This window comes from Zonotrichia leucophrys, chromosome 18 (genome assembly GCF_028769735.1).
Source record: "Zonotrichia leucophrys gambelii isolate GWCS_2022_RI chromosome 18, RI_Zleu_2.0, whole genome shotgun sequence".
In the NCBI taxonomy this organism is placed as follows: Eukaryota; Metazoa; Chordata; class Aves; order Passeriformes; family Passerellidae; genus Zonotrichia; species Zonotrichia leucophrys.
The window spans coordinates 72808-143390 of NC_088187.1; the positions used below are offsets into that span (position 1 = coordinate 72808).

Consider the following 70583-nt stretch of genomic DNA (forward strand, 5'->3'; position numbering starts at 1 on the left):
CTGGCTGGAAACATACCCAGTAAACCATCCCAGTGCCCAAAACAATTTCAGGTCTTGAAGACACATTTTGTGGTGACATGGAACCCCAGCTAGAATTGAGTCAGGCAGTAGGACTCATTTTCACAACAATCTTACAAACTCCTGGGCAAAGATGCATGGCTCTAAGTGGATATATCACATTCCCTACCACCCACAGGCCTCTGGGAAGATTAAAAAATAAAATGGGCTGCTAAAAACTATGTTCAGGGTATTAGGTAATGAGACATGGAAGCACTGGGATGCAAACTTGGCAGAAGCCACTTGGCTAGTCAATACTAGGGGATCTGCTTACCGCCCTGGTCCCACCTAAACCAAGCCCTTAGACGCTGTGGAAGGAGACAAGGTTCCTGCATTACACACAGGGAAGTGGCTGGGGAAGCCAGTGTGGATTTCTTCCCCCACAGGAAAAGGCAAACCCATTTGTGGGATCGTCTTTGCCCGAGGACCTGGGTGTACTTGGTGGGTGATTCAGGAGGATGGGGAGACCTGGTGTGTACTTCAAGGAGATTTAACCTTGGGGTAAGAATAACCTACAGCATAAGTTGTATGTTACGGGAGGTAAAGTAGCAGGAGGGAAGAATGGACATGGAAGAATGAATTTTGGCAAGGAGCAAGAAAAAGATTATGATGAACAGAGACGATGCCAGTGCCCAACAGTACACCATCAGGTGTACTATTTCTCCTGTCCTGACCTCACCCTCTGGTGGAATGGAGATCATCGGGAAGGATATGAAAGGACAGGTGATAGTAGCTAATAAAATGTATGTTTGGTATAGAGAAGGCTTAAGGATTCTAGCAATGAGAGTATACAGACTATATGGGATCCAAGCATGACACAAATTGTACGGAATTGGGGTGGAGATTGTACTGGGTCTGACCAAGGTCAAGATCACTGGCCTTACAGTGCCGTGCTCTGCACTGGCAGCTGGATGGGTGTTGATAACAGACCAGTGTTTTGGCTACTGCCGAGCAGCGCTGCCCCTCTGACATTCCTTCCCCCACCAAACGGGGATGGGAGTGGGCAAGATCCTGGGAGGGGACACAACCAGTCCAGCTGACCCAAATTAGCCAAAAGGATATTGCATACCACATGATATCAGCTCAGGAGAGAGAGATCCTAAGCTAAGGGAGAGAGAAGGAAGGGGGGTACTCGTGAGTTTTCAACATCTGCTGTCCAGAGGAACTCTTATGTGTGCTGAAAGCCTGCCTCCCAGGAAGTGTCCAAACATCACTGCTGATGGGAAGCAGAGACTGACTTTTTATTCTCTTTAGCTGCTGCACACACAAATCTCTGCTTATTTCTTTCTTTTACTGTAATAAAACTGCCTTAGTTCACCCTGCTGGTTTTGCTCCATCTTATTCTCTGCCCTGTCCCATTGGGAAAGGGAGTGACAGACCGACTGAGTGCACACTTGCCACCCAGCTGGGGTCAACCCAATACAGTCAGGAAATATCAACATCTTCCCAAACAAATACAGGACCTCACCAATGCAGCATGTATCAGGTTTGCAGACTTTCCCACTGGACTTTCCCAAGTGGTTATGTGGAAACAGTGAGCTCCTACAGGACCTAGGTCTCTCCAAAAGAAGGCAGGGGAAGACTGCTGTGCTGCTGGTCTCCAGAATGCTCTTTACCTCAGTAGATATTGTTCAGATGTTTGGAAGCAAGGCTAGCTTGGCTGCGTAGAGTTATTATCGTTTATGCAAATTTAAAAAAAAACACAAAAAGTTAAAAGCTGGATGGCACATAAGGACAGTGGGAATGACACAATTCTTCCAAGGATGCAGCATTGTGTTTCACCCACATTGGAGGCTAAATTCTACTGATTTGGACCAAGGTGGATGGGACACCGATACTTAACCCAGAAAAAGAACATATAAAAATAAATGCTCAATAAATAGCCAAATGCCTCATCATCTAATTAGTGACGTGAGTGAATAAATGAATGAACAAGATTCCCACAGTCCCTACCTACTATCCAGTGAAACCACAGCCAAGGGAACAGGTTTGGCAGAATCAGCAGGGGAAGAAGACCTTGTTGAGCCCGGTGCACTCTCAACAGTGTGGGATGACCCCCGCTGGCATCCCAGCTGCCAGTGAAATAGCACTACTCTGATCGTTTTGGTGAGCAGACCTGGTCTCCCGGGTAGAGGAGGGAAGGCCTCCCATGCTGGCAGCAGGCAGACCATGTCTGAGACCCCAGTGGGTAGACCTGGCCTTCTGTGCCCAGACTCAGCATGCTGGGGACACAGGGTACACCTGGTCCCCTGCTCCAGTGGGGTGACATGGCCTCCCATCCCAGCGGAGGGCAGACCTGCTCCCTGTGACAGGACTTGGCCAGTGGGACACGAGTGTTTCCCGGGCCTGGGTTCAGGTGCTGTCCCTGATGACTCAGTGCCTGAGCAGCTCCTAGAGAGCCCTGCCACACGTTCCTCCCCCCACCTTCACCTCCCTGAACCACCACCACTGCACTCCAGTCCCTGGTGATATCAGAGTTGTCTCCAGCCTGCTTGGAAGGAGAGAGATCGCAAACAGGCACAGGACACCCACGGTGACATCCCAGAGCTCTTTCATCTTCCAAAGACTTGCAAGGTCACAGGCAGTCACTGGTGTCCATGAGGACAACAGAGGTGTCTTGACATGCTAAGGGGCCCATTTGGCACAGGCACTCGCTGAGGTACTGTGGTGACATTCCAGAGGTCTCCAAGCTCCTAAAGAACACTGAGGTCATGTGCAATCCCAAGGGCTCCATGAGTAAATCCCAGGAGTCCCCTGTTTGCTAAACTGCACTGACCTCACCCGCTGTCACAGGGTCTCGGTGGCAACATCCCGAGTGTCTCCATGCTGCTAAAGAGCTGTAATGTCACAGGCACTCACAGGCTCTGCAGTGATATTCCAATGTATCCAAGGTTGCAAAAGAACCTTAAGGTCACACGCTGTTAGAGGAACTCCACAGGGACATCCCAGGGGGCTCCAGGCTGCTAAAGAAGTGCTTTGTCACAGCCACTCAGAGGGGCTCCATCGTGACAAGCCAGTGGCCACTGTGCTCCTAAAGAGCAGTGAGGTCATAGGCAATGACAGCAGCTCTATGCTGACATCCCCTGTGTTTCTGCACTGCTAAAGAACTCTGATGTCACCGGCACTGACAATGGTTCCACAGCGACATCCCAGGTTTCTCTAAACTGCTAAAGAGCACTCAGCTCAAAGGCCCTCCTAAGGCTTCCATCCTCACATCCTAGAGGGATCCAGGTTTCTAAAGAGCCCTGAGGTCACCTGCACTCACACGGCTTCCATGGTGACATTGCAGGGCTCTCTGGGCCTTCTAGGGAGCCAGGAGGTCACTGGCAGAGACAGGCACTCCATGCTCACATTCTAGAAGACTGGGCTGCTAAAGAGACGGCAGGAGTAGTCACAGGCACTCCGTGGTGACACCCCAAGGCTCTTCAGTCTTCCTCCTCTCTCAGTCACCCTCAGTACCGCCACTGTCCCTCCCCTGCGCCTCCCCACGCCCCTCCGCTCCCGGGGAGGGAAGGAGGGAGGGAGCCTTTAGGAGCCGCCGGGCTTCCTGACCCGGCCCCGTCCCCAGATAGGCAGCAGCGAGAGATCTCTGAGCCCGGGGCTTGCGTCTCTAACACCGCCGTGCCCCCACCCCGTCTCCCGCCTTCATTTCTGCATCGCTCTCTCGCCCCGCTGCGCTCCTGCTCGGCCCCGCCGCGGGCTGAAGGAGAAGCGGGAGAGCCGTGGGACAAACGCCACAAAAAAAGTCTCCGAGCGACCCACCCAGAAGTCTCCTTGGCCAAGACACCCCGCAGCCGCCGGCAGCAGCCGCAGCCCGTGCCCAGCCTGGCCCGTGCCCGGCTCCCCTGCCCGCCCCACACGCTCGCTGCCCCGCGCAGCCGCCTCCTCTCCGGCCGCCGCCAGCCGCGCCTGAGGGCCCGGGCGGCGGCGGGGAAAGCCTTTCCCGTGGTGCTCCGCGCCACCGCCCGGCCCAGCGGGGACGGCCCTGAGGGGCGGCGCGGGGAGCCACGCGATAACCTCTTTCAGCGAGAAGGGAGAAAAGGAATCGAAAGGAAAACGCGGCGTGGGGGCGGTGGGAAAGGGAAACGAACAATTACCGCACTCCCCTCTGCACTCCTGCCCCTACCCGCACGTCCCCCTGTCGCGACGAAAAATAAAACAGCCCGGCATGGCAACACAGAATTCCCTCAGAGCGCAGAAGCGAAGCCGAAAGGCTCGATGGGAGCGCGGTGGGGACAACAGAAAAAAAAAAAATCTTAAAAAAAAATACTGCGGTAGGGCGTGATGGTGAAAATAAAGGAGTACGATTTAGGGGTCTGGTAGCTCTCCGGGTCAAAGGAGCTGTCCAGCGTCCAGTGCGAGCCGCCTGCTGCCAGTTTCCTAAATGCCCAGAGGTGGCCACTTTTGCCCCCGCTTTCCTTCCAACTATTGCTAAGCCAAGATCACACCATGCAGCTCAGATTCAGTCATCAGCACTTATCAAATATCCCTGTCACAACCTTCCACCGGGCAGAAAACCAGTTTAACATGTTTTATGTTCATACTGTCACTTATGTCCACCTGGGTCGTGCAAATCGAGAGGGGAGGAAGAGGCCAAGAGTCACTTGAGAGGCCACACAGGCTCAGATAACACCTGTAATTTTTACTGTCTTCCACTGCCAGCTCATCTGGGAAAGCCCGGGAGTGTCATCAAGGCTGAGGCAAGTAATTCCCTGCCAATTTGTGGCACACACACTGGATGATAATGAATATGAGGAGACAATACTTCTCAAAGTAATTTTAAATCTGTGATGCTAAATATCACCCCCCCCCCCCCCTTTCAGGCCTCACCATAATCTATCTGAGATATGCTGGTTGGGCCTTGGCCTTGACGAACCCTACCTGGGCTGAGCTGCTCTGGAGCTTCTCAGAAACACTGTGTGCTCCCATGAACTGCTATGTTTTAATGTGCTTCTGGTTTTGTTGTTTGTTGTGTTGAATAGACTTTGAAATTTGTTTTTGCCCAAATGGCATCACATTCTAATTCTCACACTTTGAAAGAGAAAGCTGCCGATGGAAAGTTGGGGCCAGGATGAAAGCTTGTTGTGATAAAGGCCACCTCTTGGGGCACTCTAAGCAGGGGTGCCCAAGGAGCCCCTTGGAGGTGTGCGGGGCCACAGCAGCCATGAGCAGCAAAGTCCCTGTGAGTGGGGCCTCTGCCAGCCGGGAGCTCTCCTGTTTGCTGCACTCAGGGCATCCCTGCAGATGGAACAATCTCACTGAAACTCCCCTAAAACTGCTCCGGTGGGGACCCTGTGGGACAAGAATGTCGCTGGGGACCCCCAACACCCACATACCCCCCATCCACTCTGATGGGGATCCTGCAGGGACAGGAGTGTCACCAGGACAACCCAGACACCCACCCACCCCTCCTTCCACCTGGAAGGTGGTTGTAATCAGCTGGGGGCTGGTGTCTTCTCCCAGGCAAACACTGACAGAAGGAGAGGACACAGTCTTAAACTGTGCCAGGGGAAGTTTAAGCTGGACATTAGGAAAAAATTCTTTACTGAGTGATTGGGCATTGGCAGGGGGTACCCAGGGGGTGGTAGAGTCACCGCACCTGGAGGTGTATAAAAAAAGACTGGATGTGGCACTCAGTGCCAGGGTTTAGTTGATAAGGTGGTGTTGGGTTACAGGTTGGACTTGATGATCCCAAAGGTCTTTTCCAACCCAGTTAGTTCTATGATTCTGTGAACTTTGGTGCTACTGCGACTTTTCCTCTCCCGGAGGAGCCTCTTCCACAACAGCCCCTGGAGGAGGGAACACAGACAGCTCTGTGTCACCCCCGAGGCCCTTGGAGGGGGTGGGATCAGGGGTAGGGGGTGCCCACCTTGAGACTGATGAACTGGGAGGTTAGGGGGCAGTCTCTTTTTAGGGCTTCTCGCAGCCCCCAGAAGGTCCTCCCATCTCGGCCTGGGAGGGACCAGAGTCAGCACACACAGTACTCCCAGACCACCCCTCTTTCCCTGGGAAACATCCCCCAAAGGTGCCAGATCCTGCTGGTATCTGGTGCAGCCAAGCTTTGGGTAGGCAAAGGGGAGCTCAGGGGGGCAAAGGAGAAGGGACAGAGGGGTTTATCCTGCTCCTGGTTCAGTGCCCAGTGCTAATGCCCAGTGCCAGTGTCCAGCCTCAGTGGCCATCCCTGCTGTCCAGTCCAACTGTCCAGGGCCCAGTGTCAATGCCCAGTACTGGTGGCCAGTCCCACTGCCCAGCCTCAGTGTCCAGCCCCACTCCTCAGCCCAGTCCCAGTTCCCAGCCTCATTTCCCAGGCCTGGTACCATGATGCCACTGATCTAGGACAGTCCCCACCCCAGTCCCAGATGGATGCCAGCCCTGCTGCCAGCCCCAATACCACCTGTGTGCAGATGTGTGCCAGTGTCATCCCCCACCCTGGGGGGCACAGGACAGCCACCAGTGGGTTCCTGGGCCAGGCAAAGCCACACCGATCCTGGAGGAAGCTGAGGGTTTTACCCAGGGATCAGCTGGTGCAGCAGCAAGAAGGAAGCAGTGATGGGGACAGTGATGGGGATGGTGGGAGTGACAGAACAAGGCAGCCATGCACAGCCTGGTGTGGGGCCTGGGGCATGGTGTGAAGTATGGTGTGGGACACAGCACAGGACACATGGCACAGGGCATGCTGTGGGTAGGAACATGACCCAGGACCACGGCACGGGACACAGGACATGACACAGGACATGGAACATGGCTGGAGAGCACAGGGACATGGGAATGACCGTGGAGCATGGCATGGGAATAGGACACGGGACATGGCATGGGACATGACCATGGAGGACAACACAGGGTTCAGTCAGTCCCAGCATCATCACCCCAAACCTCCTCCCACCAACCCCACTGGGACACCCACCCCAAGGCCTGTGGACACCAGTGTCCCCTGGAAGCTGGGCCAGCTCTGGATCTCCTGGAAGAGGGTGTTGCCAGGGCACTTGATGGGGCTGAGCTGGCCACACAGGATGAAGTCTGGCTGGACGCAGCCAGAGGCTGGAGCTCATCCTGCATCAGGGCCAGAGTGTTGGGGTCCGGCAGTGTGGCCAAGAAGTCCTGGAAGATGCCAGTGCTGAAGCCCTTGGTATTGTAGTCCTTGGTGTGGGCACTGACCCAGTGCCACCCCCGACCCTCGTACAGGTACCCATCCGAGCCCACCACGAAGCTACAAGTGGGGACCCAGTGGTGGGAACCATGGGGGAATAGTGGTGGGGACTGCAAAAGGACAGGGATGGGGACCATGGGGGGCAAAAGGGACCACAGAGAGTGATAGGGACCATGGTGAGACAGTGATAGGGACAGTAGGGGGGACAATGGTGTTGACTTACAAGGGGAAAGTGATGGGGACCTTGGAGGGCAACAGGTCCTTCAGGTGGTGACAGGGCCCACCAGGGTACAATGACAGCTCCCTTGGGGATGCCAACTCCCTCAGAGGGTGCCAGCTCCCGACAGCCAATGTTGTCCCAACTGTGGGTATCCTGGTGGAAGCTCTACATGTCCCTCATGGCATGGGAACAGGCGCAGCAGCTCTAGCATGGCTCTAGAGTGTGGTGCAGGAACATGGAGCCCAGCAGGAGCCACAGCAATTACAGGGTGCCCCAGCAGGGACCAGCCCCCACATGCAGTGGGACAAGGGGCTCCACGTATCCCTTAAGCCCTTAGGAACACGTCAGAGTCCACGTGGGGACCAGGGGCTCAGCCGGTCCTTGGGCACACGGCAGAGTCCGTGCGGAGACAAGGAGCTTGATAGGTCTTTGGGGACACATGAGAACATCTGAGGGCCCCTCAGCCTGGGTGTGGGAGGGTTCTCCTGGGAGTTACTGAGGAGATGGGAAGGGGCTACTCAGGATGTCCATTGGCGGGGACATGAGGGGGCCAGTGTCCAAGGGACACAACAGTGTTGGTCATGGGGACATGGTGGTGGCCACCTAGGGACACCCACTCAGGGACCACCACCCAGGGAGAGAGTTGTGTCCATACAGAGGACACGGTGGTGGTCATCAAGGAAAAACCGTGGTGTCCACCCAGGCAGCATAGTGGTGGCCATCCACAGGACATGGTGGTGCCCACCGAGGGGACAAAATGGTGCCCACCCAGGAGACCCGAAGATGTCCCACCACACCAAGCCACCTGTCCCTATCATCATCTCTCAGTGCCCACCCACGAGAGTGACCCCACCCCACTCACCCGGGGTCCCTTCTCACTCCTTCCCACCCCATTTGTGCAGTGACAACCCCCATTTGTGTGGTGACAAGCCCCCTTTGTGTGGTAAGAACTCCTGTTTAGGGGGTTATAACCCCCACTTGTGTGGTGACAACCCCATTTAGGGTTGTCACCTAAACATCCCCTGCCCATACCCACATAGCACTCATTTAACTCCTGTGACACCCAACAAGCCAAGACCTCCACCTGCTGTGTCCTCACATCCCTAAGGGGCTGCCAGGTGTGTGACAGCACCCACAGCATCCCCAAAACCTTCTTTTGCCTCCTTCTCTCGCTGTCCTGGCCACACCAGCACCCCAAAATTCCGGTGCCCTAACTGCTGGGGGGGGGGTCGGTCTCCCCACTTCAAGCCATTGCTGGTCCTGTAGTAGCCCTGGAGCAGCTTGGCCAGCAGGATGGGGTCCCAGGCTAGTCGTGCACCCAGGACCACCCCATCCATGGCCCTGATGACCACAGCATCGGGGCCAGGGGATGGGAGGCCCTGCAAGGTGTAATTTTAGTTTTCCACGTCATCTCAGCAGCTGCTGGGTTCCAGCATGGTTCCATTGTTGTCACCTGGAAAGATGTCCCCAAAGCCTCAGTGATGGTGACAGTAAAGAGAGGATCAGCAGAGGGTTGAGGCTGGGGAGGGGTCACCCAAATCGTCTAGACCTCAGCCAGATCTGGGTGCTGGCAAAGAGGGGACTGAGGGCCACCATGGAGCTGTTGGGGGCCAGCATGGCCCCATAGTCCAGGGTTGCAGTGTCACAGTGCAGGAGCTCGGTCAGGAGCTGCCACTGCCCAGGAGTGAGACCGAGGAGGGGGTCCCAGGGGTGCTCACCCAGCCCTGTGTGGCATTCCAAGATGCTGCAGACCCTCAGCCCCTGCCCCAGGGCCGGGGCGGTTGTAGGCGAGCCGCCCCAGCCCGGGGACTCGAGGGTGTCCATGATGTCAGTCACAGAGAACACATGGCATGCGGGACACCCTTGGGAACATGCGGGTGGGCAGGGAGCGGGGGCATGTGGGGGGAAGGGTGGGGACAGGGTTGAGACAGGGAAGGCACCCAAAAATGCATCAAAAGCAGGGGGAGGGCAGCCAAAATTAAGAGGAAGGACCAAAATCTGAAGAACGCATCTAAAACTGGGGAAAGGACCCTAAACAGAGGGGAAAGACCCAAAAGAAGGGGAAAGAACCCAAAATGGGGTTAAAGGACCCTAGAGAGGGGGAAAGGACCCAAACCAAGGAGAAAAGACACAAAACTAGAGGTCAAAGTGTTGTTGGTGCTGTGGGGTGTCATGGGATGTCCCTATCTGTGCCGGGACAGGTACAGACGCTCAGTGCAACGAACAGACACAGGAACATGCTACGGGAAACGGGGACACCCTGCGGGACAGGTGAATATCCTGAAGGACACGGCCCCGGGACATCGGGGACTTTGGTCCCACTGGGGGCGGGGGGTGGGGGACACACAGAGAGGGACAGAGACACACAGAAAGGAATAGGGTCACACGGGGGAGATGGGGACGGGGATATTCCGAGGGGACAGGGACGCACGACCGTGGATAGGGACACGTGCAGAGGGATAGCGACACACGGGTGGGGGACAGTGATACACAGAATGAAGGGGGGACAGGGACACACACAGGGAGAAGGGAATACGATGCCACCAGGATACACAAGTGGGGACATTGCCACCAGGACATGTCAGCACAAGAAGTCACCAGGGTATGTCAGAGGACGCTGCCACCAGAATGTGTATTAGGACAAAAGGCGGATCCGGTGACACCCAGCGCTGCACCACGTGACCCCGGAAGTGACACCGCCCACACCCGACCCTTGCCCTGTCCTCAGGAGCGGTTCCATGGCGGTGGCCACGGCGCTACGTTCCCTGGGTGCGGTGGCCCTGGGCACCTTCGTGGTGGCCCTGCTGCTGCGGTGGCTCTGGGATGCGCTGGTGGCTGTCACCCGATTCCGGGCCACTTGTCGCCAGCTGAACAAGTTCCCCATCCCGCCCTGGCGCAATTGGTTGCTGGGACACACCGGCATGGTGAGAGGACAGGGGGTGACACCTGCAGGGACAGCAGGGACAGGGGTGGAGGCACCTGCAAAGGAACAATTGGGTGGTGGCACCTGTGAGGGGACTGAAGGAATGGGGTGGGGGCACTTGGGGGGATGGTGAGGATGGTGTGGGGGCACCTCCAAGGGGAAAATGAGGACAGGGTGTTGGCACCTGCAAGAGGAAAATAGGGCAGACACAAGTGTCCCCAAGGCTGGCAGTGTCCTGAGGACACACATGTCCCTGAGCCTGCCTGTGCCCCCAATGGCACACATGTCCTGTTGTCCCCAGGGCCAGAGCACGGAGGAAGGCCTACAGCAGGTGGACACCTTGGTGGCCCAGTACCGTCATGGCTGCCTCTGGTGGGGACTTCCCTGGCTGCCTGTGCTGCGCCTCTTCCACCCCAGCACCCTCCGGCCACTCCTCAGTGCCTCAGGTAGGACATCGGACATCAGACGAGTCCCCAGGGCCACCTATGGGTGTCACTGCACCTGGCACAGAGACCTGGCAGTGCCCAGGCAGTGGCCACCAACCCAAGCCCACAGGTCCCCAGAGGTGTCACCATTGGCAGGCCAAATGCCGCCCCATAGTGGCCACCAACCTGTCCTTGAGGTTCCCCAAGGCCACTCAAACGTGTCACCATGTTCAGCCTCTGGTTGTCCCCCAACCCTCATCCTTTGGTGGCCATGGGTGCTGGGAGAAGGTCCCCACCTGATGGTTAATGGGGGCAGACAGGGTGGTGCCACCCCCAGTGTCCCCACGCAGGGAACCTGATGGCACCCCAGTGAATCACTGCCCATCCCATCCTTGTATCCTGCAGCTTTCGTGGCCCCCAAGGACAAAATTTTCTACGGCTTCCTCAAGCCCTGGCTGGGTGAGTGGGGGAGGTTAGGGTGGGGACAGCACCCTGGGGTGCCCCGTGAATGGAGTTGGGTGTCACAGGGGTGGGGAGAGCACCCCTGGGTGGCCCCCCAGGATGGATCCTGGTGTGTCGCATGGAACAGGGGCGGTGGACGACAGGGATATCCTCCTTGGGTGTCCCCAGATGGATCTGTGTGTCACAGGGGACAGGGGTGGTGGGGGACAGGGACAACCCCCTGGGTGCCTTCAGCGGACCCCGGTGTCCCCTCCCCAGGAGAGGGGCTGCTGCTGAGTGATGGGCAGCGCTGGGCGCGGCACCGGCGACTCCTGACGCCCGCCTTCCATGGCGATGTGCTCCGGAATTACCTGGGAATCTTCAACCAGAGCACCCGCGTGCTGCTCGTGAGAGATCCCAGATGGGCATGAGTCTCCACCTGCACCCCAAATCCTGAGTGCTGCACCCCAAATCCTGAGTGCTGCACCCCAAACCCTGAGTCCTGCACCCAAAATTCTGTCCTGCACCCACTGCTGCATCCTGAGTCCTGTCCTGTACCCAAATTCTTTACTGTCCCATACCCCAAACTCAAAGCTGCCCCCAAACCTCAACTCCATCCCTCGTTCATCACCACATTCCTGTTCTACACCCTCTCCCCAACTCTTCCCCCTCTCCCACCCCTGTCCCACCCCCCGATTTATCCCCTGTCCCCTGTCCCTGATTCCCTCCCCAATCCAGTCCTTCCCCGCAGGCCAAGTGGGCGGCAGCAGCAGAGGCAGCTGGTGGGGGGCCAGTGGAGTTGGAGGTGCTGCAGCCCCTGAGCCTCCTCACCCTGGACACGCTCCAGAAGTGCATCTTCAGCCACGAGAGCCACTGCCAGGAGTGAGTGTCGCCTGTCCCCACTGATCATCCTAGAGTGCCCTGGTGACCCTACCATTGTCCCTGCTGGCCATCCTGGTGGCTGTGCTGGCCCTGCCATAGTCCCCACTGGCCATCCTGTCCAATCACTCTCCCTGTTGATCATTCTAGTGGCCCCAATGCTCCTGCTGTCATCCATGCTGGTGGCCACAGTGTCGCCCCATTGTCCCTGGTACAGGCAGCCCAGTGAGTACATCCAGGCCATCCTGGAGCTGAGCTCGTTGGTGGTCCGGCGCCAATTCCAGCCACTTCTCCACCCCTGGTGGCTCTACAGCCTCTCCTCTGATGGCCGGCGCTTCGCCCGTGCCTGTGCCACGGTCCACACCTTCACTGCTGATGTGGTGCAGCGCCGGCGCCAGGCACTCGCCTGCCTGGGCCACCAGGCCCGGCTGGATGGCCACCAGGGACACAGCATGGACTTCATCGACCTCCTGCTGCTCACCAAGGTGGGGCTGGGGTGGTGGCCATGGGGACATGGAAGTGGTCAAGAGAGTGGTGGTGGCCATGGAAGGATTGGCCATAGAGGTCAGTAGGATGCTGGTGGCCATGGGAGGCTTGGGCATAGACTGGTGGCCACAGGGGAACAGTGGTGGCCATGGGCAGCATTGACCATAGAGCTGGTGGCCAGTGGGATTGTGGTGCCATAGGGTGGTGGCCATGGATGGGATGTGGCCCCAGGTGGCCCACAGACTGGTGGCCCCAATGGCCTGTGGCTCACCTTGCCCCTGCAGGACGAGAATGGCCACACCCTGTCGGACGAGGACATCGCGGCTGAGGCTGACACCTTCATGTTTGAGGGTAAGCACGAGCTCCCAGGTGCCACTGGGGAGGAGCCACTCCAGTGTCCCCTCACTCACCCAGTGTCCCCACAGGCCATGACACCACGGCCAGTGGCCTGGCATGGCTCTTCTTCAACCTGGCCGGCCATCCTGAGCACCAGGAGCGATGCCGCCAGGAGGTCCAGGAGCTCCTGGCTGGCCGGGACACTGCAGACATTGAATGGTGAGATGTCCCCAGGGCCACCCCGGTCATGTGGCTTGGGAGCATGTTGCCACCCCCGCTTGTCCCCAGGGAGGACCTGTCCCAGCTGCCCTTCACCACCATGTGCATCAAGGAGAGCCTGCGGCTGCACCCTCCTGTCACTGCTGTGTCCCGGCGCTGCACCGAGGACATCCCCCTGCGCGATGGCCGTGTCATCCCCAAGGGTATGGCATGGCCAGGGTGTTCTCAGTGTCACCACCCACCCTCATCTGCTGTCCCTAAAGTGGCCATTCCCATCCCACCAGGGGTCATCTGCCTGATGAGCATCTACGGGACCCACCACAACCCAGACCTCTGGCCCGAGCCTGAGGTAGGGCCACCCTCTGAGGTGTCCCTGTCACCATGGTGGTGACAGCTGTGTTCCCTCGGTGTGACTGTGTCGGTCTCACCCCAGGTGTTCAATCCTCTGAGGTTCAGTCCGGAGAACAGCAAGGAACGGTCCCCGTCATCCTTCATCCCCTTCTCTGCTGGCCCCAGGTATGTCCTGGAGTGGGGACAGGAGTGTCCCCAAATGTCACCCCTGTCCCTGGCTGGGTTCACAGTGGGGTGACAGTGACAGTGGGGATGTGGTGGCAGGAACTGCATTGGGCAGAGCTTTGCCATGGCTGAGATGAAGGTGGTAGTGGCATTGACACTGTCCCGGTTTGTGCTGCGGAGAGGCAACGCGAGGCCACCCCCGCGCCGCAAGCCCGAGCTGATCCTGCGTGCCGAGGACGGGCTCTGGCTGCTGCTGGAGCCACTGGTGGGAGGGCCTGAGTGACACGGGTCACCAGGACATGGGGACATCCTGTAAGGTGGGTGTCACAGCCAGGGGAGGAGCAGGGAATAAAATGGTAGCATGAAAGGGACAGTATCATGGTGGTGGTAGGGATGTGTTGTCCTTGGCCGTGGGACACTCCATCACATGGACATGTCAACCCATGGACTTGTCCTCTAGGCCACTTGTGTTGCCATCCATGGCCATGTCCCCCATGTCCTCATCCATGGCCATAGAGCCCCATGTCACCATCTCTGGTGACACCGCCTCCCATGCCCTATATCGCCATCCACAGCCATGTCCGCACCCATGTCCTTGTCCCTGTCCCCATCCCTACCATGTCCCCCAATGTCACTATCCATGTCTTAGTTGAATGTCTTTATTTTACCCCAATGTTTGGGTGAAGGGATGAAGAAAAATGAAGGAAAATCAAAGCCAAAATAAAAGGATTTACGTGTCCATGCTGCTGAGTATCTGTGCGCCTGGGCGGGTAGAAAGGACCTTTTCTAGAGGGATTTCCACTGCACTGCCTCCAAAATCCTGGGTATTTTGCCCCAGTCCATCACCATTTGGCTGTGGAAGATGCCTGTGGGCCAGAGAGAATTACAATCATGGAATGATTCAAGTTGGAAAAGACCTCCAACACAATCCAGTATTCCTTGATGCCACTCAAAGAAATGATAGGATGCAAAAGGCGAGACTTTTTTGGGTCGAAAGTAAAAAACTGTGCTGTCCCCTATGAAATTCTGATGTCTGTTTGCATCCCAATGGATTTTTCTCTGGCTGCGTTGAAGTGCTCAAGGGGAGCCAGGAAGATGTGGAGACCACCTGCCAGGTGTCTTCCCAACATGGATCACCAGGACCATGGATGACCAAGTCTCTGCACAGTGAGGGTCACTGTGGACCATCCAATGGTGGTCCTCCAATAGCGGATGGAGTTGAAGCAGCACTCAAAGCTCTTTCTGCACACAGGGCACTTGTAGGGCATCCCCTACTGCTGCCTCCCTTGGTGTTGGGTCATGGTAGAGTTCTGGGAAAAGCTCTTCCCACGCTTGGGACACTGTCAGGGCCTCTCCCCCGTGTGGATCCGCCAGTGGGTGAGGAGGGTGGAGTTTTTCTGAAAGCCCTTCCTGCAGTCAGGGCAGCAAAAGGGCCTCTATTCTGTGTGAATCTGCTGATGCTTGAAGAGACGGTATCGACTCTGAAACCTCTCCCCGCACTCAGAACACTCATAGGGCCTCTCCCCAGTGTGGATCCTCTGGTGCGCAATCAGGCTGGAGTTCTGGTTGAAGCATTTCCCACATTCTGAGCACGTGTAGGGGCATTCCCCAGTGTGCATTGTCTGGTGGATGATCAGGTCAGAGCTGTCACGGAAGCCCTTCCCACATTCCCCACACACAAAGGGTCGTATCCCAGTGTGGATCATCTGGTGGCGGTTCAGATGGCAGCTCTTCCTGAAGCCTTTCCCACATTCTCCACATTTATAGGGCCGTTCATCAGCGTGCATCCTCTGGTGGAGTTTCAGGCTGGAGCTGCTCCTGAAGCTCTTCCCACATTCCCCACATTTGTGGGGCCGTTCCCCGGTGTGGATTCGCTGGTGGGCAATCAGGTGGGAGCTGACGTTGAAGCTCTGTCCACACTCCCCACACTCATAGGGTCGTTCCCCAGTGTGAATCCTCTGGTGGACCATCAGGTCAGAGGTGTCTCTGAAGCTCTTCCCACATTTCCCACACTCATAGGGCCTTTCTCCAGTGTGGATCTTCTGGTGGCGGTACAGGTGGGAGCTGATCCTGAAGCTCTTCCCACATTCCCCACACTTGTGGGGCCGTTCCCCGGTATGCATCCTCTGGTGGAGGAGCAGGTTGTAGCTCCTGCGGAAACTCTTCCCACATTCCAAGCACTGGTGGGGCTTCTTGCCATCATCAAGCTGCTCATTGACCACCACTTCAGAGCTCTGGCCAGATCTCTGGCTGCCTTCCAGGCACAGGCTGGGTCTTTCCACCTCAGAGCATCCTGGGCTGCATTTGCAGCCCCTCCTCGTGCAGCATCTCTGGGGCTTTTCCTCCCTGTTGGCTTCCTGTGCCGTGGAGCCACTCAAAACAGCCTCTGCCACCAGGTCCTGCCACGGGCATTTGTCCTCCCTGCTCTCCATGCTCAGCTCCTGCTCTGGGGGGAGAAGGACAAGGACAGGATGGGATTTGCCTCTGTGCCACAGGCAAGGGCAAGGAGATCCCCCCAGGGCTGTGCTGCAGCTGGGGCCATGCTGGGCTGGGAGATGGAGCAGCACAGAGGGGAAAGGGGCACTGACTTCCTCCTCACCTGCCAGGCTGTCCCAAGGCATCTTCCTCTTCCTTGCGGACTTCTCCTCTATCCAGATAAGGTTTGGAAATGGGAAATCCTGATTTGGGGGAAAAACAAGATGTGAGTGCATTGCCTTCAGAGGTCCCACTGGCCAAGTCCATCTCTAGAAGTCACCGGGTGTCTGGTGGCCAGAAATACCTTCAAAAAGCAAGAAATCCAGAAACCTCTCCCAAGAGTTCCCTGTTTCCAGTGTCCTCACTTTGGGGTTATGGGGGGTCCCTCTTCTCAGAGCTGCTGGGGGGCTGTGGGTCCTGGGCATTCCCCCTCCCCTGGGTTCTGCTTACACAGGCTGATGGTCTTTTGAGGGTCCCAGGGATGAATTTATGATGCTCATATCCCCATTTGTCTGAAATAAATTTTGCACCTTTATAACACTGGTTCCGAGAACAAAGAGGGAGGAAGATGAAGCATGGAGTTTGTTTTCAGAACCCCTTTCACTCCTCCACATTCCTGCTCTTCTGTTGTCTGCAGATGGACAGACAGCGGGACAGAGCCCTCCTTTGCTTTTGGTTAGTTTGAGCTCGCTGAGGCAGAGAAGTTCCCTCGACTGTGGTTTTTGGTTTTCCTTTTCTTTGGACCTGTCTAAACCTGCTCTGGACTGAACACCCAGAAGAGTACCAGGTGCTCACACCTGTGCCCCACTGGGGCTGGGCCATGGCATTTCCAGCACCAGACTGAGCAAGCCAAACTACAGCCCACGGAGGGGCTTCGTGAGTTTGTCATCTCTTTTGGAGCAGCAAGAGGTTGTATTGCTGAATATTGTTCATTTTTGGGGCTGGTGAGTGCTTTGCCTGTTAAAGAAACAGTTTTTCCACTTCTCTCTAAGGAAATCTTTTTCCAGAACCAAATGAGAGAGGGGCCGCTTGATTTTGCTCTTCTAGAGGAAACATCTTTAGAGGTTTTTCTCCCAAAATTGCCCTAAACCAGGAAATTGGCGTGGGCGTTGAAGGTCCTGCTACCCAAGTCCATTTCTAGAAGTCACTGAATGTCTGGTGGCCAGAAAAACTTCCAAAAATCAAGAAGGAGACAAAAAAAACCTCTCCCAGGCGTTCCGTGTTCCCAGTGTCCTTATTTTGGGGTTTGAGGGTCCCTCTTCTCAGAGCTGCTGGGGGCCCATGGGTCCTGGGCATCCCCCCTCTCCCGGGTCCTACTCAGGCATGCTGAGGGTCTTTTGGGGATGTCAGGGCTCATCCTCTCCTCATTCGAACGTGGCTCCCAGGTGTTCCAGGGTGCCCTTTCTCCAGCATCCCTGCACTCCAGGCACTCAGCGCTTCCCCTGCTCCCCGACAATACTTTCAGGGTCGGGGAGCCCTGCCCCACTCATCTCCCGGCTCCACCACCCATCCAGCCAGCCTGCCGGAGCTCCCCCGGCTCTGCTATCGCCCCTCTCCCCACGCCGGGGCTCCCCCCTTTCATCCCCCGGCTCTCCCGGGGATCCCCAAAACCCGTGTCGTGTCCCGCCCCGCCGGCACCGGGCGATCGCCACGTGGCCCCCGCAAAATCCCCCCAGGGCCATTTACGGCTCAGCTCTGCACTCCTGCGAGATCCAAAAATATCTCCTCATCAAATAAATACAAAATACCTCTCCCAGCGACACCGAAATATATTTGGGACTCGACTCCGGAATCGGCAGGGCCTAAACCACAGCAAAATCCCCTTCTCCCCGCCAAAAAAACCCTCTCGGAGCTGCCGCGATCGACTCGGGATGAGCTTTCCCTCGGCGCTCACCTGCGGGACGCGGGGCAATGCGATGCTGCCGGGCCCAGCCGAGCTGCGGGCTCGCCGTGGAACCCCGCAACGCTCCTTCCACTGCTGCCGCTCCCGCTCCCGCTCGGCCTGCTCCCCTTCGTGCTCCTCCAGTTCCAGTTCCAGTTCCTGCTCCTCCCCTTCCCGTCTCCCTCCCCTTCCTCCCGCTCCTCCTCCGCTCCCGCCCCGGACCCTCCTTTCGCATCGCCTCTGTCCCACGGCCGCAGCAGCAGTGGCACTGGGGCAGGGGGAGGAATACCCAGAGCTCCCAGCGTTGGGCAGGGGCCTCGGGGACTCCCCAGTGCAGATCCGCCCGTCCCGTCCCCCTCCCCCCGAGCTAAAATTCCGCTCCCGGGGCTCGCTAGGTACGAGCGGTGGCGCAGGTGGGGTGGAAGTGGGGAGCGCTGGGCGCTGCGGCTCTGCCCGGGAACTGCGGAGTCACCGCTAGGGAAATCGGTCAGAGTTCCTCTGGAATTCCTCTGCCTGGAATTGAGGAGAGGCCCTGACACCGTCCTGAGTGTGGGAAGCGCTTCTCCCAGAACTCCACCGGGACCCGACGCCAAGGGAGGCAGCACCAAGGGAATCCCTGCCGGTGCCCCCGGTGCGGGAAGAGCTTCGTGCTCTTTGAGCTCCAGCTCTATCTCCCATGGGAGGATCCGCGCTGGATAACTCACAGTGACTCTCATTGGACAGAGACTCTGTGATCCGTGGTCCTAGTGATCACGGATCACCGAGGAGCCGAGCCCCCGCCCATCGCTGAGGGCTCCTGGGGGTTTCTCCCCCTGCCCCAGAGCCACTGCTGCTGCGGCCGTGGGACAGAGGCGATGCGAAAGGAGGGTCTGGGGCGGGAGCGGAGGAGGAGCGGGAGGAAGGGGAGGGAGACGGGAAGGGGAGGAGCAGGAACTGGAACTGGAGGAGCACGAAGGGGAGCAGGCCGAGCGGGAGCGGGAGCGGCAGCAGTGGAAGGAGCGTTGCGGGGTTCCACGGCGAGCCCGCAGCTCGGCTGGGCCCGGCAGCATCGCATTGCCCCGCGTCCCGCAGGTGAGCGCCGAGGGAAAGCTCATCCCGAGTCGATCGCGGCAACTCCGAGAGGGTTTTTTTGGCGGGGAGAAGGGGATTTTGCTGTGGTTTAGGCCCTGCCGATTCCGGAGTCGAGTCCCAAATATATTTCGGTGTCGCTGGGAGAGGTATTTTGTATTTATTTGATGAGGAGATATTTTTGGATCTCGCAGGAGTGCAGAGCTGAGCCGTAAATGGCCCTGGGGGGATTTTGCGGGGGCCACGTGGCGATCGCCCGGTGCCGGCGGGGCGGGACACGACACGGGTTTTGGGGATCCCCGGGAGAGCCGGGGGATGAAAGGGGGGAGCCCCGGCGTGGGGAGAGGGGCGATAGCAGAGCCGGGGGAGCTCCGGCAGGCTGGCTGGATGGGTGGTGGAGCCGGGAGATGAGTGGGGCAGGGCTCCCCGACCCTGAAAGTATTGTCGGGGAGCAGGGGAAGCGCTGAGTGCCTGGAGTGCAGGGATGCTGGAGAAAGGGCACCCTGGAACACCTGGGAGCCACGTTTGAATTGATATAAAATTTCAATAGCCAATCCGAATTTTACTTCTATACCTTTTATTTTAAAGCAAGCAAGCAAGCAGCGCTGGGTGGCCGGGGAGTCGCTGCTCCACTCATGGCACACACCACTTACAAGTTTGGTAAAGTATATGTACTGTTTTTAAACCGACAAAGCATTTTCTAATGTGCTTGGTTAGTCCAAATCAGCAAATAACAATAAGCTAGGATCAGGAATTTCATAATCTTTCCAGGTGGTGGTCGTTGATTCCTATCCTTCTTGTGTTCATCTGGAGGGAGGCCTTACACTGGTGTCTGCTACATGATTTTGTCAAGTGCATCAAGCTTTTTATTATACATAACTATTTAATTGCTTTGTTGCAATATCTCTTACCTTTACCCCAACTTCCTCCATTTTATTCTAAGCATCAGTCGTCTTGCTACCTCATCTCTTTTACTCTACTATACTTCTTTGATTTTGATGTTTTATTTGGCTATTTGGTCAGAAAGTTTCACAGCTTTTCTTTGTGTCTATTTTGGACACAGCAGATAGAAGTATTTGCTGATTCCATTGCCAATTGACACAAATCACAAAAACATTTTTCACAATCCTTCTCCTTTATGTTATTGATTCATGTCTTTGCTTCAAACTGAGCTAATACTTTTTGGGTTGCAGTTTTTCGGTTCTGCTTTGCCTTGAGTATCACAAGGAAGTTTCTTCTCCCGTGGTTGTTATTTTAGGGTTTATGGGTGTTGCTGAAATCTGCATTCCCTGGATCACTGAGTATATTAGCCTAATAAAGCATGGAACCATACATGGTATAAACAATACACCTAATGCAGAACAAAGCAACATGAACCCTCATTTTTCCACCAGGCTCCTTCAAACAAATTATTCCATTATTATTAGTTGTCAGTTAATATGGAATTCCATTTTTGTACTGGAACATGTTCAGCTTGTTTAATTTCGCCTGTCAAATTTGTAATAGCTTCTCCATTATCATCAGTCTCTAAACAGCACTCCGACGTACTAAATTTTCCACAAAATGCCCTTCTTCAGCTAATAAATAATCTAGGACTAGCCTATTCTGATATACTGCCACTCTGGTCTGGGTTAGTTGTCTAGCTACAAGCTTCAGTGCCTCTGATGTTTGATTAGAAGCAATTTCTACAGTGGCCTGTAATCTAATGATTCGGTTAAGCATATACATAGGGATTCTATAACCCCAGCTGCGGTCCTGAGCTCAGGAGGCAGGATTGCAGTAATCTGTGATCTGTTGGGAAGTCCATTCTTCATTTTTCCAGGTCTGTTTTCCTCCTATTTCAGTTTGTTTTCTTCTGCGCAGAGTTTCATAAAGAGGTGGTCCTGAACATTCACCTTTGCTCTTTGGTAGCAAAAAGAATGCAGGTTGTATAATTCCAATTGTACAGGTACCTCTCCATCTCTTTGATATTCATTATATGCCCTTTTTCCAGTGATCCAAAATAATCCATCTGAAGCTGTCCAATTTTCAGCCATCTTACGCAGATTTTCCCAATATCCCCTAAGATCTTTTACCTCGTCAAAAGGATTAGCATGTGTTACACTTTTCCAGAAAACAGTACCCTTGGTACAGTTGATAGACCAATAACCTGTTGGTGGTTTTGGCCACCATGTTGTAAAAGTGGAGTCGGTGGTATATATTATCTTGCAGTGGGTTTGTACTATGTTTGTAATAAAATTGTTTCCTTTCCTAGAAATACAAATTCGATCTACTACTTCGTGACTCAATGTTTACCCATCAGGTTGAATTTCATTAAATCTTTGTGTCCTGTTCCATAATATAAACTGATCAGGTCCAACCCCTTCTCCTCTCTATGCCATTGCTCGGTCATTTAGGATCCCCATAAACTCAATAGTTAGTCACATTTAATTCCTTAACTACTTTTTGCATCAGATCAATACACATTTTTTTTCCTAACATAGGGAGGTCCCAGTCACTGGATCTTTTCTGTATTTTTTTATACAGGTCACTTCCTGCTCTTGTTCTTTTTTGGTTTGAATTTCCCCTAAATTCTTTGTGACTTTTTTACTAATTCTTCCTTGAATTTGTACCCCCCCCATTTATCTGAGTATCCCCACATTCCACCTTTGGTAAAACAGAGGAATGGTTCTCCTCAGGGACAAAATTGGTAGTTTCGAGGTGCCCATCCTCCCATTCCTGAATTTGTTGCTACCCAGTAACTCTTTTCTCCTATTGTACAGGTTTCAAGTTTTCCTGGCTCATAACATCATGCATTAATATGAGTGTTTGGTGCAAACGCTCAGGCTGTGGTCCGGCCATACTTTACATTTTGGTAGCCCTTCAAGCAGGGACTGGTTATCCCATTCTGTGGAAGACTCAGCAGTACCAGAAGGCCCCACAGTTTTATTATCCCTCTTCCTTCTCTGCCTACTGGGGTGCTCCCAGCAGTGAGGGGTATCATCTTCTCGGCAGCAAGGATATTCTTCATGGGTTCTGTATGAGCTTTCCTGGGTTTCATGCCATTTCTTAAATAGTTCCCAGTTCTTTGCTTTGACTGGCTCAGATCCGCAAGGCACTCGATTACGTTTGAGATGCTCAATCTTTTTATTATTTGCCTAACTTGATTGTCCCCCTTTTAATCCGTATTTCCACAACATTCGCCACTCATAATAATCTAGTTCTAATGTTCCTTCCTCTATTCTCTTTTTTTTAACAATATATTCAGTTAAAATCTGTTCAATGTGTTTACACTCTGGACACAATCCACTTGGAGGATAACCCCTGTGACAATGATAATACCACCTCTCCTTACAATAGTTTCATTCAGTGCTTCCAAAGGATAGCAATTACAATCCTGTTCAGTACAGGTTATTTTATCTCCCAGCATCTCTTGAGAATATGGCATCCCGTATAATGCCTTACACGGGGAGATCCCATGCTCTGAGTTCAGCATTGTTCGAATGCCAATGGTAAGCACTGGGATTAAGTGCTTACCATTGGCATTTAACAATGCCAATGGTAAGCACTTAATCCCAGATAGTTTTGTTTCAATCATTAGTTTTGCTAGCTGATGCTTTAGGGCCTGGTTCATTCTTTCTATTCTCCCCAAACTGTGAGGTTGCCAAGGGGTATATTATTCCCAAGAGACCCCTAGAGCTTTCATTACTTCTTTTAACACTTTTGAGGTAAAGTGGGAACCCTGATCTGAATCAATCACTCCAATCATCCCAAATCGTGGAATTATTTCTTCTAAACTAATCTTTGTAACAAAATGTGCTGTTGTTTGTGTCACAGGGTAGGTCTCTATCCAATGAATTAATTGGTCTACTATTACTAACAAATACTTATCTCTTCCTGCTTTCAGTAATTTGGTAAAATCCACTTGTATCTTTTCAAAAGGCCTATATGCAGTTTTTCTGCCTCCCTGTGGGGTCTGTCTAGATGTCTTCTTGGTAATTTTCTGGCAAATAATGCATCCTTCTGTCTTCTGTTTTGCTATATCAAATATTCTTAGACACCCTAAAAACTTTAAAAAGTGGTCATGTAGTGCTCGTGTTCCCCAATGAGTTCATTAGTGCAACTGGTGAATTATTCTTTTAACATGACTTTTAGATAGCATTTCTCTACCATCTGGTAAAAGCCACTTATCCTCTTCTAGCTTAGCCCCTAGTTTCTCCATCTCTTGTATTTCCTTTGAGATATAGAATTTTTGATACTTTGTATCATTTTCATTTTTATTCAAATTATTTAAGAAGACGGGTAAGCATACTGCTGCCCTTTGTGCTTCTGCATCAGCCAAATTATTCCCATGAGTCCAATAATCTGTTCCCCTCTGGGGTCCTCTTATATGGACAACAGCTATCCCTGATGGACCCCTCAAAGCTTCTAATACTCTTACTCTTATGGAAACAATTGGATTACTTGTTTCTATCTTAATGGGTCCAATCTTCAGCTTTCCTATTATGGTGCCAGACTTTGGGAATAATTTTGTCTTCCTCTTCTGACGTTAAGGTACCGCCCCCCCCCCCCCCCGCCCCCAGCAGTTAGGGCACCGGAATTTTGGGGTGCTGGTGTGGCCAGGACAGCGAGAGAAGGAGGCAAAAGAAGGTTTTGGGGATGCTGTGGGTGCTGTCACACACCTGGCAGCCCCTTAGGGATGTGAGGACACAGCAGGTGGAGGTCTTGGCTTGTTGGGTGTCACAGGAGTTAAATGAGTGCTATGTGGGTATGGGCAGGGGATGTTTAGGTGACAACCCTAAATGGGGTTGTCACCACACAAGTGGGGGTTATAACCCCCTAAACAGGAGTTCTTACCACACAAAGGGGGCTTGTCACCACACAAATGGGGGTTGTCACTGCACAAATGGGGTGGGAAGGAGTGAGAAGGGACCCCGGGTGAGTGGGGTGGGGTCACTCTCGTGGGTGGGCACTGAGAGATGATGATAGGGACAGGTGGCTTGGTGTGGTGGGACATCTTCGGGTCTCCTGGGTGGGCACCATTTTGTCCCCTCGGTGGGCACCACCATGTCCTGTGGATGGCCACCACTATGCTGCCTGGGTGGACACCACGGTTTTTCCTTGATGACCACCACCGTGTCCTCTGTATGGACACAACTCTCTCCCCTGGGTGGTGGTCCCTGAGTGGGTGTCCCTAGGTGGCCACCACCATGTCCCCATGACCAACACTGTTGTGTCCCTTGGACACTGGCCCCCTCATGTCCCCGCCAATGGACATCCTGAGTAGCCCCTTCCCATCTCCTCAGTAACTCCCAGGAGAACCCTCCCACACCCAGGCTGAGGGGCCCTCAGATGTTCTCATGTGTCCCCAAAGACCTATCAAGCTCCTTGTCTCCGCACGGACTCTGCCGTGTGCCCAAGGACCGGCTGAGCCCCTGGTCCCCACGTGGACTCTGACGTGTTCCTAAGGGCTTAAGGGATACGTGGAGCCCCTTGTCCCACTGCATGTGGGGGCTGGTCCCTGCTGGGGCACCCTGTAATTGCTGTGGCTCCTGCTGGGCTCCATGTTCCTGCACCACACTCTAGAGCCATGCTAGAGCTGCTGCGCCTGTTCCCATGCCATGAGGGACATGTAGAGCTTCCACCAGGATACCCACAGTTGGGACAACATTGGCTGTCGGGAGCTGGCACCCTCTGAGGGAGTTGGCATCCCCAAGGGAGCTGTCATTGTACCCTGGTGGGCCCTGTCACCACCTGAAGGACCTGTTGCCCTCCAAGGTCCCCATCACTTTCCCCTTGTAAGTCAACACCATTGTCCCCCCTACTGTCCCTATCACTGTCTCACCATGGTCCCTATCACTCTCTGTGGTCCCTTTTGCCCCCCATGGTCCCCATCCCTGTCCTTTTGCAGTCCCCACCACTATTCCCCCATGGTTCCCACCACTGGGTCCCCACTTGTAGCTTCGTGGTGGGCTCGGATGGGTACCTGTACGAGGGTCGGGGGTGGCACTGGGTCAGTGCCCACACCAAGGACTACAATACCAAGGGCTTCAGCACTGGCATCTTCCAGGACTTCTTGGCCACACTGCCGGACCCCAACACTCTGGCCCTGATGCAGGATGAGCTCCAGCCTCTGGCTGCGTCCAGCCAGACTTCATCCTGTGTGGCCAGCTCAGCCCCATCAAGTGCCCTGGCAACACCCTCTTCCAGGAGATCCAGAGCTGGCCCAGCTTCCAGGGGACACTGGTGTCCACAGGCCTTGGGGTGGGTGTCCCAGTGGGGTTGGTGGGAGGAGGTTTGGGGTGATGATGCTGGGACTGACTGAACCCTGTGTTGTCCTCCATGGTCATGTCCCATGCCATGTCCCGTGTCCTATGTCCCATGCCATGCTCCACGGTCATTCCCATGTCCCTGTGCTCTCCAGCCATGTTCCATGTCCTGTGTCATGTCCTGTGTCCCGTGCCGTGGTCCTGGGTCATGTTCCTACCCACAGCATGCCCTGTGCCATGTGTCCTGTGCTGTGTCCCACACCATACTTCACACCATGCCCCAGGCCCCACACCAGGCTGTGCATGGCTGCCTTGTTCTGTCACTCCCACCATCCCCATCACTGTCCCCATCACTGCTTCCTTCTTGCTGCTGCACCAGCTGATCCCTGGGTAAAACCCTCAGCTTCCTCCAGGATCGGTGTGGCTTTGCCTGGCCCAGGAACCCACTGGTGGCTGTCCTGTGCCCCCCAGGGTGGGGGATGACACTGGCACACATCTGCACACAGGTGGTATTGGGGCTGGCAGCAGGGCTGGCATCCATCTGGGACTGGGGTGGGGACTGTCCTAGATCAGTGGCATCATGGTACCAGGCCTGGGAAATGAGGCTGGGAACTGGGACTGGGCTGAGGAGTGGGGCTGGACACTGAGGCTGGGCAGTGGGACTGGCCACCAGTACTGGGCATTGACACTGGGCCCTGGACAGTTGGACTGGACAGCAGGGATGGCCACTGAGGCTGGACACTGGCACTGGGCATTAGCACTGGGCACTGAACCAGGAGCAGGATAAACCCCTCTGTCCCTTCTCCTTTGCCCCCCTGAGCTCCCCTTTGCCTACCCAAAGCTTGGCTGCACCAGATACCAGCAGGATCTGGCACCTTTGGGGGATGTTTCCCAGGGAAAGAGGGGTGGTCTGGGAGTACTGTGTGTGCTGACTCTGGTCCCTCCCAGGCCGAGATGGGAGGACCTTCTGGGGGGCTGCGAGAAGCCCTAAAAAGAGACTGCCCCCTAACCTCCCAGTTCATCAGTCTCAAGGTGGGCACCCCCTACCCCTGATCCCACCCCCTCCAAGGGCCTCGGGGGTGACACAGAGCTGTCTGTGTTCCCTCCTCCAGGGGCTGTTGTGGAAGAGGCTCCTCCGGGAGAGGAAAAGTCGCAGTAGCACCAAAGTTCACAGAATCATAGAACTAACTGGGTTGGAAAAGACCTTTGGGATCATCAAGTCCAACCTGTAACCCAACACCACCTTATCAACTAAACCCTGGCACTGAGTGCCACATCCAGTCTTTTTTTATACACCTCCAGGTGCGGTGACTCTACCACCCCCCTGGGTACCCCCTGCCAATGCCCAATCACTCAGTAAAGAATTTTTTCCTAATGTCCAGCTTAAACTTCCCCTGGCACAGTTTAAGACTGTGTCCTCTCCTTCTGTCAGTGTTTGCCTGGGAGAAGACACCAGCCCCCAGCTGATTACAACCACCTTCCAGGTGGAAGGAGGGGTGGGTGGGTGTCTGGGTTGTCCTGGTGACACTCCTGTCCCTGCAGGATCCCCATCAGAGTGGATGGGGGGTATGTGGGTGTTGGGGGTCCCCAGCGACATTCTTGTCCCCACAGGGTCCCCACCGGAGCAGTTTTAGGGGAGTTTCAGTGAGATTGTTCCATCTGCAGGGATGCCCTGAGTGCAGCAAACAGGAGAGCTCCCGGCTGGCAGAGGCCCCACTCACAGGGACTTTGCTGCTCATGGCTGCTGTGGCCCCGCACACCTCCAAGGGGCTCCTTGGGCACCCCTGCTTAGAGTGCCCCAAGAGGTGGCCTTTATCACAACAAGCTTTCATCCTGGCCCCAACTTTCCATCGGCAGCTTTCTCTTTCAAAGTGTGAGAATTAGAATGTGATGCCATTTGGGCAAAAACAAATTTCAAAGTCTATTCAACAACAACAACAACAACAAAACCAGAAGCACATTAAAACATAGCAGTTCATGGGAGCACACAGTGTTTCTGAGAAGCTCCAGAGCAGCTCAGCCCAGGTAGGGTTCGTCAAGGCCAAGGCCCAACCAGCATATCTCAGATAGATTATGGTGAGGCCTGAAAGGGGGGGGGGGGGGGGGATATTTAGCATCACAGATTTAAAATTACTTTGAGAAGTATTGTCTCCTCATATTCATTATCATCCAGTGTGTGTGCCACAAATTGGCAGGGAATTACTTGCCTCAGCCTTGATGACACTCCCGGGCTTTCCCAGATGAGCTGGCAGTGGAAGACAGTAAAAATTACAGGTGTTATCTGAGCCTGTGTGGCCTCTCAAGTGACTCTTGGCCTCTTCCTCCCCTCTCGATTTGCACGACCCAGGTGGACATAAGTGACAGTATGAACATAAAACATGTTAAACTGGTTTTCTGCCCGGTGGAAGGTTGTGACAGGGATATTTGATAAGTGCTGATGACTGAATCTGAGCTGCATGGTGTGATCTTGGCTTAGCAATAGTTGGAAGGAAAGCGGGGGCAAAAGTGGCCACCTCTGGGCATTTAGGAAACTGGCAGCAGGCGGCTCGCACTGGACGCTGGACAGCTCCTTTGACCCGGAGAGCTACCAGACCCCTAAATCGTACTCCTTTATTTTCACCATCACGCCCTACCGCAGTATTTTTTTTTAAGATTTTTTTTTTTTCTGTTGTCCCCACCGCGCTCCCATCGAGCCTTTCGGCTTCGCTTCTGCGCTCTGAGGGAATTCTGTGTTGCCATGCCGGGCTGTTTTATTTTTCGTCGCGACAGGGGGACGTGCGGGTAGGGGCAGGAGTGCAGAGGGGAGTGCGGTAATTGTTCGTTTCCCTTTCCCACCGCCCCCACGCCGCGTTTTCCTTTCGATTCCTTTTCTCCCTTCTCGCTGAAAGAGGTTATCGCGTGGCTCCCCGCGCCGCCCCTCAGGGCCGTCCCCGCTGGGCCGGGCGGTGGCGCGGAGCACCACGGGAAAGGCTTTCCCCGCCGCCGCCCGGGCCCTCAGGCGCGGCTGGCGGCGGCCGGAGAGGAGGCGGCTGCGCGGGGCAGCGAGCGTGTGGGGCGGGCAGGGGAGCCGGGCACGGGCCAGGCTGGGCACGGGCTGCGGCTGCTGCCGGCGGCTGCGGGGTGTCTTGGCCAAGGAGACTTCTGGGTGGGTCGCTCGGAGACTTTTTTTGTGGCGTTTGTCCCACGGCTCTCCCGCTTCTCCTTCAGCCCGCGGCGGGGCCGAGCAGGAGCGCAGCGGGGCGAGAGAGCGATGCAGAAATGAAGGCGGGAGACGGGGTGGGGGCACGGCGGTGTTAGAGACGCAAGCCCCGGGCTCAGAGATCTCTCGCTGCTGCCTATCTGGGGACGGGGCCGGGTCAGGAAGCCCGGCGGCTCCTAAAGGCTCCCTCCCTCCTTCCCTCCCCGGGAGCGGAGGGGCGTGGGGAGGCGCAGGGGAGGGACAGTGGCGGTACTGAGGGTGACTGAGAGAGGAGGAAGACTGAAGAGCCTTGGGGTGTCACCACGGAGTGCCTGTGACTACTCCTGCCGTCTCTTTAGCAGCCCAGTCTTCTAGAATGTGAGCATGGAGTGCCTGTCTCTGCCAGTGACCTCCTGGCTCCCTAGAAGGCCCAGAGAGCCCTGCAATGTCACCATGGAAGCCGTGTGAGTGCAGGTGACCTCAGGGCTCTTTAGAAACCTGGATCCCTCTAGGATGTGAGGATGGAAGCCTTAGGAGGGCCTTTGAGCTGAGTGCTCTTTAGCAGTTTAGAGAAACCTGGGATGTCGCTGTGGAACCATTGTCAGTGCCGGTGACATCAGAGTTCTTTAGCAGTGCAGAAACACAGGGGATGTCAGCATAGAGCTGCTGTCATTGCCTATGACCTCACTGCTCTTTAGGAGCACAGTGGCCACTGGCTTGTCACGATGGAGCCCCTCTGAGTGGCTGTGACAAAGCACTTCTTTAGCAGCCTGGAGCCCCCTGGGATGTCCCTGTGGAGTTCCTCTAACAGCGTGTGACCTTAAGGTTCTTTTGCAACCTTGGATACATTGGAATATCACTGCAGAGCCTGTGAGTGCCTGTGACATTACAGCTCTTTAGCAGCATGGAGACACTCGGGATGTTGCCACCGAGACCCTGTGACAGCGGGTGAGGTCAGTGCAGTTTAGCAAACAGGGGACTCCTGGGATTTACTCATGGAGCCCTTGGGATTGCACATGACCTCAGTGTTCTTTAGGAGCTTGGAGACCTCTGGAATGTCACCACAGTACCTCAGCGAGTGCCTGTGCCAAATGGGCCCCTTAGCATGTCAAGACACCTCTGTTGTCCTCATGGACACCAGTGACTGCCTGTGACCTTGCAAGTCTTTGGAAGATGAAAGAGCTCTGGGATGTCACCGTGGGTGTCCTGTGCCTGTTTGCGATCTCTCTCCTTCCAAGCAGGCTGGAGACAACTCTGATATCACCAGGGACTGGAGTGCAGTGGTGGTGGTTCAGGGAGGTGAAGGTGGGGGGAGGAACGTGTGGCAGGGCTCTCTAGGAGCTGCTCAGGCACTGAGTCATCAGGGACAGCACCCGAACCCAGGCCCGGGAAACACTCGTGTCCCACTGGCCAAGTCCTGTCACAGGGAGCAGGTCTGCCCTCCGCTGGGATGGGAGGCCATGTCACCCCACTGGAGCAGGGGACCAGGTGTACCCTGTGTCCCCAGCATGCTGAGTCTGGGCACAGAAGGCCAGGTCTACCCACTGGGGTCTCAGACATGGTCTGCCTGCTGCCAGCATGGGAGGCCTTCCCTCCTCTACCCGGGAGACCAGGTCTGCTCACCAAAACGATCAGAGTAGTGCTATTTCACTGGCAGCTGGGATGCCAGCGGGGGGTCATCCCACACTGTTGAGAGTGCACCGGGCTCAACAAGGTCTTCTTCCCCTGCTGATTCTGCCAAACCTGTTCCCTTGGCTGTGGTTTCACTGGATAGTAGGTAGGGACTGTGGGAATCTTGTTCATTCATTTATTCACTCACGTCACTAATTAGATGATGAGGCATTTGGCTATTTATTGAGCATTTATTTTTATATGTTCTTTTTCTGGGTTAAGTATCGGTGTCCCATCCACCTTGGTCCAAATCAGTAGAATTTAGCCTCCAATGTGGGTGAAACACAATGCTGCATCCTTGGAAGAATTGTGTCATTCCCACTGTCCTTATGTGCCATCCAGCTTTTAACTTTTTGTGTTTTTTTTTAAATTTGCATAAACGATAATAACTCTACGCAGCCAAGCTAGCCTTGCTTCCAAACATCTGAACAATATCTACTGAGGTAAAGAGCATTCTGGAGACCAGCAGCACAGCAGTCTTCCCCTGCCTTCTTTTGGAGAGACCTAGGTCCTGTAGGAGCTCACTGTTTCCACATAACCACTTGGGAAAGTCCAGTGGGAAAGTCTGCAAACCTGATACATGCTGCATTGGTGAGGTCCTGTATTTGTTTGGGAAGATGTTGATATTTCCTGACTGTATTGGGTTGACCCCAGCTGGGTGGCAAGTGTGCACTCAGTCGGTCTGTCACTCCCTTTCCCAATGGGACAGGGCAGAGAATAAGATGGAGCAAAACCAGCAGGGTGAACTAAGGCAGTTTTATTACAGTAAAAGAAAGAAATAAGCAGAGATTTGTGTGTGCAGCAGCTAAAGAGAATAAAAAGTCAGTCTCTGCTTCCCATCAGCAGTGATGTTTGGACACTTCCTGGGAGGCAGGCTTTCAGCACACATAAGAGTTCCTCTGGACAGCAGATGTTGAAAACTCACGAGTACCCCCCTTCCTTCTCTCTCCCTTAGCTTAGGATCTCTCTCTCCTGAGCTGATATCATGTGGTATGCAATATCCTTTTGGCTAATTTGGGTCAGCTGGACTGGTTGTGTCCCCTCCCAGGATCTTGCCCACTCCCATCCCCGTTTGGTGGGGGAAGGAATGTCAGAGGGGCAGCGCTGCTCGGCAGTAGCCAAAACACTGGTCTGTTATCAACACCCATCCAGCTGCCAGTGCAGAGCACGGCACTGTAAGGCCAGTGATCTTGACCTTGGTCAGACCCAGTACAATCTCCACCCCAATTCCGTACAATTTGTGTCATGCTTGGATCCCATATAGTCTGTATACTCTCATTGCTAGAATCCTTAAGCCTTCTCTATACCAAACATACATTTTATTAGCTACTATCACCTGTCCTTTCATATCCTTCCCGATGATCTCCATTCCACCAGAGGGTGAGGTCAGGACAGGAGAAATAGTACACCTGATGGTGTACTGTTGGGCACTGGCATCGTCTCTGTTCATCATAATCTTTTTCTTGCTCCTTGCCAAAATTCATTCTTCCATGTCCATTCTTCCCTCCTGCTACTTTACCTCCCGTAACATACAACTTATGCTGTAGGTTATTCTTACCCCAAGGTTAAATCTCCTTGAAGTACACACCAGGTCTCCCCATCCTCCTGAATCACCCACCAAGTACACCCAGGTCCTCGGGCAAAGACGATCCCACAAATGGGTTTGCCTTTTCCTGTGGGGGAAGAAATCCACACTGGCTTCCCCAGCCACTTCCTGTGTGTAATGCAGGAACCTTGTCTCCTTCCACAGCGTCTAAGGGCTTGGTTTAGGTGGGACCAGGGCGGTAAGCAGATCCCCTAGTATTGACTAGCCAAGTGGCTTCTGCCAAGTTTGCATCCCAGTGCTTCCATGTCTCATTACCTAATACCCTGAACATAGTTTTTAGCAGCCCATTTTATTTTTTAATCTTCCCAGAGGCCTGTGGGTGGTAGGGAATGTGATATATCCACTTAGAGCCATGCATCTTTGCCCAGGAGTTTGTAAGATTGTTGTGAAAATGAGTCCTACTGCCTGACTCAATTCTAGCTGGGGTTCCATGTCACCACAAAATGTGTCTTCAAGACCTGAAATTGTTTTGGGCAGTGGGATGGTTTACTGGGTATGTTTCCAGCCAGCCAGTTGTAGTCTCTGTCCTGATGAGGATATAACTCCTGCCTTGGCATGTTGGTGGCAATGGCCCAATGCAATCAGTTTGCCAGGCTTCACCATTCTGGAAACCCAGCCACTGCCTCCACTCCAAAGATGCTTCACTCGTGTGGCTTGCTTGATGGCAGTGCATTGTTTCACACTGATGGACTCTATGGTCAGATCCACCCCTTGATCAAGACCCCATCTATGTGTTGCATCCCTTCCAAGATGCCCTGATGTTTCATGGGCCCATTGGGCTGTAAATAGCTCACCCTTTCTTTCCCAGTTAGGTCCATCTGAGCTATTGCAATTTTGATGGCCTTATCTATCAGTCCATTGTTTTGATCCTCCTCAGTGGAGAATCATAGCTCAGCCAGGGACTTGTTTATGGAACCAAGCTGAGTTTCTTATTTATAGCCAAATGAATTGCCCAGTACAAGCCAGCTTGTACTGTAACACCTCACTGGCCATGATGGGTCTGTTGAAGGGTGAGCTGATTCTGCTGATTACTCCTTGGCTCTCCAGTTGTCGAGTTAGTTCTTGGATAGGAGTTACAGAGTCTTGGTTTGTGTGATACTGCCACCAGTGCACTGTCGTGGTAGCAATTGGTACTTACAGGTCTTGCACCTGCAGCAATCCTACAATGAAGGGATCTTCTGAGAGGCCAGGCAGGGTGGATAACTGTTTGATCTTCTCTGCGTTCACTGTAGCTACACCAAAAGCAGCATGTCCCTCCTCAGAGCCATTAAGGATTATCTCTGCTGGACATGGTCGACACTTTCAGCCAGCTTCCTACAGGAGCCATCTTTGTGGCCCCCCTGCTACCAAAAACCAGGCTGTGCAAAACTCACCTTTTGGGTTACAGCTTCTTATAAAGATGTGTCTGCATTCGTATCCAATTGTCACATCCACCAGAATGCCTGTTTTTCTCTCACAAAGATCAGATCTGCTATGTAGTTCACTGTTGTGTTCCCTCACAATGTGGCTCTTGAAGCAGTGTCCTTTTTAGCTTTGTTGATTAATATGTCACAGATGTAGTTGTGTCTTTTAATCCTAGCCTTTTGTGTTGTTGGACAGTTTCTAATGATGTGGGAGCATGTTTCATTTTCAGGCTTGCAGTGTCTGCAGCTTTTGACGCATTGATCTTGTCTTCCTCTTGCCAGGAATTCCCTTGTGTAGACATTGGCCCACAGCTGCAGTGCTGTTACTAGTTTTCTGTGAGGTGTGCCTCTGTATCTCGAGATCCAGAAATTGCTGATGTTATCCTTCTTAAAGTCTGTAATAGCACAGCCATGGGATACCAGCTGTTTCCATTTCTTAAATTCCTGTTTCCTCCAGTTACATGCTTGTGGATACTGAGTTTTTGGAGTAGCTGCTTTCCATTCTGACGTTGTATCATCACCAGCGCCATCCAGCAGTTCTATCTAGGTTTAGGCTTCCATATTGACAGGATCTTTTCTTGATCTCCTCCAGCTCTCATCCATACTTTCCTATATACTTGACCTAAGCATTCTTCTTTCAGGATCAATCTTAAGGCATCATCCGAACATTGGACAAATCCATGTAATTTTCAAGCCTGTGTACTTGGATTGAGTCCCATCAACTTCATGATACCCAAACCTCCATCCTTGGGTACACTTAACACCATGTTCGTGTGATGCAGTTTGACATTACACATGCATGGTGTAAAGTGTAGCCATTCCTTGACAGTTGATCGAATCTGTAGGTCAGGGGATTCAAGGAGCCCTGATTTTGTATACATCTGGTCTGCCAAGTACATTAGTCTGGGGATGATGAATGTTTTTTTGGAGTGTCAGTTTTCTGAAGAGGTTTTAACATGATGATATATATTCTCATCCGTATTACTCACCAAGCTAACAACATGGGAGTTCCCTTCCCTTTGCTGCAGACCATGTAGAATTGTGCTGGTGGCTCACGGTGTCAAAAGCCTTAGCGAGGTCCACAAGTACGACACCCAGCAGTCTGTGTTCTCTTTTGGCAGGTCAACTTATTGTTTGCAGGAGTATCAAATTTTCAGAGCATCCCCCTGCTCTTATAAAGCCTCTTTGCCTTGGATTGAGGGGGCATACCTTAGTCAGCCTTGCTGCCATTATTCTGGAGAACAGTTGTTACAAGACAGAACCAATCTTGATGGGTCTCCAGTTATTAATGTCCTTTAAATGTTCTGATTTGGTTGACTTTGGCATTAACAGTCCTGCATCCCCTCACCATACCCAGGATTTTACCGGATGTTAACCAAAAGTTGAATATCTCCATGATCCAGGAGAATTCAGGGATCATCCATCTTCTTGATGTCCTTTAGGGTGATCCCATCTGGACCAGGAGCTGAGTTTCTGCTCATTTCTCGCACATTCTTCTTAATTTCTTTAGCTGTAATTAAGTCCCTGAAAGTGCAGTTGTTGGCTTTCCCTTTAATTTGGAAATTCCCAAGGCTCTTAGTGTTTTCCATCAGGCTTTAACTTCTGAATAAACTTTGCTGGGTGGAATGTCACTGGACAAACATTCAACATCATCCAGAATAATCTTGGCTAATTTTCCCCTATTTAGATGGAATAGGTGCTAGAAGCACAGCTAATTACCACTCTCGATTGCTGTCTTCATGGTCCACTTCTGGCGACCTCTTCTCAAGTTTCTTTCTTGGGTCCCTATTTTGTTCTTATCTGTGGTTGATGTTCTTATCTGGCTTACCATATGCAGGCATCAGAAGCAGTCCTGCACTGACTCATTGACCAGTGATGTCATCTCCTGGCCATTAAGTAACTGCTTGAATGACCTTGGGAAGGTGTTGAGTTTCCCAGCTGAAAGCCATTCACCAGGAGTTCTCTGATAATGGGCCTGAGCTACCCCTCCTTTTGCTAGTTGATGTTCCCCAGCTGTTCCTCCTAATTCTCTGGTCAATGACTCATGCCAGGTTCTGTTCTCGTACCCACTGCTGGTTCTCTGGGCAACGGTCTCCTTTTGTCAGGAATTTGCTTTGCTGTCTTGGATGGAATGTGTTCAGCTATGAGTTTATGGATGTTTTTGTTTCCCTGAAACAGAGCTTCTAACCTGATCAGTAGATGTTCTTCCTCCTTGGTGCAACGCCTTTTGTGAGCTCCTCAAGCAGGTGGAGGTCTCCTTTGCATGGGAAGCAACAGTCCTTTCCCGATTTCTGACAATTGGATGTACCAATCTTTTGTGTCGTTCCAGACCGATTTTTGTTTTGAAGTACCATCCCCATGGCTCGCACATCCACTACCCAGTTGCAGCTATTTCAGCCATTGTCCTGCATTTAGAAGATGACGTGCAATATTGTGATAGTTACTGTTTTTCCTCCTGTACTTAGCAGATCGAAAACAAATCCTCCTTTTGCTGTAGGCTCTTTTCAGGTGTTCAGTTAAGCCTAACACACAGTCCATACAGGTTCCACAGCCTGGACATGGTGGATTTTTGTCAGAAATCATGACTGTTGGAATGCCCTAAGGCATCTGATTAACATGGTTCCTGACGTGGGTGGGGATATTGCCAGCATGTTGTTCTCCAGCTGAGGAGGTGATGTTTCCATTGTGCTTTCTCTCTCATGCTCACCACTTTTTTCCCTGTTGTTAAGTACCAACAGCTCATTGGTCCTCTGGAGACAGCTGTCTTTTCCCACACTTCGATGAGGTGTAAGATGTTCATACACCTCTGGCAGCCTGGTCAAATTCTCCCAACTTGTGGACAACACAAGAACACATTCATTCGTTTCAAACACTCCCTAGTTATAAAATTCCTATGTCACCAGTTTGATTTCATTTTCCACCAAATCTAAGGGGGCAGATGGTAAATTTGCAGACAACATGTGTACAAGGGGTCTAATTTCAAATTTCTGGATCCCAGGTCCACCCAGTCAGAAAGGCTGGCCTGGGTGCAGGGTGATACCTGGAATAAGCGTACCAATGGCCCCATTTTACAGGTCTAGAATTTTAGTTTGTCGCAAATTACGGAGAGGAAGTATTAGATTGCTAGTGGAGCCCCTGACCACTTGATGATCTTTGCCCAGTACAAACCCGTGGGCCAGGTTTTGAGACAGAAGCTATGCAGCTCTTACCTTAAATTTGTTTCACTTTATATCCGGACATCATTGGCTGGTGATTCCAACAGTACTTTCACAGACAGAATCACTAGGTTGGAAGAGACTTTTATGATCATGAAGTCCAACCCATACCCTAACACTACCTCAACTAAATCCACGACACTGAGTGCTACATCCAGTCATTTTTAAACATATCCAGAGATGGTGACTCCACCACCTCCCTGGGCAGACAATTCCAGTACTTTGTCACTCTTTCAGGAAAAAGCTTTTTGTAACATCCAACCTAAATTTCCCTTGGTGCACCTTGAGACTGTGTCCTCCCATTCTGTGAGGACATTGTTGCTTGGAGAAAGAGACCAAATCCCACATGATTACAACCACCTTTTCAGGTAGCTGGTGAGAGTGGTAAGGTCACCTCTGGGTCTCCTTTTTCTCCAGGCTAAACGACCCCATCTCCCTCAGTCGTTATTTACAGGGCTTGTGTTCCAAACCCCTCACCAGCCTTGTTGCCCTCCTCTGGATGTGCTCCAGCATCTCAACGTCCTTCCTAAGCTGAGGGCCCAGAACTGGACACAGCACTCAAGGTGCAGCCTCAGCAGTGCCCATACAGGGGCAGAATGAGCTCCCTGCTCCTGCTGCCACACCATTCCTGATCCAGGCCAGGATGCCATTGGCCTTCTTGGCCACCAGGGCACACTGCTGGCTCATGTTCAACCGGCTGTCACCAGCACCCCCAGGGCCCTTTCTGCCTGAGCACTGTCCAGCCACACTGTCCCCAGCCTATAGCGTTGTAGGGACTTATTGTGGCCAAAATGCAGGACTTGGCACTTGGACTGGTTAAACATCACTTTCTTGGACTCTGCCCATCCATCCAACCATTCCAGGTCTCTCTGCACAGCCCTCCCACCTTCCAATAGCTTGACACACACTCCCCCCTTAGTGTCATCTACAAACTGACTAATGGTAGACTTAACAGCCTCATCCATATCATCAGTAAAGATATTGAACAGAACTGGCCCCAGTACAGACCCCTGAGGGACAGCACTGGTGCCTGGCTGCCAGCTGGATGCAGCACCATTCACCACCACTCTCTGGGCTAGGCCACCCAGTCAGTTCTGAACCCATCACAGAGTGCTCTGTTGCAGACATTTCTTCATAGAAATCCTTTCTTTCACATTTGTCCATCTTCTGGGAAGCAGAGCCCCAGAAGAAGAATGTAAACAATTGTTGTCAGCTGCTGTGAAATGTAGCAGGTGCCCCTGTGATTGGCTCATCTTCCATGTTTCCAATTGGGGGCCAATCACAGAAGCAAGCTTAGGGACAGATTCCCTGGAGACAGAACTTTGTTATTCATTCTTGCTATTCTATTCTTAGCTTAGCAGCTCTCTGCAACCTCTCTCCTTATTCTTTTTAGTATAGTTATAATGTATCATATATTATATATCAATAAATCCAGCCTTCTGATCAAGAAACAAGACTCTCGTCCTTCTCTCACCACAGTGACCTCCTCAGGTCGCTGTAATAGTGCTCCTGTCCCAGCCTTGGGCTGCAGCTTTTCCAGGAGTGTGCTGTGGGAGATAGTGCCAAAGACCTTGCTGAAGTCTAAATAGACAAAATCCACAGCCTTTCCTGCACACACCAGGCAGGTCACTCGTTCATAAAACGAGACCAGGTTGGTCAAACACGATTTACCCCTCCTAAACCTGTGCTGGCTGGGTCTGATACCCTGGCCATCCTGTTAGTTCTGTATGATGACAGTATAAACTGTTCCATAACCTTACCTGGTACTGATGTCAGGCTGACTGGTCTATAATTATCAGGATCCTCCTTCCTACTCTTGTTCTGAATGGGTGTCACATTGGCCAGCTTCCAGTCATTTGGAACCTCACCAGTGAGCCAGAACTGTTGGTAAATAATGGAGAGCGGCTTCACAAGCTCATCTACCAGTTCCTTCATCACCCTGGAATAGATGCCATCTGGTCCCATGGATTTATGAATATCCAAGAGGCTCAGCAATTCTCTTACTGCCTCCTCTTGGATGACAGGGGGATCATTCTGCTCCCTGAAACCATCAACCAACTCAAGAGGACAGTTGTCCTGAAAGCAAGGTGTCTTCCCACTAAAAACTGAGGCAAAGAAGGCATTAAGCACCTCCGCCTTCTCCTCATATGAAGTGACTAAGTTCCCTCCCACCTCTAATAAAGAACAAAAGTTTCTCTTCCCCTTCCTTTTACCATTAATATATTTGCAAAAACATTTTTATTATCTTTAACAGAAGTCGCCACTTTAAGTTCAAACTGAGCTTTTGTCTCCCTAATTTTTTTACTACATGCTTTAGCAGCCCCCTTAAATACTTCTTGAGAGACCCGACCCTCCTTCCAAAGATGATACATCCTCTTTTTTATTCCTAAGTTCCTCCCAAACCTCCTTGCCCGTGCAGGCTGAATGTTTGCTTCGTTGACTAGTCTTTGGGCACATGGACAGTCTGTTCCTGTGCCTTCAAGATCTCTGTTTTGAAGCATGCCTATCTTTCCTGAACTCCTTTGTTTTTAAGGGCTGCTTCCCATGGAAGTCTCTGAATAAGTCTTCTAAATAGGCCAAATTCTGCCCTCCAGAAGTCCAATGTAAAAGTCTTATTGATGCTCTTTGGGAATCCATAAAGTCAGAGGGTTTTTAGGATATGGTTAAAAAAGAGTATTTAGGCCTCAGGATGTGGCCCAAAGTTCTGTTACAGCAGAAAAGTTTCCCAAGCAAGCAGAAAAGTTTCCCAAGCAGTAGACGTGACAAATAACAATAGGACTTTGTAGGTTTGGCTTTAGGATGGCAACAAGTTTATTTAATGTATATCTTTAGAAGGTTACTGTGAATAGAGCTCTGTTCTTTGTTTCTTATGAAGTATTCTTTGTTTTAACTACCATTACGTATGTTTTATAAGGTTGGATGGAAAGCTTGTCAGTATGTCTTGTTTTGGTGTGATTGGCTGAAATCTAAACTGAGATGATTTTATGTCACTCCGTTCTACCCCACCTTCGGGGGCATTTCCCATTAGGCCAGCATGCTGTTAACATCTAACAATGTTCTGAGGCTAATGTGTTAATAATAATAAAAAAATAAGCTGGTCTGGATTTGTCCAGTGTGGTCCATATTTGGACTTTTTGCTGCGGCAAGTGGGTTCCTCTCTTAAGACATGGGTTCCTGACACCATTGGATCTATAACTACCCTGGTGCCCCGACAATGCTCCTCCTGATTTCACCAAATATCAAGAATTCTGTAATTTCATGAGGTCCCAAGCAGCCTTCAACCACCGCATCTCCCACCAGCCCGTCTCTATTTGCAAACTACAGATCTAACCTAGTCCCTCTCCTGGTGGGCTCATCCACCATCTGCAACAAGAAGTTGTACTCCACACACACTGCAAATTTCCTAGTCTGCTTTTCTCTGCTGTATTAAGTTCCCAGCAGGTGTCTGGCAAGTTGAAGTGGCCTACAAGAACAAGAGCTGATGATCCTGAAACATTCTCTAGTTGTTTATAGAATAAGTTTTCTACCTCTTCTTCCTTGTTGAGTGGATGTTAACAGACTCCCAGTAGGATGTCAGCCTTGTTGGCCTTCCCCTTAATTAATTTAGATGGTCAATCAGCCCCAGTATCTGGTTCAAAAGGGTAGAACAGCGTGGACAAACACTAAAGGAGCTCTGACTGGTGTCCCACCCTCATAGGTCCTGGGGAGAGCCTCAGGTGTTTTAGACTCTTCATTATGTCTTTGATCACACTCAATTTCATCATCCTGAGCAGGCCAGGATGGCAAGGTCTCATATGGCTCAGGAAACTTGGCCAGACCCTCGCAGACACTTCCCAGGTGGATTCCAACCTCATGACCAAAAGCGGAGTTTAGAAGCTCCAAACATACCAGACTGAACCCCTCACCTCCCAACACAGTGGAGGATGATGGAACATTATCAGCAATCTGATCTTCAGATCTAATGGGTCAGTTTCAGTGGCCGTTGACTGCAAAGTCATTGACTGAACCATCGTGAAGATCAGGCAAACAACAAATGAGAGTTCAAGTGAGGGTAGTCGGAGTTGGCAGCTGGCCCTCAGGTCAAGCTCCTACTGTGTCCAACTTAAGCCCATGGACAAAGTTCTGGGCAACTGCAGGATAACTGTGCCAACAATTTGTTTCAACAGGATCATGAAACTATTGCTAGGTGACAAGTCCAAGCAATAGGGAGGGGTAGCTATTACACTCTCTCTCGCACCGGGGTGGAAGCCAACTTTGTTACTACTAAGTAACTAATGTGGTGGGGCCATGAGGACTTGTGACTTCTGCAGCTAAATCTAGTTAGTAACTATGCCCTCATTTTCTGGGCACATCAAGAGATATGTGCCTTTTTTGGGTTAAGTAAAAGTGACCTATCTACCTGGGTCAAAACTGGTAATTTCATCCAAAATATTAGATGGTAAATGGACGTCATCATGAGGAACACCATGCGGCATGTGGCAAACAAGATGTCCCACAAGGGGACTCTGGCCCGTCACGGACTCGAGTATGACCTGCACTACCAGAGACATGGCCCTATATAGCATGAATGCATATGCCTTTTCTGACAGCCCAGGCTACAGCCAAGCGCTCGGTGGGGTCTGGTACCAGGCCATGTCTCCACTGCTGGATGCCACTGGATTGTGACCAGCATGGAGCCCCTAGGTGACAGCAGGTCCAGGCTTGCCCCACATAGTCAAGGAACATCCAACATATAACCACAGATTTAATCAGAGGGTCATAGCTCAGTCGCACAGTTGCTTGACCGACAAATGTTCCCCTCAAAACACAGAGGTCAGCCAAGTGGCTCTGATAGGCGAGGCATACCTCATTCCAAGGTGGAGGTCCCGGGAGTCATGGCACCACTAGCCCCCAAGCACTGCTGGATTTTACCCAGCGTCACCATCCCCGTGGCTAGAGGGCCTGGTGGCTCATGTCTCATGCTCCACTGGCAAGAGAGCTACGAGTTGCATGAGTTCGTTTAACCAGAGTGGATAATACCAAGTGGGTGGTCAGGCCACTTGGTAGGGCAGGAGCATCCTATGCTCCCACACTGGGGCAGAGGTAAACTCTGTTACCCTCAGGAGCACCTGGCAGGACCACGTGGAGGTGTGACCTCTGCACCCAAGCCCAGTTAGCAACTCTCTGTCTTAACAGAGTCATAATTCATCCATTCATGCGCATCACTAGTTAGATGACAAGGCATTTGGCTACTTAATAAATATATAAAATTATATTTCTTTTCCAGGTAAAGTGAAGGTGGCCTGCCCACCTAATCCAAATTGGAATTTGAGACCCAAATATGAACAATAGGCAACACAGTATGAACAAAAGCAACATATTAATTCAATGTTGGCCCACTGTCCAAGCGATGTCAACAGCAAAGTCAGGCATACTTTATTTAACAGGTACAATGGAATGCACTTTGTTCACAAACATATGTACAATATCAACAGAAGAGAGAAGTGCTCTGGGTGGTAGGGCCTGAGCAATCTTCCCTAGCTTCATTTTAGAGAGACCTCGGGCCAATATCAACTCAGAGTTTTCATCATGCCACTTTCCCCGTGCTTCTGTGGGAAAACCCGCGACTCAATATCTACTGTGTTTGTAAGGTCTTGAATCTATGTAAGAAGGTGCTGATATTTCTTGGCCTACTCTTCAGTGTCATGCTTCAATGAGCAGTTACTGTGCTCATATCTCACTGTCATGTTAACCACTAAAGCCTTATTCGCCTTCACAAAGATCAAATCAGGCTTACACAGTTCATTTGCATTGTCCCTTATACGTGGTTCCTAGAACACAGTCCAATCTTCTCTCTTAGCTTCACAGCTGAGACTCTCACAGATGGAATTATGTCTTTTAATCCTGGTGTTTTGAATGATTGGACAGTTCCCAATTGTATGGGCTGTTGTCTTGTAATCAGCGCCGCAATGTCTGCATGATCTAATGCAGTTATCATGCCTACCCCTGGCCAGGAACTCTCTTTTGGGGTAGACATTAGCTCTTAATTGCAACAAGGTTTTCAACTTCCTGTGAGTTGTACAAACAAGCTAGAAGTGCAAATAAAGCCCCATTGTTGAGGGCTGAAGGGACATGTCCAGGTCATCCTTGCTGTAGCAATCCTGGAGAACAGCCTAATCACTGTTGAGCCAATGGTGATAGGCCTCCAGTTACTGATGTCACCATGTCTGTCCACATTGGTAGACTTGAGAATCAAAATTGTCTGTCAGTCCCACAGTGCATCTGGAGCAGAACCGATAACTAGCCAGAGGTTGAAGATCTCCATCAACAAGGAAAACTTAGGGTCTTTTTTAACAAGATGACCCAAAGTAATCCCATCCAGCCCAGGAGTGGGGGTTTTACACATCCCATTCACATTCTTCTCAATTTCTTTCTCAGTAATCAAGACCCAAACCACAATGTTATCAGCCCTCGCACATGGAGGAAAATTTTCAAAGCCTCCAAAATCAACAGATGTTTCTCATCTAGACTTAAATGACGCATGGTCAACACCTGAAGGTACTTGGCACTGCAGGGCTTGCGTCCTATCTAAAATAATCTGTGCCAGCCTCCTCCTATGCAACTGAAACAACATCTTAAATTAAAGAGGTTTCCCTCTTCTTATAGCTCTTTTTCGCATCCAACTAGTTTTCACTTTTGATGCTCTCTGTGGAATGTTTGTGACTTCTGACCCCTGGTTGCCTTTGTACTGTGGCCAAGCCCACTCAGGCTACCACGAAACTCCTCAAAAACATCATTCACCATCACTTGTGGATTTTGCCCACCCAAAATTTTCTCAAAGGCCTCCTGATACCTGGTGAATCTGCCTGCTGATGACCCCATCTTGATGGCATCATGGTACTGGAGCTTCAATTGTCTATTTTTTGGCAATCTAGCAGACTTGGAATGATTTTCTTTCCCACACCTCCTTCTGGTCTGGATCAAACTTCCTTCGAGGGACCTCTCCCCAGAAGGCACCTCTTATCACTGATCTGCTTTGCCTTCTTATATGGAATATGCTCCGCAATTAGCTGGTTTATATTTCTGCTACCGGCAAACCTCTCCACCAATTGCACCAGAAGAGCCTCCTCCCCCTCCTCAGTCCATACCTTCTTGTGGGCTTCCCTGGCTGATGAGTCCTTGGGATGGGAAGCAACAATACATTCCAAATTTCTCACAAGAGGATGCATTAACCTCTTATGCTGGCCCAGGCCAGTCTTGGTAGAAAAACCTCCTTGGCACACTTCACAGACCCATTGGAGCCACCTGCACCATTCCTTTGCATCATGGGACGTGACAAGCAATACTGTGGTGTTCAAGATTATGTTTACCACATTTTGAGCATTTAAAGATGATAATTTTCTGCCTGTGGGTCCTCTTAAGATGGTCAATCAGCCCCAGCATCCGAGTAAATCGGGTAGCACAGCATGGACAAGATGGATTTTTGTCAGGGACGGACACAACAGGAGTGCTGACCAGTGTTCTGCCCTCACTGGTCCTGGGAAGAGCCTCAGGTGTTTTAGTATCTTCACTGCCTCTGGCTGCACACTCAGAATCATCCTGAGCCAGCCAAAAAGGAGAGATCTCATATGGCTCAGGGAGCTCTGCCAAACTCTCCCAAAAAACTCCCAGGAGGACTCCAAACACACAAGCAACTCTGGAGTTTACAAATTCCAAATGTACCCGATTGAAACCCTCTTCCCTGGGCACAGAGGGTAAGGATGGAACTTCGGCACATCTGACCCTCAAATCCAAGGGGTCAATCTGAGTGGCTGTTGACATTAATCCCAAAGCCATTGATTGCACAATTGCAATAACCGGAGGAATAACGACAGCTCACATCCAAGTGAGGGCAGTAAAAGTCTCCAAGTGAGGGCAGTAAAAGTCAGCTACTGTCCCTCTGCCAAACTGCCAACTGTGTCCAACTCAAGCCCGTGGGCAAGGCCCTGGGTGAGCAAATCAACCGTGCCAATAATTTTCTTTCAACAAGATCATGGAACTACTGCGAGGTGGCGAGTCCAATGATAAGGAGGGCAGATTTTTGCCCTCTCTCACACTGGGGCAGAAGATGACTTAGTTACCACAAAGGGTATCCGTCGTGGCCACGAGGAAGTGTGACTTCCACAGCTATGCCCAGTTAGTAACTATGCCCTCATCTTAAGAAATAAAATTACTCTCTTAAAAGTGGGAGAGTCATTGTTAAAAAAACAATGACTCTCCCACTTTTAAGAGAGTAATTTTTTTTCTTCAGTTTGGCATTCAGTGCATTGGGTTCAAATCGCATTGTGTCAACACCTGGCTCATGCCTTCATGATGCTTTGTTGTAATTTTACAGTCCCCTGGTGTGCACCAATTCTAAGCCATTTGCTAGGCACTGGCTGCGTCAGGCACCAGCCTGGGGACCCCCAGGGGCCCTCTCATGGGCAAACTGCTCGGTTGGTGCCACTTGTGGCCATGTGTGAATGCTGGCCACGCACCACATGCCACAGGAACCCTGCTGGCAGAAACTGACAGTGTCAGAGCATGTGGTGACCACAATGACAGGAGCAACAGATGTTGCTGGGGGGCTGGCCACAGCAAGGAGTGGGGGAAGAGGGGGAAGTGGGAGGTGGTACCTGCCACAACCAAGGCGATCCATGGGAAGGGCGCGGTGCACATCTGGAGTCAGCGCCATGCATGTGCCCTAGCACCCAGGTGGACCATGCGGAGCTCAGTCACCCATGCATGGTGCCTTGTCTGGCCTCCCACTTTTTTTACACCTCTCATGTCTCCTCACAGTGCCACACCAAAGGCAAGCTCCATAGGTTCTTCCTTCCCTGCTGATTCCACCAAGCCTGTTGGCTGTGGTTGGGCTGGATAGCAGGTAGGGGCAGTGGGAATCTCGTTCGTCCATTCATACTTGTCACTAATTAGATGACGAGGCATTTGGCTATTTAAGGGACATATACCTACACATATGTCCCTTTTCCAGGTTAAATAAAGGCGGACCATCCCTCTGAGTCATATGAGGATTGGGTGTCTGAACTGCAGGTTAAGGTGGCCCATCCACCTCAGTCAAGGTCGGAAAATTTTGTCTCAAAGAGGGGGCACTATGCTATATCAGGAAGAATCGTGCCATTCCCACCATCTATGCCCATGCTCCAGGGACTCACTAAACAACCTGACAAGCTTTGCTCACAAACATGTGGATGATTTCCACAGAGGAAAAGAACGCTCTGGATGCTAAGATCTGGGAGGTCTTTTCCTGCCTCATCTTGGAGAGATCCAGAGCCCTTAGGAGCACAGAGTTTCCGGAGTGCCACTTTCCCCTCACTCCCATGGGAATCCAATGATTTTTATATCTGTGGCATTGGTCGCTTCTTATATCTCACTCTAGAGGTGTTCATATTTCTTGACTTTTTTGTCTGCTGTCTTTTATAGGGAATTATTGTGCTGCTCATATCTGATGGTTATGTCCATTACATATGCTTGATTTTCTTTAACAAATTACAAGCAATACCCATCATGTCCCCAATGCGTCCCCACACTGGACCACTGAACCCAGGCCCCTTGACTACGGAACTGTAGGATTCCCCACTTTCATTTTACTCACTCAAAACTCCATCCTTCACTTGCTCAGACCTTCCACACTTGCACATTTCCTTCTATTTCACATCTGTGTGATTTAATGTATGGACAATGGCAGTAGCATCCAGCAAACAGTAATATTTGCATATGATTTTCTGTTGCTATAGAGCACGACATGGCGCAGGCAGTAGGACTCAGATCAGAAGGCTGTATAGGCTATTTATTAAAGCAACATGTTGCCTTTATAGTTTCACAGGATATTTACATTTGCTTAACAAACACATACACTGCCCACTGGTCATGAAAAAGAAACAAAATTCTCAGTAAGTGAAAAGGAGCCACGTCACTCTGTGAGCTGACTAAAGTCCATATCTTTTGACTTTCTCTCTTTCTTCACGTTGTCATGGAATAGCCTTGGTAACTTCCTTGAAAGAGATACAATGCTTTCCTTATCTTCAGTAAGCCTTCACTGGCTCACAAGAACAGCACAAAAATGTCTTTCCTACAATTTTCACCCCACAATCAGATCTCCCTGAGGTACACATTGTGTTGTTCTATCTCTTTGCATTATCCATCATGCGTTATATGGTCCCTGAGCAACGAAAAGCCTATGACTGGGTTTGTCTGTACTTGAGAACTGATCCACACTGTCTTCCCTAACAAACTTCTGACATGTACCACTGGGACTTTATCTCCATTTGTTATATTCAGGGATTCAGACTTGGCAGGACCAGCTCGGTTGGTGAAACCTCAGGTGTTAACTCACCAAGTGGCCTTTTCTAAATGCTGCTCCCAATTTTTGAAAGATCTCCCACCCAGTGCTTTCAGCTGGAATTTTAGAAGTTCATTGTGCCTCTACACTTTGTCTGCAGCTGGTGCATGGTAGGGAATATGGTACACTCACTCAATGCCATGTTCCCTAGCCCAGGTGTTGATAAGGCTGTTCTTGAAATGAGTCCCATTGTCTGACTCAGTCCTCTCAGGGATACCATGCGTCAAAAGGACCTGCTTTTCAAGGCCCAGGATGGTGTTCCAGGCAGTGGCATGAGACACAGGGTAGGTTTCCAACCATCCAGTGGTGGCTTTTACCATTGTGACCACGTAGCGCTTGCCCTGGCGTGTCTGGGGCAGGGTGATGTAGTCAATCTGCCAGGCCTCCCCATACTTGTTCTTGGACCACCGCCCACTGTACCAGAGGGGCTTCACTCGCTTGGCCTGCTTGATGGCAGCACATGTCTCACAGTCATGGATAACCTGAGAAATACTGTCCATGGTTAAATCCAGCTCTCAGTCTCATGCCCACTTATAGATGGCATCCCTGCCCTGATGTCCTGAGGCATCATGGACCCATCAAGCTAAAAATAACTCTCCCTTGTGTTCCCAATCTAGGTCTATCTTGGACACCCCTATCTTTGCAGCCTGGTCTACCTGCTTATTGTTTTGGTGCTTTTCATTACCTCTACTCTTGAGGACATAGGTGTTTCTTTCACAGGTAGCCTCTCTATCCAAGTAGTGATGTCTTTCCACTCTTCAGCAGCCCAAAGTAGTTTTCCTCTACACTGCCAGTTGGACCCTTTCCACCTCTCCAACCATCCCCACAGAGCATTGGCTACCATCCATGAATCAGTATAAAGGTAGAGCTTTGGCCACTTCTCTCTCTCAGCAATGTCTAGGGCCAGCTGAACAGCTTTGAGTTCCGCAAGTTGGCTTGATCCACCTTCTCCTTCGGTAGCTTGTGCGACCTGTCGTGTGGGGCTCCATACGGCTGCTTTCCACTTCCGGTTCATCCCTACAATGTGACAGGAACCGTCAGTGAAAAGAGCGTAGCGTGTTTCCTCTGGGGGCAGTTGGTTATAGGGAGGAGCCTCTTCAGCCTGTGTGACTGGTTCTTGTTCCTCTTCATCTGTGACACCAAAATTCTCACCTTCGGGCCAATTTGTAATGACCTCCAAAATCCCAGGGCGATTCAGTTTACCTATACGGGCGCGCTGAGTGATGAGGTCAATCCATTTGCTCCATGAGGTGTTGGTGGCATGGTGGTTTGACGGAATCTTGCCTTTGAACATCCACCCCAGCACTGGTGGTTGGGGTGCCAGGAGGAGTTGTGCTTCTGTACCAATCACCTCTGAGGCAGCCTGGACTCCTTCATAGGCAGCCAAGATTTCCTTGACTGTGGGAATGTTGGCTTTGGACCCTTGGTAACTTTGTCGCCAGACTCCCAGTGGTCGACCTCAAGTATCCCCAGGCGCCTTCTGTCACAGGCTTCAGGACAAACCATGACTCCCAGCTGCAGAGTAGAGCATGTTCTTCACCTCTGGACCCATTCTGACTGGACCAAGGGCTACTGCGTGAGCGATCTCCTGTTTGATCTGAGTAAAGCCTTGTTTCTGCTCAGAGGCCCAGTGGAAATTGTTCTTCTTGTGGGTGACCAGGTAAAGAGGGCTCACGATCTGAGTGTACTCAGGAATATGCATTCTCCAAAAGCCTATGGCACCTAGGAAAGCTTGTGTTTCTTTCTTATTGGTTGGTGGAGACATAGCTGTGATCTTGTGCATGACACCTGTAGGAATCTGCTGCTGTCCATCTTGCCACTTCACTCCCAGGAACCAGATCTCACAAGCTGGTCCCTTAACTTTGCTCTTTTTGATGGCAAAACCAGCTTCCAGGAGGATTTGGATGATTTTCTTTCCTTTCTCAAACACTTCTGCAGCGGTGTTCCCTCATACAATGATGTTAACAATATACTGTAGGTGTTCTGGTGCCTCACCCTTTTCCAGTGCAGTCTGAATCAGTCCATGGCAGATGGTAGGACTGTGCTTCCCCACCTGGGGCAGTCAGTTCCAGGTATACTGCGCTCCCCTCCACGTGAAAGCAAACTGAGGTCTGCATTCTGCTGCCAGAGGAATGGAGAAAAATGGATTGGCAATGTCTATAGTGGCATACCACCTTTCTGCCTTGGACTCCAGCTCATACTGGAGCTCTAATATGTCTGGCACGGCAGCACTCAGTGGTGGAGTCACTTCATTCAATGCACAGTAGTCCACAGTCAATCTCCATTCTCCTTCAGATTTACACACAGGCCAAATGGGGCTGTTGAAGGGTGAGTGGATTTTCCTGACCACTCCTTCGTCCTCCAGCTCTCAGATCATCTTATCCATGAGAATCACAGCATCTCGAGTGGTTCTATACTGTTGACAATGGACTGTGGAAGTGGCAATTGGCACTCATTGCTCTTCTCCTGTCAGGCGTCCTACTGCAGATGGATTCTTGGACACTCCAGGCAAGGTGTTCAATTGCTGGATGCCCTCTGTCACTACAGCTGTTATCCCAATTGCCCACCTGAGTCCCTTTGGGTCATTGAAATACCAACTTTGGAGAATAATCTATGCCCAAAATACATGGGGTCTCTGGGCCAGTCACAATAGGGTATTTCCACCACTCATTTCCAGTCAGACTCACATCAGCTTCCACCAAATTCTGTGATCACCCTGTCACACCAGAGATAGAGTCTGCCCCCACATGTCTCGATAGGATTAATGTGCATTGACCACCAGTGTCAACCAAGGCTTTGTATACTTGTGGTTCTGATTTGCCAGGCCAACGAAGCCACACAGTCCAGAAAACACAGTTTTCCTTAGCCTCTACCTAGCTAGAGGCAGGGCCTCTCTAAGCCTGGTTATCCTTCTTTCCCTTGGGCATATGTCTTGGATTTTCCTTCAAGAGGATTGGACATGTCATCACCATCATCATCATCATCATCATCATACCTGGCAGTTCGGTCACGGGCAATTGGAGCTGCTTTCATTTTGGTGGAACTCCATCTCTGAGTCTTGCCTTCCTTCAATTCACACACCCGTTGTGCCAGAACAGCAGTAGGTTTTCCATCACATCTCCTCATGTTTTCTCCACAATCACGCAGGTAGAACCAGCTCAGCTCATGGGGTGTACCTTCTCTCTCCATCTGGGGAACATCTGCGTTGGGCACCAGAACCTCTGATCTGTACTGCTGATATTTGGAGAAGATCTTCTTTAATCTCCTCTCTGAGCTTCTTGTGGCTCTCCTCTATCTTGTCCTCTAATTTCTGCAGACGTGTTTCCACCGCTGTGATTCTGGCATGTGTTGGGCCATACACAGCGTCTGCATATGCTCGGAGCTTCTATGCCATGTCAAGCACAGTCTCACCCCTCTCATCCCTCTTCATGATGGCTAAGGCAGAAGCATATTCATGTGGCCCAAGTCGTACAAGTTTCTGCCACATCACAGACGTGCATGGTACCAAGTCTGGGTTCCTAGTTGTCACATCATCTGAGAAGATAATCTCTGCCACTGCCATTCCTCTCAGGCGTTGGATCCCTTGCTCTATGGTCTTCCACTGGGTTTGTTTCATATAAAGACCATCTGCACACAGGTATCTTTGTGCAACACTTTCCAAGACCCGTGCCCAGAGGCTGTGAGGGTTGGCCCCCATCATCATTTCTTGGTCGATGACAGGATCCTGTGACAGGGATCCCAAACGCCTCGCTTCAGTGCCATCCAGAATTGTAGCTTCACCTGCAGCATCCTAGAGCCAAACTAACCAACTAATTATGGATTCATCAGGTCATTGAGTGTAATCCTTCCTTAGGCCATGAAGGTCCCTCAGGGAAAAGGACTCAATATTGGCTTCTGATCTTGCACCTGCGGCTTTGACTCCTGATTTTATGTCAGGAGGCATTGAGGTTCCTTCTCCGGCATCATCATCATCATCATCATCATCCACTGGTCGATTGGTCTTGTCTGTGCATTTCCCACTTCTAGTGCTGGTAGCAACAGCCATGGGTTTAGATGCTGGCTTAGGCTCACTCTCTGGTCTGGCTGCTGGCTTTGAGCCTGGGCTGTTGGCTACAGCTTGAGTGACTAGGATAGCTGCTGATTTATCTCCCTGCCCCCCTGCCTCTGTCTGCTGCCTGACAGTATCTAGCAGTGTGCGATAAGCATGTGCCAGGGCCCAGCTCACTGCAATGACCTTCCTCTCCTTAAGCTCATCCTGGTACTTCTCTTTCAGATATTTCCCCACCTCAGCTGGGTTCTGAATTTGTTCATGGGGAAAGTCGCAGAATATAGGGTCAGAGAATTCCTTCAGGATCTGCCCCATGTCCTCCCATTTCCCACACCACTCAGGATTTTCCACGCCTGGGTCTACTCCTGAGTCAGGGGTCTCATCAGCCTCTCTAGAAATCTCAGCCCTCATTCTAGAGAAGCAGCAGGCTGTATAGAGGAAGGTTACCAAATTGAATACCAGAAAGATGGTTTCTTTAACATTGAGGGGAAACTGAATATCCTTCACTAGCGACGTAACAGAATCAGAGGAGAAGGAGGAAAGCAAAAGCTGAAAAGCCTCATCCCCTGCTCCTCCTGCAACAAACTGAATGCATAACCATAGCCATGAACCATTCATACCTGGAACAGATCCCAGCACCTTTATAAACTTCCTGCAAGTCATTACCATCAAGCCCAGCCCAATAGCTATTCTAGTCCGTGCCCCTCTACTTCAAAACCTGCATACTAGGGACAATACTAGAGCTATTTCTGGGTAAGAAAATCAACCTAGGGACCATAGAGATATTATACAAAAAAAAAACATAGGGATCAGAAACACATGCAAGCCTCCACCCCAAGAGACATCATGAATTCAAACAACATGGCTACTAACTGCTTTATCCCAATACAGAGTAATGGCAACAAAAATACAGTCAGAACAGGGTTTTTCCACTCTCTAGAGCATCATGTTGGGCACCAATTATTTGTCCTGGTTTAGGGTAAATTTGTGAGAAAACCTCCAAAAGGGGGCCCCCCCAGAAAGCAAACCCACACAGCCCCTCCCCACAACCAGTTCGGGAAAAATTTCCTTGGAGAGAAGAGGAAAGAGCCTGTTTATTTAACAGGCAAAGCACTCCCAGCACAAAAAAAATGAACAATACCAGGTGAGAAAACTCAATTGCCACTCTGAAGAGAAGACAAATTCAGAAAGTCTCTCCAGTGGATGTTCGCTCTGTTATCAATCCCTCCGGCACTGGAAAAGGCTGCTGCCCAGAGTAGGCCCCCATAGGCCACAAAGTGCAAGCTCTCAGTGCTCCTCAGGTCCCAGTCCAGAGCAAGTTCAAACAGTTCCAAGAAAAGGGAAAGAAAAACAGTCCAGGGAAAACTTCTGTGCCTCAGCCAGCTAAATTAACTAAAAAGCAAAGGAGGGCTCTGTTCTGCTCCGTCCATGCCCAGACAAGACAGTGCAGCACAGAATGTGGAGTGAGTGCAATCTCTGAAAACAAACGCTGTGCTTCTTCTTCTCCCTGCCTTCACTCTCAGAGCCAGTCTTGAAAGCACAGAAAAGAATATCCAGCATAAACAGAACAGATGATTGGGGATAAAAAGCCTCATAAAGTCACCCTAGGGCAACCACAAAGAAAAATATGTTTTTACCAAGCAGAAAGGTACCACAAGCAAATAGGACATGTCGATGTGGCAAGTAGAAAAAAGGTCTAAGAATTTTCCAATGGAAGAAAACTGAAAAACAACTTCCAGCTTAAACTGTAACATACTGTCTTTTTGTGATTGGAGAATAGTAACATGAATATGGTAATTATAGTAGTTATGCTAGGCTCTAGGTAACAGTAAAGGTATTAATTGGTTTTTATGTATTAGATTCCCAGCAAAGAAAAATATATAATGCATTGTGACCAAAATTAAAGGGTCTTCAGGCCTGCCTTTAAGCTGGAGCTGACAGCTGAAGGCAGAGGCTCTGTCACTCACGACCCTGGACTGCTGTAACATCTTGAATACAATAAACTGTATTTTAAAGAGCTGCCTGAAGCCCTGCATCCCTCGTTATGGCTCTTGCATTCCTGGGTGCCATTTCCAGTCTCAGTTGGACAGCACACCCCCTGAACCCACGGTGGTGCTGCTGCCCTGCTCCCTCTCACCCTCCCAGTGTGTCCACACTGGGTCTGGACCTGGGAGCGGCTCCGTGTTGGCAGTGCCAGCACTCAGGGGGCTCCTGGTGCCTGCAGAGCTGTGGGACAGCAGGAGTGCAGACACAAATAGTGTGCTCCAAAGGGGCTCTGGCCTGGCTCTTACTGCTCCTTAACCAAATGCTGCACCGAGAGCTTTGCTGCTCTTCACTTGCTCTGTAAACATCTCATCAATGAAACGTGCTGTGGGAAAAGTACCAGAGACCCAGGGCACAGGGAACTGGGGCTACAATTCGAGAAAACTGAGGACTTCCACTGGCATCCTGATAGGACTTATAAAAGTATGGAAATTATACAGTAAATCCCAGTTGCTGCTCCCTGATTGGAATGTGGTTGGCAGGACTTGAAACCTATTCCACAATGATTCTCCCCTCACACATACACCTGCTGAGGGAGATGGAATGGAGCGTGGAGTGGAGTGGAGTGGAGTGGAGTGGAGTGGAGTGGAGTGGAGTGGAGTGGAGTGGAGTGGAGCGGAGCGGAGCGGAGTGGAGTGGAGACACTGTGGCCAGGCTCTGTGGGAATCCTTGCAGGGAAGGGAACTCGATGGCACTTTGCAGCTGATAAACCACAGAGCACCTTAGCCAAGGGAGATAGGGGAAAATGTCCTGCTGCTGAGCCAGCAACTCTGCTGAAATCTCTCTCCTCAGATTAACTAAGTTCATGAAAGCCTAGAACAGTAGTATTAATGCACACCTCCATTCCAAAGTTCCCCATGCACAAGGTACAACCATCCCTTACTGGACATGATCTTTATATTCTTTTTGACTCTATCTTTAAAAGCAAAGTGAGAGAATGTTACACCCGTTAGTAACAGTGGTATGTCTGACTCGAGTCAGTCAAGCTCCACCAAAACACAAAGAAATAGTATAAAACTAAAATCAAGAATGAGAGAAAAGTTGGGGAAGACTCCTTGACATCTGCAGGGGTCAGTCGAGGGGCTGAACCTGTCTTCTTCCCTATAAGGATGCCTGTTGGGTAAGAATCATACTTTAGGCACAATGATTGTTTTACTGGGGATGAGAGCTTGTCTCTGTATTCCTTTGAGTGCAATTTTACAGTCAGATACTGTAACTGACAATCTTTGAACCTTAACCTGTCATGATTTTATATTAATAAAGGGAGTTACTCCATAAACTGTCAGTGTGAATCCTTCCTGAGTGCTGGCAGCAGGGAACACGCTCCAATAAAAGGGAAGAGCTGCTGAGGGGGTCTCCTTTGTGCTGTTGGTGTTTTCCTGAGAGTGCTGCTTTCAAAGCAAACTAGTGGGAGATTCCAAGTCAGAACTACAATTTTATAGGAAAATTAAAATAAAATGCAGTAGTACAAAAGCACTGACAGAGTCAGAATACAACCTGACTTTCTGTTGGTCAGGGTGTTGGCAGCAGTCCCATTAAATGGTGGCTGCAGTCCTCCTGCAGTGACAGATGTCGTTCTGTTGGAGCAGTGATCCTGTAGAAGGGTGTAGTTTTCCTCTGAATTTCCAGTGGTGGTGCAGATTCCACTGGGAATCCTGTGGAAAAAGGCTGCTTGTGGTATTTCAAACCTCAGATTATATCCAGTTGGGAGTGCTGGCCTCCTCGCCTTGGGTGGAGCATCTCCTAATAGGATGATGTAATTTTATCAGTCATGCAGTGAGACTCAATGGCCCTTTAACAGAAGATATCTCCCAGAGTTATGAGGGATGCGTCATGGAAGAGATAAAGAACACTGTCCTACCTGGTTTTAACAGCTGGTAATAGAAGACATACTTCTGGTTACATCTTGCATTGCAACCTATGACACTAAGTCAGACAAACACCCCCCAAACCAGCAGGACTGCTCAGTGAAGGGTCCCCCAAGAGGACATCAACAGACTGGTTGGGGATAAGGGTCTTGGCTTTCCTAGGACACTGAAATACAAATTAAATATTATGGGGTGAGTAATCTCCCAACACTAAGGGTCAATGTAGCCTCTCCTTTTCACGTGGCAGTCCCAATGGTCCCTTGGTTCCATGAGGTTCTGTCGTGTCACAATGGAATTCTTGGTTTTTTAGTGCCACAATGGCTCCATGTGGCTTTACCCATTGGTTCAGTCATCCTCCATCATGTCACAATGATCTCCTTGGTTTGAAAAAGCTCCAGTGTGTTACAACGGCCCCTTGGTTCCATGCAGTTCCACAGCAGGGTCTCCTGGGCCCCACAGGATCACAGTGCCCCATGGGTTCCATGCAGCCCTGCTTTGTTAAAACAGACCCTTGGTTCCATAAGGCCCCACTGTGTCACAATGGGTGACACAGTTTCTGCAGTGTCACAGAGGACCTTTTTTTCCCATGAGGCCCTGCTGTGTCACTATGGCCTCTTTCTTCCACAAGACCCCACAGTGTCACAGTGGCCCATCGGTTCCATGAGTGGGTGCTTTGGAGCTCCAGCACCCTCAGCAGCTGGAGGGACACTGTGCCAGATCAATCAGGCATCTCAGCTTTGTTCTGCTCCTCAGCAGGCTGAGCAGCTCCACTCAGAGCACAGAACTGCAGGAGCTCAACACCCAGGTAACCTGTGCGCTGTCATCCTCTTCTCCAGGGACACAGCACCACCTTCAGCTTCAGCTTGGCGGTCCCAACTGCTTCCCTCTCTCAGCAGCATCCGCTGCTACTGTGTTCTGCCTGGGGACACAGTGCTGCTGCACCCTGGGGCCAAGGCTGGCTCTGGTGTCTCCTGATGAGGTTTTCCCCTGTTCTCTCTGGTCCCAGCAGGAGTTCTTGGACCAGAAACAGTTTGGTAACACCTCAAATTCCCATTCTTATCTCAGGTACAGCCCTGGCCTCAAGCCGGGAGATTGCACAACATCTCACAAGAGCCTCGTTCTGCCAGTGAAAAATTGAAACTAATATTTTCCTGCAAAAACTCTTTATTAAAAAATAATGGCTGGCAGTTGCTGAGGAACAGGATAGCTCCTGGCTGGTGCCTGCACAGCTCACCTTGTCATCCTGCCAGTGCTGTGGTCTTCTGTGCTGGTCTTGGACCAGCTGCAACTGTGGCGGGCACCCCTGAAAGAGGCACAAGGCCCAGCTCAGCCCAGCCCATACTCCAGGAGCATCTGCAGCCCACGGTACCGGCTGTCAGGGCAGACACAGCCCCCTAACTCCAGCCCTGACAAACACCTTGTCCTTGTACGAGGGGAAGGAAGAGGCTCCCAGACTGCCCCTGAACAGAGCTAAGGGCACAGAGCCCTTTTCCATAGGCTGTGCCTCAGCAGGAGGGCTGCTGCTCACCCAAGGCTCTGAAGAACTCTTCTACTTGAGCTCCTTGGAAGCCTCAGGCACTGGGAGCAAATTCTCCCTCTCCTGATGCCTACAACGTCCCTTCTGGCTCCTCCATTGATGTTCCACCTGCACAGAGGGTGGGAGGAAGGGTCACATGGAACAAAAAGACCTCTGGATGTCAAGGCAAGGAGATGTCTCTTCAACAAACCTGAACTGCACCAGAGAACACTGAGAGTATAAAAGGACTTGTGGGCTCTGGAAGAGAGTCAAGTGTGTGTCTGGGCACTGGAGTGAAGGTGCATTTGTGAAGGCCATGAGGTGCCTCAAGAGAGGGAAAATACAAGTGTGTGCCCACAGTGAGGAGAAGGAGAAGGAAGGAAACAAGTAGAGGACTCCAAAGCACTGCCAGGGGAAATGTGTCCTGTTCCAGAGGAGCCTGAGGCTTTGCAGAGGCAGTGAAAGCCCATTTTACCTGCCCAAGATTCCTGCTGGCACAGCGCTGAGCTCCCTCCTCTCTGTATTATCTTCTGATGATGCAACCAGACCCAGCACACATTCCAGGCCTTTCTTTGGGTGCCGTGACAGCTGCTTCCCTGCTGCTCCAGCAACCTGCTGTGTATTCAGAGAGGAGATGATTCCATTCTTTTAAAGCATCAGAAAAGCTGTCCCTCAGTACTCTCCATCTCTGGAAACATCCTCTGAGCACCAGCAGTGCAGCTGCTGTTCAGCCCTCCATACAAAACTCTGCTCAGTCCATCACTTGGGTCAGCCACTCCATTCCTTTCCACACCAAATCCAAACCCCTACATGTTGCCTACCCTTGCCTAGGCATGGCAGAAGCAGGTCCCCATGCCCAGTTTTTGGACTGGAGCTGATTTGAACAGCAAGCTCCATTTTGGGTGTGCCAGGAATCCTTCCCACAGGCCGGTGGTCTCTGGCTGGAGTCAGCCAGCCAGACAAGACTGCCTGCTGCAGTCCTGACTGCTTTGCCCAAGCAGGCCATGGGTTGACAGGGATGAATATTCCCACCTCTTGCTGGGAAACAGCACTGGAATCCTTCAGGGGCGTTTGAGTGGACTGAAGATCAATGCCAGTGCCTACCTGCACACAAGGCCAGTCTGTGTCCCTGCCGGGAGCTGTTCTCTGCAGGATGGTTAATTTTTTCCTTAGAGTCCCTTTGGAGATTTCACTCTTGGCAAGGGCAGCACTCAGGGCTTGAGCCTTCTTTCTCTATTCCAGTTCTCCATTTTCTCTCTGCTTCAAAGCAGCAGCCACACGCTCCAGCTCTTCCCTCATGGCTTCCCTCTCAGCTTCCCTTCTCATTTGGTTTAGTTCCTTCCTTTTCAAGGTAGTGAGTGCATTAAATTCTTCTTTTCCAGCATTCTCATCTGCTTCTGGTACAACTGGATTTCCCTCTCCTGCTCTGACAGGTCAGCAGTCATGCGAGTGAGATGCCCCTGCATCTCTGCTGCTTCTTGCTGGAGCATCTCCATTTGCTTTTCCTGTGTTTCGAGTTTTTCCTTTTTAATTTGAAAGATGGACATTACAGTCTGGAGTTCTTCTTGAAGGGAACTATTCCTGTCTATGGCTGTATTTGTTCGTGTTTCAGAGGCTGTGACTGATTCTTCCAGAAGTTGGATCTGACACTCTAGTTTTTCTATATTTGCCTGCAGACTGTCCGGTTCATACTCCAAAAAGAGGGAGAAAAAGAGTCAATGATTCCACCTCTGTTTGCTTTTCATACCAGATCTGACCAGCTGCTGCAGGGGCAGGCATGGGCTGCCCCTCTCTCCCGGCCTCTCAGCATGCTGCAGATCTTTCCTGGGCCGCCCTTGCTGATGCATCTTTCCCATCTCCCTCAGCCTGTCCCAGGTTCCTTTCTGCCCTTCCCTGACCTGGTGCAGCCCAGCCCAGGTGTTCCTTTGGGGAGGAATAGAGCTGCGAGTGTGGACACTGAGAACTACAGCTTCAAGGGCAGAAAGCTCCAGCAGGCAGGAAAATCAGCAGCCTCAGGCCTACCTGGGTTTGACACGACTATGACATCTTTTCCTTCTTATTCAGAATAATTCAATAAGGAAAGTTAAAATGGAGAAAGGTGTGCCTTAGATATGGCAAGAGAAGGCCCCAAAACAGCAAAGAAATGGCCCTTCATGGCATCTCCCATTCTTACCAGCACATCCTTTCTTTCCTTCTCCGTGTTCTCTGCTTTGCTCTGCAGAGACTCCACCTCCTGATGAAGAGTCACAGCCTCTTCCTTTCTTGCAGTGGCCTCTTCCTTCAGCGCAGTTTCTAGAGAGTTCTTGTGTTCTGCCCTCCACATCACTGCACCAGAGAAGGGGGAGAAGGGGAAAAGTGTGCAAAGGCAAACTGATGTGAATCCTGCATCTCTGCCAGGCTGTGGTTGCCAGGCCCTAAGCCCTCAAGGGCTTCCAAAGCTGACAGAAATGAGGAAAACTTCAGGGCAGAGGATAAAAAAAGAAAGCATGAAAAGAGCAAGGTTTAGGGGAATATAAAAGTGTGTTTGCTTTTAGGCTTGTGCAGAGCGGGCAGTCAGACAGAGAGGAGTGGAGAGGAGCCCGTCCAGCCCTGCTACAGAGAGGCCACAAGCCTGGAGGCTCTGGCATGGCCTGGAGTTTGGAGGAATCAAGCCCAGGCACCAGCTACAGCTCCTTGGCAGAGACACAGCACCTGAAAGGCACCACCTCCGCAGGTGATCACTCACAGCACAGCCACATGTGCTGCCAGCCACAGGATCTGTCTCCATAAAGAAACTGTCCCTGGCACTGCTATGGAGAAGTCTCCTGCTGGTAGTTTTTCTTCTCTCCCATCTCTGGGCACTGCAGTTTTGCTCTACGTGGCATCAGAGATCCCCTCTGGTGAGACAGGATGGGGCAGTGGGTGGGGAGAGGAGAAGCTGTACCTTCCTGGCTTTTGGCTAGCTGTTTCTGCAGCTGCTGATTGCGGGCACTGAAATAGTACCTCTGAGCCTGTGTCGTGCTCAGCTGCAGCTTCATGGCCTGAATCTTCTTCCTCACATCATTCTGGAAGAGGTAAGAGGAGCAGAATCGCCTCGCAGGGCCACTGCTGGCAGGAGACCAAGGGCTACAAACACTAAGGCAGAAATAGCCCAGGTGGGAGAAGGCAGCTGGACAGAAGGGGCAGATGTGATCGTGATTCTCCTTTCCCTCAGCAGTGAGCCAGCCCCTCTACAGGGGCTGCCACCCAGCCTGGCATGGTCACTCTGCTTGCCCAGCAGCGGGACAGGATTTCTGGATGCACTGGGCACACATTACCACCTCTTTCCGGGAATGCTCCAGGTGGTCTTGCAGGGCTGCTACCACTCTGTCCACCATAAGCTCTGTGGGGACATCACTGGCCTGAGAAGCAGTTAGGCTCACATCGTGACCCTTTTCTGAAAAGAGAAGACATTCTGGTTCAGGATTTAATCCCAGGGTCTCCAACAAACAGGGCCTCTTTCTAGCCAGATGGTGGTAGTACCTTTGTAACTGTCCTAGAGCTCCGCTTGCAGCAGGAGTTGCGTCACAGGCTGGCATTAATTGGATGACCACTGATGGCAGCACTGCGCCAAGGACGACTGCACGGGCCCTGTGGCCTGACAGGACTCGGACCCTTTTTTTCCTTCTAGTGCTGATTATTTCTCCCTGTGCAAACATAGACTTGTGGCTCTGCAGGGATGTCAAGCTGCCAGGACTTCCCAAGGCTGGAGTCAGCCTAAACTGAAAGGCTGAGCCTGTCATGCCAGGGTGACCCTGAGCCCCTCATCCCTTGCCCTGCTCTGCACACGTGCTAGCCCAGCCTGCCACACTTGCCTGAGCTCCAAGTGACCGAGTGGCTGCTGTCCCTGGTCATGCGGTGGACAAGCAAGAGCAGTTTATCCAGCTGGGACTGAGCTTTGCAGTGGGTAACACTGGCCTGCTGGCACTGTGTGGCCAAGGCCTCTGCTCTGTCCTCTGAGCTGCGGAGCCTCAAATGCAGCTCAGAGATCTCAGCCTCCAGCAGCTGCACTGAGTCTCTCAAGCACCGCTCGCCTGCTCGGGACTCCTCCAGCTCCTGCAGCAGCTGCTCCTCTCGAGTTGCCTGGGCAGCATCCTTCTCCTGCACTGCTTCCTGTTATGAACAAAAATTTGGTTAATATTTTTTTTGTGAGAGGGAGTTACAGGGATGCAGACAGATCTGTCTCTGCCAGGGTTCTTTAGTGCTTTGTTATTGTAATACCGGGTCATTGTAGCTTATCTCCTCTTTTGTATTAGTAAAAGCCCTGGGTGGGGTGAGGTAATGGCCCTTCTCCGAGACAGTAACGGGTGGGGACCTCCCCAAACAGTGAGGAGAAGAGACCTAAAGGGAGGGGTTATGCAAAGTGACTCCAAAGATCAGCAGGCTTTGGGACCTCGACTCCAAAATGCAACGAGAAAACCCCAAAAACAACGAGCCAAATAAGAATTGAGAGACTAAAGTGGTGTGTGGACATGAGGAGCCGATTGCTGAGCCTGCGGAGATGCGGAGCCCCTCTCGCCCTGAGCAGAGAGTCATCCCAACGCCGGGACCAGCCAGCTGAGACGCTGAGAGAAGTAACATCTGACGGCTCCCTAAAGGATGTTACATCTAACACCCTAAAGGCTCCCACGAGGACTGGATCCTCCGGCGCTGCCCCTAGCGGACAGAGCTGCGCATATCCTCCTCCTCTGAGTCGCCCTGGGAGACACGACGGGGACTGCAGCCCTGCCGAGCCGCCCAATCCTGAGCTGATCACTTTTAATAAAGGAATTAAAAAGGAGAAGAAGTCTCCTGGCCCTGTTTATTTCAGCTGGGGGTGCTCGTCTGGAATAACCACGCCGAGAGAGGACTCAGGACTGGCCATCTTGGACCTCCAGGACAGCTGGCTACCAGGACCAGAGGGATCGGCTCAGGACCAGCGACACAGAGGAGCACTGGAGCACCGGATTGGTGAGAAGCCGGTGGCGGGAGCGGGAGACGTGCGCATGTGTGTGTGAATGAGACGGAGGCCGGCAGCCGGACCTTTGAAGTGATAGTGGACCCCTCAGTACCACGGTTCCGTGCTTTCGTGAGAAAGCCGGCCGGAAACAGGGGGAAGCGAGTGTTATTAGCATGAGTGAGTCTCCCAAGGGGAAATAAAGGGCCCCCCCCCTCCGGGCGTGCAGAGGGAATATTTGTATGAGTGGCACGCACCCAAAATAGGCCCTGACAGAGGGAAGTCAGGCAGATTTGTCAGTCCTGAGAAGGATTCGCGTAAGATTTGTCAGTCCCGAGAATGATTCGGGTAGCTCACAAGCCCTGCAGGCAAAAGTAAGTCCTGGCACAGGAGTCAGGTACAAACCCCAGCGAAGAAAGCTGTGGTTTGCTTTTAAGTCCTGATACGGTGAAGCCTAAAAATTGGCGGGTTAGGCAAACTAAAAATCAGGCAGTTGTTTTTCCTGACTGTGGGAGTCAGGCACGACTCAGATTCTTAGGCCGAGGCTTTGTGTGTTCAAGTCCCAATAGATGTAAGACCTGACGTGGGGAAAGTTGGGCAATTAAGAGATCGGGCAGTTGTTTCAGTATAAAGTCCTGAGCATCAGGCAGAAATTTTGAAGTTCAGTGGAGGAGACTGAAGCTCCTCAAAGAAGGTTCTTTTTGAAATTACCGGTCAGTAAAGGCACCTTTGGCATTTTTTACTGTTGAGACCTGTAAAATGGGAGGGTGTAATAGTAAAAAGACCGGTAAGAGACTGAGGTATATACATCCCAGTAGTCCCTTAGGAGAACTGTTAGTAAAATGGGATTCTATAGAGGCCACGGAGGGATTAGATAAAGTGAAAATGATCCATTATTGTATGGAAGTGTGGCCAGAATTAGAGTTACAAGGAGAATGGTCTTGGTGTGGGACAAAGGATAAGTGGATGTGCCAGCTATTAAATAATTATCTGACAGCTCGAGGCGATACTGATCATGAGCAATTATTGTATGTAGCTTGCTGGTTAAAGAGCGCTGTTGGGGATGAAGGGGTGCGAATTTGTAAGGTACAGAGGAAGAAAGAGGGGAATGAAGGAGGGGATGATAGGACTAGTAAAAGATGGGATCCCCTGGATTATCTGCCTCCTTCTGCCCCTCCACCTTATAATCCTCTTCTTCAAGCACCTCAAATGGCAGGTCCGGTTCTTCCCCCGGCTGCCATCTCATTACCACCTGTTCAAACTCCTCCTTCGACCTCTTCAGCTTCCGCTATGATAAACCCAGTATCCCCTCCAGTTCCGTCTGCACCACCACAAGTGCCTACTCAACCTGCTGCATTCTCCACCCCTTCTCCAGCTGCGCTTAATATCCACTCAGGCTCTTCTCCCCCTCCTATTGATGTCCCTTTACCTCCTCCTAGTTGGGGCACAAATGTCTCCTCGCCCGATAAACAGCTATCAGCAAATACACCTGCTGATGGGCAGAAAGTTCAAGGCAACCCAGATATCCCTCAAGGTAGTTTGGCATCTGAAGATGGGCCGTACTGTAGTACCAGATCCAAGACCTCCAAGGCAGAGAGACTCTTTCCCCTCAGAGAGGTTCCTATGGGAGGAATAGCGGGAGGTGTTGGCTTTGTGAATGCTCCCCTAACTGCTTCTGAGGTGAGAGGATTCAAGAAAGAGTTGGGGCATTTAGTTGAGGACCCAGTGGGCATAGCCAACCAAGTGGATCAATTTCTATGTCCAAATATCTACACTTGGGGGGAGATGAATTCCATCCTGAGTATATTATTTTCCCCAGAAGAGGTTCAGATGATTAGGGAGGCTAGCATAAGAATTTGGGAGAAAGATAACCATCCAGGACCTCAGGTGCCATGAGGCGAACAGAAATTGCCACTAACGGATCCCAGCTGGAACCCTAACCAGGAGGAGGGGAGGAAGGCCATGATGGAATATAGGTCTTTGATAATACGGGGGATCAAAGAGTCAGTTCCCAAAGGAACTAACACCCAATTGGCATTTGAGGGTACACAGGAGAAAGAGGAAGCTCCTGCTGCCTGGCTTAATCGCCTAAGGCGGAACTTCCAGTTGTACTCTAGAATAGACCCAGACACCCCAGAAGGTCAAATGCTACTAAAAGTCCAATTTGTTACCAAATCTTGGCCTGATATAAGGAGAAAACTGGAAAAGATGGAAGATTGGCAAGAGAAGGACATTAATGAGTTATTAAGAGAGGTATTGAAGGTGTATTTAAGGAGGGAGGAAGAAAAAGCAAAGGCCAAGGCTAAGATCATGGTTGCTTGTAGCTAGAGAAAGTGCAGGGTGGGCGGGTCCACCACCAGGAGGAGGCAAGGATAGGCCTCTTGTACTGTCAGGTGCAAGAGGGATAGAGACACCTCAAGTCCCTTTGAGAGAATGACATTGCTATTACTGTGGAGAGCCAGGACACACCAGGAGGTTTTGTAGAAAGCTCAGTCTCGATATGGCAATAGCCAGGGAACAAGATAATTAAGGGAAGATCCTTAGAGGTGACGAGTAGAGGGTCAGGGGCTTTACACTTTAGGGGACCTGATGCAACATCTAGACGAGCCCTTGGTAAACTTTGAAGTGGGACCCCTAAATGAAGAATTTGAATTTTTGGTTGATACAGGAGCAGATAAGTCCTGTCTCAACAAAGTAACATCTGAAGTTAGACAAAAAACAGCTAGGTAGAAAAGATATCCAATAGCAGCAAAATTGGCCAGTAAAACTAAACTTGTAATAAGTGGTGTGAAAGTAAAGGTACCTTATTGTTGTCTTGTTGTGTGTGTGAGAGTGAGTCACAAGTAAAGTCAGCCTCAACTTCCTGGGCAGGTGGGAAGGGGGCAGTGGAAGTGTGTGTGTGACCTGCAAACCAGGCTAGTGTCCCCCGGGCGGGTGGAGGCTTTGACCAAAGCGTGTGTGTGTGTGTGTGACCTGCAAACCAGACTAGTACTCCCCAGATGTGTGAGGGAGCCGTAGCTGTAAGAGCATGAGTGACACGCAGACAGCCTTACAGGTGAATGTGCACCAGAGGCAACCAGAGTCTGGGCTCTTCCAAGAGGCCCAGAGATACTGAGACCTGTAGGCCAACCCCAAGGTGAGGGGCGGGCTATAGGGACCCGTGATTTTCTCACAATAAGTTTGTGTCTTAAAGGTGTGGAGGAATGTGTGAAAGTGAATGAGAAATGAGAGAGTGAATATAAACAAATTAGAATAGAGGTAATGTAGTTACAAGCTTTACCACATCTTCTTAGAGGGAAGTGTATTGTGTAGAAGAATGGTGCAAAGAAAAAAAGAAAAAAAAATTAAGTGTAAGGGGTTGAAAGAAGTATTTAAGCTGTAAGTGAAAGTAAGAAACAGAAGCAAGAGATAAATAAATAAGATCTTGAAAAATAGAACAGAAAATCAGTGAATTAAATACACAGAAAAATAGGAGAATAAAAGTACTTTGGGAGTTAAGTTAGCTGAGAAATACAACTCCTTGAAAAATACAGAGTATGTAGAAGTTGATAAGAGAAGCATACAAGCTATGGAAAAAGAGAAATTACTGATAACATTAAACAGAGAAGCTGAGTTTTGATAAAATCATTAAATAGCAGACCATTAATACCTGTGTTTGGAAGCCCGTTTCAGGTACTCTTACTAATTCGACTGTGAAGACCAAAAAGAAAAAGGTTGGACTCACATCACTCTCACCCCCTGGCATTGGACCAGGATTCAACACCAGGTTTTTTCCCTCTGGCATTCTGGCATTGGACCGGACTGCACCCCATTCTCCCTCTGGCATTGGACCGGACTCCACCCATTTCTCCTTCTGGCATTGGACCAGACTCCCAGTTTTTCCCTCTGGCATTGGGCCAGAGTCCACACCACTCACCTCCGGGCACTAGATAAGGATTCATCCACATCACAAGTTAATTCACCTGAGTATACTGGAATTTAAAGTTGACTCTCAGGAAGAAGAGTCAAAAAGACTGGACTCTATAGGAAAAATTGGTATCAGAGTTCTAATATTGCTTAAAATGTTTCAAAACTGTTTTGTGTAAATTATGTTGGTAAAGAGTTTAAGGCTGTAAATAGGTAATTCTGGTTTAAGTTCCCCAATATATTTCTAAAGACTCCAGGTTAATCCTCTACAGAACACTCCCCTAGGGGAAACCAAAATTGTTAGGGAACAGACCAAGAGAGGTTTAACCAGAGAAGTGGGTAGAAGGGACTCTGAAGAGCTTGGAAGCTTCTCCTCAGTAAAATTCCCCAAGAGGCAAGGCCGGGTGGGCAGGCTGTGCAAGATGACCCATACTGGACTCTTGGGAAGGGTAGTACTGATAGCTCTAACTGCTGGTGTTGCTCCGGGAAGCCCAGCTAAGCTGTGCAGTAAGTGCTACCAACCCCGCTATGAAGAGGAAGTGAGCTCCTTGTTGAGAGTCCACATCAGTTCTAACCCTGATTGTGTTAACCTCTCCCACTTGGTCCTTTATCAGAAAAATAAGAGAGTGTATTGGATAGCCCAGAATACTGCCACTTTTAGGCAGCCACTCCTAGGAGAGTGCCCTGTAGGAGAAACCTGGTTGCGCTTTGAATGTGATGCTGCTGAAACAAGCTCAGCAGATCTAGTAAAAAGCAAAGAAATGGTGAAAATGGTAAGAAAAATTGTTTGTTACAAGTATTTATATGAGTGTACTAGAAAAGAGATAAACCCCTTTTGGAACACATTTCAGGGGAGCTCTAAACCCCTAAGTTTGATCTCATCTGGCAACTGCATTGCTAGGGTGATAAAACCAATTTTCTTATTACCCAAAGAAACTGGATCAAGTTTGGGAGTTCCTATATATAATGATTTGGGAGACATTAAACAAAACCAAGAAAGTGAAATAGAAATTGAGAAAATCCAAAATTGTAAAAGCCAAGTTCAGATCCCAATATCTGTGTTGAACAAAGTCATCCGGCTCCAGGCAGTATTAAAAATAAAGAATTCAATTATTAGGGACATTTCAAACGAAATAAAAAGATTAGCATGTGTAAATAATCAAGATCAAACTGCTACACTTGATCCCAGTGGGTGGGGGAACTTAGAGATTTTCAGAAGAAATGTATGGGAAAAGGTGGTTTTTCTCACTGTGTGTAGACTTGGAGGATTGCTCCTTTTACTATGCTTATTTATCTGTTTTAGTAAAACAGTATTGGCTGTACAAACCAACCTGAAGAAACCAAGAAAAGTAACAAGGTTAAGTAACCATGATTACCAAAGTGCACAAGAGATTTATAGTAGATTCAAAACAAAAAATTGTGAGTTGATGCGAGCTTAAGAATTTAAGCTCGATCAAAGAAAAAGAGGGGGGACTGTTATGAACAAAAATTCTGTTAATATTTTTTTTTGTGAGAGGGAGTTACAGGGACGCAGCCAGATCTGTCTCTGCCAGGGTTCTTAGTGCTTTGTTATTGTAATACCGGGTCATTGTAGCTTATCTCCTCTTTTGTATTAGTAAAAGCCCTGGCTGGGGCGAGGTAATGGCCCTTCTCTGAGACAGTAACGGGTGGGGACCTCCCCAAACAGTGAGGAGAAGAGACCTAAAGGGAGGGGTTATGCAAAGTGACTCCAAAGATCAGCAGGCTTTGGGACCTCGACTCCAAAATGCAACGAGAAAACCCCAAAAACAACGAGCCAAATAAGAATTGAGAGACTAAAGTGGTGTGTGGACATGAGGAGCCGATTGCTGAGCCTGCGGAGATGCGGAGCCCCTCTCGCCCTGAGCAGAGAGTCATCCCAACGCCGGGACCAGCCAGCTGAGACGCTGAGAGAAGTAACATCTGACGGGGGACACCACGCCCCAAAGGCTCCCACGAGGACTGGATCCCCCTGCTCTGCCCCTAGTGGACAGAGCTGCGCATATCCTCTTCCTCTGAGTCGCCCTGGGAGACACGACGGGGACTGCAGCCCTGCCGAGCCGCCCAATCCTGAGCTGATCACTTTTAATAAAGGCATTAAAAAAAAGAAGAAGTCTCCTGGCCCTGTTTATTTCATTTCCCGCAGGTAGTGGATCTGGAGCAGGGATACACACAGCCTCAGGGGCAGGGGTGCTCCTGGGGCAGCAGAGCAGGCAGGAGAAACAACTTCAAGCAAAAACCACACCGGGCACAGAAGGGGCAAAGCCAAGGATTCCAATAGAGACAAAGTCAAAACAGAGAAAGGGAGGCAAGGGGCATCCTTTGGCGGGGGCAGCTCTAAACACCAGATGAACTGGCTGTGCTGGAAGAGCCCTCCCCAGCCTGCCATAACCACACCTGTGTCCCCACATTGCTCAGTGCCCAGCCCAGGCACAAACTCCGCCTGGGACAACAATGCTAACAGAAGGAGGGAGGGGCTCCAAAGGAGTCTGCTCTTGCTTCTCCTCTGAGAGTTCCTGCTGGGACCCAGGAGAGAACAGGGCAAAACTTCATCAGGAGACACCATATTGATGGAGGGAGCCCCCAACATAGGGAATCATGTGCTCTGGCACCATGATTTCAGAAGGCTTCATTAAGCTAGGTTATATTACACTAATACTATATTAAAACTATACTAAAAAGATACTATACTACAGAAAAACCTGTGACTGTCTGGAGACAGCCACGACACAGCTTTTACCCAATTGGCCAATCAATCCAAACAACCCTCACTGGTGTCCAATTAACAAATCATGCTTGGTAAACAATCTCCATAACACATTCCACATGTGCCAAACAACAGGAGCAGTGATTAGAGATAAGAATTGTTTTCTCTTCTTCTCTGAGCTTCTCACTGCCTTCCCCAAGAAAAGTTTTGGGAAATTTGTGTCTGTGAAGAGAGCTGCATCCAGCTGCATCCAGCTGCATCCAGACACCAGAGCCAGCCTTGGCCCCAGGGTGCAGCAGCAGCCCCAGGCAGAACACAGCAGCAGTGGATGCTGCTAGGAGAGGAAGCAGTTGGGACCTCCAAGCTGAAGCTGAAGGTGGTGTTGTGTGTCCCTGGAGAAGAGGGTGCCACTTCACAGGTTACCTGGGTGTTGAGCTCCTGCAGCTCTCCTATGCGCTCTGAGAGGAGCTGCTCACCCTGGTGAAGAGCAGAATGAAGCTGAGACACCTGTTTCATCTAGGCCAGGTTGTTTTCATCCAGGCTTCTGAGGCTCAGTTTCTTCTCTTCCAGAGTTAGAGCTGGCCTGTGGAACAAGGCAGCAGATGGCCATGAGAGACATTCGTGTCCCTTGGGTTCCTCAGAGGGGAACCTGGCCTAGATCAGAAATCGTGAGTTTAAGATTGTTCTGCCAAGCAAAGGAATCAGGATGCCAGGCTGATCCAGCTCCCAAAGGGTTGAAGTTACAAGACCCAAGGTGGGGCTGATGGATGTATCCAGCTCCTCGCACTGCAGCTTGGGCAGGGTTAAGACACCAACCTAGCAACAGAACACTCCTCTAGAGGGAAAGAGCTACTCCCAAAGCCTTTGTCTTCAGAAAAACTGTAACTGTAGGCTCAAAAGAGAGGAAGTGCAACATCTAGAGAATGAAACACATCTTCATGGACAGTTCATAATTCCACCACTTAGGAAATGCTGGCAGATGCAAAGATCAGAAAGAGGGAATCCTCCATTCACACAATGCAGGGTCCCACAGGCTTTCATTTACCTGGCTTTTTCCCTCTCTAGGACCTCACTCCCATCCTGCTAAGCTTTGTGGACAGTCAGTTCCTGGTACTTTCTGGAGGCTGCCAGCCGAGATCTCAACTCTCCCACCTCAAGTCAAACAGAACAAAGCAGTCAGAGGCTACAGCCTGTCCCTGTCAGCCACAGCAGGCACTGTGAGGAAAGGCAAAGGACAACTTTCCATTTGTCCCTGTCCTGAAAGGGCCACATTCACAATGGATATGGACAACTTGTTTCCAACTCTCATTCGGTCACCAAGGGTATGTGGAAAAGCACCTCAAAAGCAAGGCTAGCAGGAAGAGGCCAGCAGAAATCCATGTTGATGGTTGCTGGTTAGGAGCCCAGAGGACTAACCCTGCTGTCCAGGGCAGCACCCGAGATTCAGCAGAGCCCTAAGTGTCCTTCAGAGCAGCTGCCATGGAGCCCACAGCACGAGGCAGCCCCAGGGGTCACCCCCTAAGCTGCTGCTCTGCCATGGAAAGGTAAAAAGGGCACAGAACACCAGGTGGATGACTGCAGTGCCACTGCTGTTTCACTCACCTGCTTTAGCACACCCTCCCTCTGCTCAAGGAGGAGATTAATCTCCTCTTTGATGCCTACTAGCAGGAAATTGTTTGAGTCCTTTGTGGTAGAAAGCTCTTCTCCCAAAGACTGCAGGAACAGGCAGGAAAAGAGCACAAATGACCAATAAGAATCAGGGAAGATGGCTCCACGGAGCTGGGAAAAGCAGCAGGGAGAGAAACAGCTTCCCTGAAGGCAGAAGCTGTGCTGAGGGGGTGGACATGAAGGACACAAAAGCAGTAGAAGACAGAGCTGGGGACACCAGCAAGGCAGTGCAGGACCATGAGTGCCAAGAGGAGAAAGAAAGGACTTCAGGTGGCTGAGTGAACGGAAAGGTGTCAAGCTGAGTGAGGCCTCAGCAGCTGAGCCTGTGGCCAGTGGAGAGGACAAGCACAAGTTCTCACCTGAGTTGCCCCTTGTCTCCTTGCCAGTGCTTCCCAAGCCAATCCAAAGGAATGCTGTGTATCAGTGGATCTTGGGGTTGGGGGGATGTTCCCAGAGTCTGCATGCTGGGAACTGTCAGTGCAGATACAGGAACTGGCCATGCTGTCCCTGCTGTCTAAAGGCACCTGAAAGCCCACACCCAGCTGTTAGTCAGGAATTCTCTTTCTATTCCAAAGAATCCCTGAGACATCTCTTCTGATCCCAACAAGAATGAGTGTCCATTGATGGAGAACCAGGTCCAAAATTCAGCTAAACAAAAATCTGCTTCTGCATTGAGCACGGTTTGTGCTTAGTGCATTTATTCCTGGGGTTACAGTGAAATTAAACAGGGCCCTCTGAGGTCAGCTTCCTACTCCATTCTGCAGAATCGCTGTCACAGACCTTGTGGAGCCAATGGAGGAGAGAAGTCTCCTCTGGGGAAAAACAGGGCACAGAGACACAAGTACCTCTTCCAAGCAGACAGGAGACCCATGACAGGGCAACTTCTCCCTTCCAGGCTTCCTGCACTTACCTTCCCTCAATGCCATTGCAAAGTGTTTCTGAGCCAGCTCAGCACAGTTATACTCACCTCAGGGGCTCTTGGGGAGAGTAACTGGTGAGAAGGTGTTTGGGAAGTGAACTGCTGGCTCATTCTGAGCCCTCGAGCTTCCTGGAGGAGCACAGGTGAGAGCCCACTCAGAGTGCAGGGCAGGGCTGGCCCTGAG

The 70583-nt window shown here is 51.0% G+C and overlaps 2 protein-coding genes across 2 annotated transcripts; one reads left to right on the forward strand and one right to left on the reverse strand.

Annotated features, from left to right (window-relative positions):
- The first annotated feature begins 10120 nt into the window (after positions 1–10120).
- LOC135455287 (ultra-long-chain fatty acid omega-hydroxylase-like) lies at positions 10121–14375 on the forward strand. The gene is made up of 12 exons (XM_064728398.1): positions 10121–10348; positions 10649–10793; positions 11178–11231; positions 11493–11620; positions 11965–12095; positions 12310–12577; positions 12863–12929; positions 13004–13133; positions 13203–13336; positions 13418–13482; positions 13567–13649; positions 13749–14375. Exons 1-12 carry the CDS (start codon positions 10163–10165, stop codon positions 13930–13932), a joined length of 1575 nt encoding a protein of 524 aa, XP_064584468.1. The 5' UTR covers positions 10121–10162; the 3' UTR covers positions 13933–14375.
- On the reverse strand, positions 14293–18790 carry LOC135455542 (zinc finger protein 501-like). The gene is made up of 4 exons (XM_064728872.1): positions 18768–18790; positions 18019–18274; positions 16249–16327; positions 14293–16095 (listed from the first exon to the last, which is right to left on the reverse strand). The coding sequence occupies exons 1-4, from the start codon at positions 18788–18790 to the stop codon at positions 15086–15088; spliced, it is 1368 nt and encodes a 455-aa protein (XP_064584942.1). The 3' UTR covers positions 14293–15085.
- Positions 18791–70583: the final 51793 nt, after the last annotated feature.

Bases quoted from the DNA above. Each gene is read 5' to 3' on its own strand.
- LOC135455287 (XM_064728398.1), top strand. From the start codon at position 10,163: ATGGCGGTGGCCACGGCGCTACGTTCCCTGGGTGCGGTGGCCCTGGGC. The intron at 10,794-11,177 runs GTAGGACATCGG...TGTATCCTGCAG, and splicing joins GCCACTCCTCAGTGCCTCAG to CTTTCGTGGCCCCCAAGGAC. The intron at 12,930-13,003 runs GTAAGCACGAGC...GTGTCCCCACAG, and splicing joins TGACACCTTCATGTTTGAGG to GCCATGACACCACGGCCAGT.
- LOC135455542 (XM_064728872.1), bottom strand. From the start codon at position 18,790: ATGGGCGGGGGCTCGGCTCCTCG. The intron at 18,275-18,767 runs GTGATCCGTGAT...CCCCTGCCCCAG, and splicing joins GGCGGGGGCTCGGCTCCTCG to TGCCACTGCTGCTGCGGCCG. The intron at 16,096-16,248 runs GTGAGGAGGAAG...TTCTCCCCCCAG, and splicing joins GCCTTGGGACAGCCTGGCAG to AGCAGGAGCTGAGCATGGAG.